Source organism: Lissotriton helveticus (assembly GCF_964261635.1).
Source record: "Lissotriton helveticus chromosome 1_1 unlocalized genomic scaffold, aLisHel1.1 SUPER_1_unloc_53, whole genome shotgun sequence".
NCBI classification, from domain to species: Eukaryota; Metazoa; Chordata; class Amphibia; order Caudata; family Salamandridae; genus Lissotriton; species Lissotriton helveticus.
The window spans coordinates 1155743-1227831 of record NW_027611696.1 but is presented as its reverse complement, the minus strand read 5'-3'; the positions used below and the strand labels follow the sequence as shown (position 1 = coordinate 1227831).

The window sequence follows — 72089 nt, the reverse complement described above, 5'->3', positions numbered from 1 at the left end:
ATTCAAACATATCTTGTCTGGATCTCCGCTCAAACATATACTGCTCCTCATACTCAATCTTACGCATATCAAATGACCCATACATTGGCCAGCGTAACTCAGGATCCTTTTTCGTGTATTTCCTCCATAATGTGCTGTACGTTATAGAAGAAAGACCATGTTTTATACACATTTCTCTATTAGGCGTCCCCTCTGGGGGAGCCGGCTGCGATTTCTCAAGTCTTAACCGGTTATTTCCACAACAGCAGCACAACCTACGAAGTGCGCTAAAAGCAGGCCTGCCAAAATAGTGCAAAATATGCAGTATTATAATCAAAGTAGCACTTAAAATGTTGTGCCGTTCAAATCAAAATCACAATTTTAGAGAAAAATCTCCTCATTACCTGTCGCAACGCATATATTTCACTTACACATACACATTATGACTAGTCATTTCATATCAAATTGCCACAGCAAGCGTATTCTAAAACTGCCCTGCCAATCCCAGGCTTCCAAAACTCACAGCAAGTACCGTACAACGGTTCTTACCAATCACAGAGCGTCCAGATTCCAACTGCCAAGTTCTAAATTCGACCAAATGGCCACTGCAAGGCAAACCAACAGAAGAGATCTCAGTCGAGGACCGGCACCACCCAGACGGTCAGTTCGGAAAGAAAGGAAAAAAACGCCTTGGATGCCCAAACTCGGGTATCTATTGGCATTCGATGGCGTGCGCAGCGAGATTCCAATCCTTCGTCATGACCACTCCTTCGGGCATCTGAGTCGCCAATGAGCCCCACGTGTCGGGCGCCAATTGAAGTGTGCAAGCCTCAGCAAGGCCTACCAGTGAAAGGGTTTCGCCCTTCTCTGCACAAAGTCCTCAGACCATAGGAAGAAGTTGGCACAGAAACTGGAAAATACAAAAGCATAGTTTATTAAACCTTTAAAGGTGGTACCACAGTCCACACAACACCCTTCAGTATTGTACAGAGTATCACACCGAACTTAGGCACATGGCCCCTTTTATACACAAAGAAGGGGTTCAAAAGAAGGCGGTACAGACTTGAAGCATGATTCATGACCATATAAGGACATTTCAGAACACAATCGATACATGGGTGGAGTTAACGGTTCTTGAGATCCCCAAAGGCACATTCCTATCTGATACTAATTAAGAACAGATGTGTCTTCTACTGGGCATGTGCTAACATACAAAGAGCACTAATAATAGCCTGTTGCTGGGCAGATTTCAAGCGTAACTGGCAAGGAGGTAGGACAAGACTCGTGGCGAGCAATGTATGGCATACAAAATGGCTGTGATGAATACAAAATGGAGTCCGGTCAGTTGTTACGATAATGGCTAAATGTAGCATGTCTTCGGCTAATGCTTAACCTAATCGCCGTTGATTTACAACATGAGAACCTAGGTATCCCTGTCTCTATTTTGGGATGGCCTGCTCCTAAAATACAAAGCATTAATTATATTGTTTATAATCAGTTATTGAAAGTTTCACAGCAGGAAGCAGCTGAAAGAATTAGGCAGATTGATAAAGAACACGTGGTTGACAGCAGTATTAATACTTTATTTAGACGCCAATATTCCCTGAATAAAATGTCATCTGTATATGATTTAATACTAAAGGAGTTGGGTATGTCACAACCCGGCAGAGTTCAGGTAAGAGCTATAATCGGGTTAGACACTACAAATACAGTGTGCTGGACGCGTTCCTTGGCAATATGTGAGTATTTTAGACACTTTTCATCCATTCAGTCTAACTCTAACAAAGATAACGATGGCAAAAAGAGTCGGGATACACTTTATTGAAGATTGAGCATCCATACCATGGCTGTTGCAATCCCTGTGTCCTTGAGTGTCAGAAGTGCCAGTCCTTGCGATGGTGAAAATATGAATGCTCAATTCCTGCCCCAGAAATGGAACCTTCTTGTTGAATACAGGTGTCCCAATGTAGACATGAGGTGTTTATAGATGTGAATAGCTGCAAAAATCCACTTGGACAATCGCTGTTGTGTGATTCTTTATCATCACTTCACAGTTTGTGTAATAACTCCCTGTCGGCTTTGCATAATTTCTATCACAAACTCTTACATGGACCATTCAAACACAACATGCGTTGTTAGAGCTGAGGTACTTTTGATTGCTAGTTGCACGTGTTCTCTGTATTTTTTCCGTGTGTAGATTTCCACATATGACCCGATTTACTCCAGTGTCTTATTGCGCCTACTTCTGTTTGTGCTCTGTTAGTGCTGAGGTGGTTTTGGTAGCTGGTTGTGCCCATGCTCTGGTTTGCTTTGTGAGTACTTTTGTACATATGGTATTTCTGGCCATCAGACATTATTGTGGATTCTTTCAAAGTTTCCTGGATGTTCCAGCTCTGCAGATATCTTTCTTTAATGATTTTCTAGTTTCGGTTACTTTTGAAGTCTGTCCCCCTGATTCAGAGTTTGCGGATAGGCCTCCATATGCCAGTGGACCAGAGGTAATAACCACCCACCATGATTACAGATCTCGTTAACCCGGCAATAGCTCTGCCTTCAGATGAGCCACAGCAGCTGCTCTGAAAGTACTGCCACTGATATCTACTCCCAGATGTCACAAAGCTCCCTGGGTTGGCTGGAGTTTCAGAGAAGCAGCCATTAAACTCTGGAACAGTCTCCCCATAGCCATTAGAACACTTCCCTCTCTGTCTGCCTTTAGGAAGGCCCTGAAAACCTGGTTGTTCAATAAACATAGGTCCTTGCTCACTGTGGACTACCAGCGCCAAGACACCTTTTGGTATTCATGCGCATAACAAATTAATTAACATTAACATTGAAGGTTACTAAGTGGCTGCCTTGTTTCACACGGCCAAAATGTTTGTGTTTTGGTAAAACAAAATCAATAGTGTCCTTCACACCCTGGAAGTTCTTTACCATGGAGTGGGGGGGGTGGGAGGGCGAGGGTCGTTTTTCTTTTATATTTTTTGTTGAGTCTACTTGGCCCACCAAGCTTTTCCTTGTGGTTCCAAATAGAGGCAGGTGGATGTTTATAATCGTTGATTTGACAAATTGCTGAGGTTTTTTAAGTTGACTTTCCTAGATAATAATGAACAGTGCTTGAAGCTTCAAAAAAGTTGTGAATGCATCACCATGTTATGATTTGTTCCTCAATGGGTCCCTGAATAGAACTGACCACATAGTGTTTCTTTGATCGGATCGATCATCGCCTTCATGTGTGTCTTCACATCAGGCTCATTTTGTTATTAATTTATTGTTCTTGCACTGAAACAAGTAGAGATATTGAAGGTCGGTTGGTGTTTGAGGCCAATGGGAACCGTACCTGATGTTTCTGAGGTGTGGCGCCACGGCCGGGGTGACTGATGCTGGGCCCTGGTACTCATGGTTCGATCCCCGGCTCCAGCAGCAGGTCAGCCCAGAACCATGCAACTCTGGGCAATAGCTTGCTTAATCTTCCCGACGGCCCCCAGCACCGGGATGCCTTCGGGTAGCTGTGCGCTTTATAAATATTGGATTTATATAACTACGTAAGTCTGTCAGTAGCCAACCAAATGATAAAAAGTATCAGCTGCCTGTATTTACTTGGGAACGGTGGAACTGATTCTGCTACTGAAGAATCCTGCCATCTTATTGGCCTGTGAAGGAAGAAGCCTGTTACAATTTATTTATTTTGAAAGTTTTCTATAGTGCAAACATGACCAACTCGGGTATCAGAGCGCTTTACAGTTTATATAACAAGAGGGGAACAAGCAATCGGAAACAGAACCAACAAAGCAAAAAATACACAATAATGAAGAGCCGAGGGATTCTCGCCACCATAGAAGCTGGGCCACAGATCAGCAACTGTGACCTCAGTGTCCACTTGTATAGCCAGTCCGAAGCAGAGATTTCTTCGACAAGAGCCCTTTGACTTCCTTTATGAAGAGGACAAAGGAAGGATTCACCCCGACTTCAGGGGGGAGGGAGTTCCAAATCCTCAGTGCTATACCTGAGAAGGCTCAAATGTAGGTTTTTTGTTCTTGAATTTTGTTTGTTTGAGCAATAGTGTGCTGGAGCTTCTGGAGGCTCTTGCACCGCATGTGAGCTCCAGTTTCTGAGTGAATTACAGAGGGGTGTTGAAGTGAAGGCTTTGTCTGCCATACATGCAATTTTTAATTGTATCCGAGCTTCATATGGCAGCCTGTTCAAGGACAAAAGGTCAGGGGTCGGCTGAGTTTTATGAACTACTCTTTATGGGCAGTTCTGTTGCTCTAATTTGGTTTTGAAGCTTTATGCTTTTTTGATTTCACACTCTAATCTTATTCTGTTCTGTGGTGGGCAGACTCTCACAACCAACCTGCACCGCAAGACATGGGCAGTGCAAAAGTTTTAGCTATCTCATGATGAGGCTTGGCATTTAATCTTCGTTCTACCTAAATATGCTGGTTGTAACATCTATACTTAGCCTGGACAGTTTCCACAGCACAGTGGCATATCTCTTGGTGAGAGGAGTTCCTGAGTCCAACCATCAGAACAACTCACCACGCCATTGTGTAGTGACCCAGATGGAAACTTATTCAAACTAAACACTGGTAGTAAGTATGTGATCATAAAACTGCACTGTAAAACAAGGATCATTTCATTTGACCCTTGGGGAGAGAACACCCAGTTTCATAATACACTAACTAAAATATGGTGTAGTGAGAAAGTTATGAATCTTTAAACAAGGAGTTCTGCTCCTTGGTGTTGCTACTCCTGCTTCATCAATTTTCTTGTAGATAGTCAAATAACATCCTTACTATGTCTTTGTGCCCTTAATTTCCATTATTTTATAGAGGTGGGCGAGCCAGTGAAAGGTGCCTGGCTTTAGCTCAGCCCGGAGTTTACTCGGATCCTCGGGTCAAAGCAAGCCAAGCCATTTGTCTGCCTCAGGAGGCCTTCTTTAGGGGTGACTGACATATATTAAAAATCGTGTTTGACTTTGCCACTCGTGGTGAAAGCAGAGTTGGGATCAAGCAGTTTACACTCTTCTGCAGTCTGCATTGGCCGTCCTCTTGTTAGTAGTTTACTTGGGCTACTCAGGGTGGCACGAATAGAGCTTCAGGCCCTGGTGACCCCTTTAACACCCATGCCCTGGGTACCATTGATACCATGTACCAGGGACTTATAAGGGGGTTAAAGTCATTGCCAATTGGGGATGCCAATTCATATATAGCAATTTCAGCCTGTTAAAGTGCACTTTCAGAGTCCTACCCAACAGCATCTGGAGCAAAAACTTTGGGGGTGACCATCCAATAAGGGTACTTTCCTCCAGATGATGATGTTGCAGCGATCCTCCAGAAAATATTTCTATATCCGCATAACGGGTTTCCCTGAAGTGTTCAATCGCACATTCATTCATCAGTGGGGCCCATCTCACTGCACATTCATTTTAACCACTCTAACTCCACTTCAGGGATCAGTGAAACTCAGAGGAGTAACGCTGTAACATTGGCGGAGTGTCTAAAGTAACAAAGTCTATATTATTTACACCTGCAGTTTAAATGTAATTTACCATGGTTTATCAACAATATCATTTATTCAGACACACCACCATAGTGGCAATGGATCTGCTTACTGTAAAATAGGCATAGGAAAATACAAGACCAGCTTTCAATTTCCCATTAATCTATTTTATTAAAGCAAACTTTTGGCATGTCTGACATTCTCGCATTTATTTAATTCTTTATTCTGAATACATTTTATTTAAAACTTTATTTCAAAATTGAACATTTTATTTAAAAGCTCGGAAGATAGACATTTATTTCAAAGTCAGTGGGAAGTTTTAATAAAGAACAGATAGTCCAAAGTGCATTCTCTTCTAACATCCCTATACTAACACCCTCATCTTATCCTTTCAGTCCTGCAAATAAACAAGGAAAATGTTAAAGTTCTTACATCCAGGAATCGATCTTCAGTCGGACAGCACTTCGAGATGAAATCGAAAGGAGCGATAATTTGGGACAAAATCCGGGGTTTTTATACACTAATTCTCTAACCTAATCTATCTAAAAAGTATCTAATACCATTAACTCAAGTTTCTGATTGGTCAATTTCGGGGTGGGTGAGCATCTCCTCACCATTACAGCATCCATCTCATGATGACCAGGCGTTTTACTAAAGGTCCTATTGTTCAAAACAGTCTTTGGCCTAGCATTCTATTAACTGGACACTTATGGGAAAACTCTCACGTTCAATAACGCATAATGTTCATAATGTTTGGCGCACATCCTGGTTTTCAGGGCACTAAAGCCTTGAACACCCCATCCGAACACAGTCAGCTCACTCTCGCTTGCAGGCTTTGGAACACATGCGCAGTCCAGCGTTCATTCGCAGTTTACCAGAGCGGCCATTTTTTATTAGGCCTCAGAGGTCTCTTTTGGAACTATCATAGAAACAAACACAAATTCATGTTAAATATAGAACTAAAACCCTTCTGTTCACCTCCCACCGTACTAAGGTCTCCCCATTAGTTGTTACTTAGCAGGTAAGCCACATAAATGCGTTTTATACTTACATATCCAACAACTTTTTAGCACAAAAACACATACAATAAGCACATTTATACTACATTCGTTTAATTTTAAGCTGCACATTGATTCACAGTACACTAACAATACAGATTATTTAGTTATATTGCTTCATGCAGGCAAAATTAGTGTTCCCACGTGTAAATGTATGTGCACTTTATACTATTCGTTGGTTAATTCACAAGAACACACTATTAATAAAGATTAATGTTATGGGACATTAATTTTACGAGGGGTCCACAAATTTTGCTTTGCCACCTCGCTCCATCAATTCCCTCATCTGAGTTTTGTCACTCCTGTGTCACCTGCCAAGCCAGTGGCAAATCAGGTGGCACCACAAAGGCCCCCCTTATACCACTACCTGTGGTGGGGGTACCCTTTGAAACAGTGGGGATAGACAGTGTTGGACCAATGGACCCCCAAACAGCATCTGGGCACAGATTTATACTGGTGGTAGTGGATCATGCCACCAGGTATCCAGAGGCTATTCCCTTGAGGACCACAACAACACCTGTTGTGGCAAGGGCCCTACTTGGAGTTTTCTCCAGAGTGGGGTTTCCAAAGGAGGTTGTTTCTGACAGAGGTGCAAACTTCATGTCAGGATATTTGACTGCAATGTGGAAGGAGTGTGGTGTCAACTATAAGTTCACCACCCGCTATCACCCACAGTGCAATGGGCTTGTGGAGAGATTCAACAAGACCCTCAAAGGGATGATAAAAGGGTTACCAGAAAAGCTTAGGCGAAGATGGGACATCCTTTTACAATGCCTTCTGTTCGCCTACAGAGAGGTCCCACAAAAGGGGGCTGGCTACAGCCCTTTTGAGCTTTTGTTTGGGCATCCTGTTAGGGGACCCCTATGTCTTGTGAGGGAAGGATGCGAGTTAGCTCTCAAAAAGCCTAAACTTGACATAGTGGATTATGTACTTGGCCTCTGCTCCAGGATGGCTGAGTATATGAAGAAGGCTTCTAAAAACCTGGAGGCAAGCCAAGAACTCCAAAAAGCTTGGCATGACCAAAAGGCTGTACTGACTGAATATCAGCCAGGACAGAAAGTGTGGGTGCTGGAGCCAGTGACCCCAGCAGCACTCCAAGACAAATGGTCTGGACCCCACACAATTGTTGAGAAAAAGGGAGAAGTCACCTACTTGGTGGACCTTGGGACTCCCAGAAGCCCTCACAGGTTGCTTCATGTCAGCAGACTAAAGGCATATGTTGACATGGTAGACATGGGCTTGCTCATGGCTACAGATGAGGGGCAGGAGGAAGAGAGTGACCCTCTCCCAGACCTGCTGACTCAGAACCCTGATGATGGTTCAGTAGATGGTGTGGTGTTTGCTGACAGCCTCACTGATCATCAACAACAGGACTGCCGAAAAGTTCTCCAGTCCTTTAGACATATGTTCTCTCTGACCCCAAGTCAGACAAGCTGGTGCACCCATGAGGTGGACACTGGTGACAGTCTGCCTGTGAAGAGTAAAATCTACAGGCAACCTGACCACGTCAGTGACTGTATAAAGACAGAAGTATAAAAGATGTTGGATTTGGGAGTCATTGAGCCCTCAGAAAGCCCTTGGGCCAGCCCAGTAGTCCTTGTGCCAAAGCTTCACACAAAAGATGGTAAGAGAGAGATGAGGTTTTGCGTGGACTACAGGGGTCTCAATGCTGTTACTAGGACAGATGCCCACCCAATACCTAGGGCAGATGAGCTCATTGATAGACTGGCTTCTAACAAGTTCTTGAGCACATTTGACCTGACTGCAGGTTACTGGCAGATCAGACTAGCTGAAGATGCAAAAGCCAAAACTGCATTTTCAACCCCAGGAGGACATTATCAATTTGTGGTAATGCCCTTTGGTTTGAAGAATGCACCTGCCACTTTCCAAAGGTTGGTGAATCAAGTCCTCACAGGTCTGGATGATTATTGTGCAGCATATCTAGATGATATTGCTGTCTTTAGCTCCACCTGGGAAGATCACCTGGTCCACCCGAGGAATGTTTTAGAGGCCCTGCAAAAGGCAAGACTCACTATCAAGGCTACTAAGTGCCAGATAGGGCAGAGCAAGGTTGTATACCTGGGCCACCTTGTAGGTGGGGGTCAGGTTCAACCACTGGAGAGCAAGATCCAGACCATCAAAGATTAGACTCCTCCAATCACCCAGACACAGGTCAGAGCTTTCTTGGGCCTGTCTGGGTACTACAGAAAGTTTGTTAAGCATTATGAGTCCATTGTGACACCACTTAATGACTTGACCTCCAAGAAGATGCCAAAGAAAGTTCAGTGGACAGTTAGCTGTCAAAAGGTATTTGATGACCTGAAGCAGGCCATGTGCACTGCACCTATTCTGAAAAGTCCAGATTACTCCAAAGAGTTCATAGTCCAAACAGATGCTTCTGAGTTGGGTGTGGGAACTGTACTTTCACAACTGAATATAGATGGTCAAGAGCAGCCCCTTGCTTTCATAAGCAGAAGGCTGACCCCTAGAGAGAAACGTTGGTCAGCTATAGAGAGGGAGGCCTTTGCTGTGGTTTGGGCCCTGAAGAAGCTGAGGCCATACTTGTTTGGCACTCACTTCAAGATTCAGACCGACCATAAGCCCCTCCTATGGCTAAATCAGATGAAGGGTGAAAATCCCAAACTGCTTAGGTGGTCCATTTCCCTACAGGGGATAGACTTTACAGTGGAACATAGACCTGGGACTGACCATGCCAATGCAGATGGACTCTCCAGATATTTCCACTTAGAACATGAAGACTTAACTGGTCAAGGTTAGTCTAATGTCCCTACGTTTGGGGACGGGGTTGTGTAGGAGGGTCTGCTTCCTATGGTCACCCCCACTTTTTGCTTTGCTTTACTGGTTTTCGACTTAGATGTGGCTGTGGGCCTGCTAATCAGACCCACAGCCCAGATGCACTCTCTCTAAATTTGCACCATGTACTATAGGTACATACACAATTGGGAATTGGTTCACCTTATCAGCCCCTGTAGAAGTGTACCCTAGGTACTCAGGGCATAGGTGCCTCCAAGGCCTACCAGGGGCTGCAGCATGTATTATGCCACCCCTGTCTGGCCACTCAAATAGACATAACTGGCTGATCACTCAGCTGGGGCAAGGTTGTGTAATCACCCCTTGCTTAGGTATAGTATCCCTATACCTACCTTATATATAGACACCTGGTAACCTATAAGTCACTCCTATGGCAGGCCTTAACAATCCTGGAGGCAGAGTGCTTGGTTATGTGTGAGATGGTGCTCTAGCATGAGCTGAGCCTGTCTGCAGCTTTCAGAACCATGTCCTTACAGCTGTTCTATGATATCGCCATACCATATACTCTTAAGTGCATTATAATCCACGCGGTTAATGCTAACTTTGGTTTGGCTTTATTGAAACATGTCGTGTAAGGTGTCATACGCTTTGGAATACTACCCCCTCACCAATTCTGGTGACGGGGGTAGCATTCCACCCTTCTAGAGGGAGAAGAAATGTTAAAGTTACTGTACCCGGTTAAAGTTAACCAGAGCCTCAGCGTTACAAGATGGACGCTGCTGCCACAGACACAAGTCTAACTTCCTGCTGCCGGGAGTCCTTCCCGCGAGGGAGGCTTGGACAATAGGTTTCCTGCCTGGAGATGTGCGAGCACCACCCCAGACAGGACTTTGTGTATTAGGACAGGGAGGGCTGAATAGAATGAGACACTGCCTGGAGCACACAAGGTGCTCCACGCATACCCCAGTTCAAACCGGTTGCTGGGGCACTCCAGCCCCAGCTCTGGCGCAAAACTGGACAAAGGAAAGGGTGTGTAACCACCCCCCTTCCTGGTCCCACCCACAGGAGGGACCTAGTAGGTAATCCAGCTCCTTTTAGTAGTATAAAGGTAGGAGCTAAGCCAGGAGACTTTAGATTGTATCCTGAACTGAAACTTGAAAGAAACTCTGGACCTTCGACATTCTGCTGAAGCTGAAGACTGAAGAATCTCCCTTGTGGCCAAGGAGTAACCACCCTGGGCAACCAGGCACCATCCAGCAAATCAACGGCTTGCTTTGTCGACGTTCCCGCCGGAACCCGAGCACAGAGCCTGACAAGACCCAGACTTCCAGACCTCTCTGACCCTCTCTTCATGTCTGCAGCAAAGCTGAGATCCTTGGAGGCAACGAGACACGTGGGACCGGACATCTTGAAAAGCCTGCAACTTGCTACCTGCGCAGCTTCTGAGGCACCCTCGAAGTTGTGCACTGGGGTTTGAGAAGCACCCATCCCGAGCATCACCTGCACTGAAGATCAGCCCTCCACAGACCACGAGTTCTGCGTGGGGCCCTTCTGCTTGTGTTCTGATCGACGCATTGTCCGGTTGCTGGCCCGCTGGCTAGTAGCCTCTGTGACGACAATCCTTTTGATTTTCATTGCTGGTCTGGTTGCTCCAGACTGGCCCCTGCTTCCCTGCAAAGGTGAAGCCCCTCAGACCTTGCTGGTCTGCAACAGAAGACATCTGTGAATCCTGCGTGGGTTGACTTTGCCAAGGTTTGTTGACTCCAATCAGGAAGTCGACTCCTCCATCAGCGAGATCCTTCATGGGACTGTCCGTATCCAGCTCCTGGTCATCTTCGACGCCTCCTGGTCCCCGTGGCTGCAGAGACAAGCTTCACAACAGCACCTGATTGCTCCTCGACGTCGTCTGGTTCCCTCCTTGTTCCACCCGGTCACTGGCTAGGGACCCAGACTTTGCACCCTCTGCTTTCAGGTCCTCTTCATCCTCTCCACCCTTCGATCCACCCGGACATCTTCCTCCTGGTCGCCTGCAGCATCTTTCTCCAGGTCTCCATAGGATTCAAAGACGAAACCAGACACATCTTCACACCTATGCACCCGCCGTCCATGGGTGAGGTAACGAAATGAAATGAAATTAAAAATTATATTTATATAGCGCCAACTACCCGGAGGCCTCGCAGCGCTTACACTAATTGCTAAAACGAGCTACCGGGAGAATTAACATGTTTTTGCGTACAAGTGTGTTTTCAGCGCTTTCCTGAAAGCCATACTATTTGGGTTCCCCCTCAGGGCGAAGGGAAGGGAGTTCCAGAGCCTTGCAGCCGTATGGGTGAAAGAGCGACCACCCCACCGTGCTTTGTTGATTTTTTTTTGTGGTCGCTAGATGCAATGATTTGGAGCGAAGGGCTCTGGAGGGGACATAGGGCGCAACTAAGGGGAACAAGATGGCAGGGCCTGTTCGATGGAAAGATTTGTGCACAATGCACATGGCCTTAAACTGTGCTCTTGCCGCAACTGGAAGCCAGTGAAGATCTTTTAAGGCATACTTGACTGACTGCCAACGAGGGATGTTGTACAGTAATCGAGCGGCACAGTTTTCTGTGACCTGAAGCCTATGGGTCACTGCTGCCAGGGCTCCTAGATATAAAGCATTTCCATAGTCCAGGCGAGAGAGGATCAGGGCCTGAACCATGACCCTCCTCGCCTGGAGAGGAAGCAAAGGGAGCACTTTGCGGAGCATCTTCATAAGCCCTACACACGTAGCAGCTGTTTTGGTGGCTTGGACCGAGAAGTCGAGCGCTTTATCGAGCCAGATGCCAAGGCTCTTTATCTGAGGTTTAGGGGGGGGGAGCACTGACGCAGGTGGGCCAAATGGAGGCCAAAGGGGTCAGCGGGGAGTTGCCCAGAAGCATAATCTCCGTCTTCTCTCCGTTAAGTTTGAGACAGGAGAGTTGCATCCACTTAGCAACAGCCTCCAGACAGGGACCTAAGGTGTTGGACGATCCTTCCGTGTGGTCAAGAGAGACCACCAGTTGGGTATCGTCCACGTAGGTGACAATACACACACCAAAGGGTTGGACTATCCCTGCTAGAGGTTGCATGTAAACGTTAAAGAGCATGGGGCTCAGGGAGGAGCCCTGAGGCACCCCACAGCTAAGAGGATGTTTGGGGGAGACTGCCTCATCCTCAAACACCTGGAAGAAACGCTCATCCAGGAAGGAGGACAGCCACTCCAGTGTCGCGCCCGACACACCCAAACCCATTAGACGATGTAATAAAGTGGTATGGTTAACTGTGTCGAACGCGGTGCTGAGATCGAGTAAGATGATGGCTGCCTTTCCTCCCCGGTCCAGCACGGCTCGGGTTTCCTCCTTCACCGCTATAAGGGCAGTTTCGGTTCCGTGCTGGGGGCGGAACCCTGTCTGAGAGGCACATAGCAGACCACTTAATTCCAAGTAGTCTACTAAGATGGTGTTAACGTGCCTCTCAAGCAGTTTGCTCATCCAGGGGAGTAAGGAGATTGGGCGGAAGTTGGCCAAGTTATTCTGGTCCAGAGAGGGCATTTTTAATAGGGCCTTGACCATCGCACACTTCCAAGGGGCAGGGACAGAGTTAGTAGTGATGGAAGCATTGAGCACATCCAGGATGACCGGACGGATAACATCCAGGGCCTTGATAAGAATCCGCGGAGGTGCTGGGTCATTAGGGGATCCCGAAGTAACTTTGGAGATCATTTTATCTAGTGTAATAGAGTCTAAGAAAGGAAATTTGTCCAACGTGCAAAGTGCAGTAGGGACAGGCTCAGTGATGTTGGTAGATGCCCCAACGTCATTACCACAAGTGAATGAGGAATAAATAGTCTTGATCTTCTGAAAGAAGTAGGTGGCCAGGTTATTGCAACGGGATTGAGCGCCCACTGATGACAAACGCTCAGGGGCAGGAGAAATTAAAGATTTTGCTATTTTAAAAATTTCTTTGGGCGAGTTAGCGGCTATATTTTATATATATCCTGTGTGGCGTTGTTTCATTTGGTATTCAAGGGGTTACATATGGTAAAACAGCTGGCTTTACACGCCCTCAAGAGTATTTTAGCCTAATACTGCTCTGTCCATGCTACCAATAGGATAGCAGGTCTATTTTTTTTTTTGAGTATGTTTATTGCAGTTTTGTCATCGCACAACATTACACATATGTAAACGTAAATGATACACTATGCTGTAGTGCAAATTATTCGTCACAGATCATTGCGGTCATCCTTATACATATAAGAGCCTAGTAGCAAGGATCAAGATAAAGGCAACATAAGTGAAACAGCGTGGCAGGTTCATTAAAGACAGACATATACGTGAAAGAGTAATAATCAATAGTGACAGTGCTCTGTGTCGGAGAAAGCAAGATCTGTTTCCTGATTGCACATCAGAGACTTGTCTAATTGGAGCGCAGGTTATGCTAAAGCAGCAATACTAGAGGAAGTGGACTCATCAACAGTGCAACACATATCCAAAGCTACATTTCAAATCAATCAAATATAGAGAACAATCTAAAAGGTACAGTGAACGGAAGAGTGGGTGGTGTCTAACAACAAATGTGTGTGTATGTGTGATGTGCTCGAGGTGGGCAGGGAGCAGGTCCACACTGCCCCACGGCAGATGGAAGTGTCAAGGTGCAAGAGCCGTCGCGCATGTGCCAAGGGGGGGGGTAAGGGGGGAAAGGGGGGGGGAGACCTCTCCGAGAGGGGGGCGTTAGGGAGGGGGGGAGGGGGAAAGGGGGGAGGAGAGACTTAGCACTGAGTATGGAAAGAGAGGTACAAGTGTTCACACAATGCCATTCTGCAGGCACACCTGGTGGTAAGTCGCCAAGGTGTTGTCCCAGTCCAGAGCTATGGGGTACATACGGAGCCCCGCCGTCTCCTCTCTATGTAGCGCCACACTCTCCGCCCTCGCCCAGTTGTCCAATGAGTTACGCCAGTGTATTGCTTGGGGGGGTACACTATGTTTCCAGCGCCTAGTAATGAGACGCTTTGCTGTGATCAGCCCTAGATCCCAGAATCTCGCCTGGACTTTCGTCTGTTTCGTCCTTTTAAACAAGCCCAATAGGCAAGCTTCCCATGTAAAAGGTAAGCTGCCCCCCGTTGCTTTTGCCAAGGCATCTGACACTGCAGTCCAGTAGTTGTGCAGCGAAGGGCATGCCCAGAGGACATGTAGGAACTGCGCATCCACAAGCCCACATCTGGGACACGCTGATGTAGTAAGCCCAAAGTATCGATTAATCTTATCTGGGGACAGGTACGCCCGGTGCACAATATAATAGTGTATGATCTTGAAGCGTGCATTGCTCGGTATATTCAGTGTCCCAGCTAGTATCTGTACCCACTCTCTGTCAGTCCAATCCCGGCCTCTGTCAGCTGTCCATTTATCTCGCAGGCGCTGAGGGGAGAACTGTGTGTGCGTGTGCAGTGCTTGAGCGAGCCAGTGTATTATGTGAGAGCCATTTCCCATCACATGTAAAAATGTAATGAGCAGGTGTGTCGGTGGCTCCTCTGCTAGTGGTCCCCAGGCCTGCATCAGTGTATGTAGGAGTTTTGCATGAGTCAGGAACTGGGCGGCTGGTAGTCCCATGTTGTCCGCTAGTGTCGCGAAAGAGAGCAGCGCACCATCCGCAAACAGGTCGCCTAGACCTTCCAAACCGACTGCCTCCCCGCTGTCCAATACTGTTGACGTGAGCGCACCACCCTCCCAAGGCGTACCTAGTAGCGGTAGATTGGGCGCATATGGTTTAATTGCTGCTGTAAGCTTTAAGCTCCTCATGTCGTACTTTCTCGCCACCGCGAGATGTGATTGGGCCGGAGAGTGGATCTTAGTCAAGGGATGAAATAGTGCATGTATCTGTGGGACCGTCATGACTGCTTCTTCCGAGGCCGTATCCCCCAAAATCTTCCCACTCAGCCTGTAGGTAACCCATTGTAACTGCGCTGCCAGGTAGTAAAGCTCGTGGTTAGGTACCGACAGCCCACCACTCTCCGTCGCAGCATATAGGGTTTGAACGCAACTCTGGGACTTCCCGTGTTCCAGATCAGTCGCCTGGTTAGAGTTTCCAGTTCGCGGAAGATGCGGGCCGGGACATACACCGGCAAATTCACGTAAAAATACAGTAGCCTAGGCAGAGCGACCGCCTTCGCCAGTGCGATGCGGCTGGGTACATTCAGCGGAAGAGACTTCCAAAACGATACTTGAGCTGTAAGTGACGATATTGTTCTAGTGAGATTGCCTTCTAACAGGTCGACGGGTTCACGATAAATTTGGATTCCCAGGTACCGAAAAACCATTGGATACCAAAGGAGCCGTTCACCCATCACCGTAATCTCGCACTCTGGGGTGTTTGCAGCGAAAGAGTATACACCTGATTTCGCCCGATTAACACGAAGTCCCGACACATCACCAAAGGTGCTGAATATGTCAGTGAGTGCGCATGGAAAGCGGGTTAGATCTTTAACATAAATCACTAGATCATCAGCATATAGTGATACTGAGTGTATCCCATCAGCTAAGGGGATGCCCCAGTTCTCTCCAGAAGCACGCAGTTGCGCCGCCAACGGTTCCATCATGAGTGCAAAAATTAAGGGGGAGAGGGGACACCCTCGTCTGGTGCCCCTGCGAACACGGACCGGGTCAGAGAAAAGCCTTCCCGTTCGCACACGCACCACGGGATCAGAGTAAAGGAGTTCCACCATACGGAGGTAGGCTGCACCTAGACCAAATTTTTCCAACACTAGCACGAGGTAGGGCCATTCTACCGAATCAAACGCTTTCTCGAGATCAAGAATCACGCACCCTGAGCGGGGCCACCGGGATACGGCTAGGCTTTGCACAAGAAACAGTCGCCTGATATTGTAAGGTGTGCTGCGGGTGGGGACAAATCCGTTTTGGTCTGCGTGCACTAGTGTAGGGACCAGAGGCGCCAATCTCTGGGCCAGTGCAGATGCTAGAATCTTATAGTCTGTGTTAAGAAGGGCAAGTGGCCTGTAGGACCCCATGTTCAGTGCGTCTCTGCCTGGCTTCAAAAGCAATATCACATTCGCTTCATTCAGAGATAGAGGGAGGGCAGCATCCTGTATCGCTGCCGCGTACACCCGTAAGAGTTCAGGGATGAGGATGGTAGAGTATGCCTTATAAAACTCCGCCGGCAGTCCATCGGGGCCTGGGGATTTACCGTTGGAGAGAGAGAATATAACAGTTTGAAGTTCCTCCGCTGTGAGTGGTGCACCCAGCTCCTCACACTGTGCATTGGTGATCGTCGGAATTGGGAGGTCTGACAAGTACCCAGCGATATCATCGCTAGTGGCTCGCAAACGGGAACGGTACAAACTTTCATAGTGACCCGTAAAGGCCTCATGTATAGCCCTCTGTGTGTGAACCACAGCACCATGTGTGGTCCGGATCGATAATACCGGTAGTGTCTGGGAGTCTTTCCTTATCAACCAAGTCAATAGCATGCCAGGTTTATCCCCAGCGTGGTGCGTACGTGCCGAATGTGCAGCGTAGTTTAAGTTCTTTAATCTATCTAGAAGTTTCGCATGCTTCCCACGGGTTTCCACTAATCACATATCATCTCCCTCCACTGCTTCGCGCTCATCTGCCAGTAGCTCAGATTCTACCCGTGTCAAATCTCTGTCTATCTGGCGCCTCAGTCCCGCCTGCGCGCCCAGACAGTGTCCTCTTGTGACCACTTTAAATGCATCCCACTCAACTTGTGGGGTGGATGCAGTGTCAGTGTTATCCTCAAAATATCGTAATATGCAAGACGAAAGCAATTCCCGGAAAGGGGCATCTAATAAGACATCCGGCTGGAGTCGCCACGTGGGGATCGGTGGGTGTGGGCGTTCCCAGGCAAAGTCAAGAGTGTGAGGTTTGTGATCGGAGTGGGTGCGGCCCAAATAGCAGGAGTCGGTGACAAGGGGTAGTAGGTCACTGGTCAACATGAATCTGTCAAGTCTGACATGTAACGCATGGGCACCCGAGTAATACGAATAAGTCCTCGTGTTGGGATTGCGACTGCGCCAGGCGTCAAAGAGATCCCATTGCGTCGCCCAATCAGCGAACGCTCTCGATGTACCATGCATCGTCGCGTTCGCCAGAGGGGGGAATGACCTGTCTAGTGTAACATCAAGGACACAATTATAGTCCCCGCCAAGCAAAAGTGGCACGCTATCGCTGTCGATAATTGTGTAAGGAAACGCCCTTGGTCAATGTTGGGAGCGTAAACAGAGGCTATGACTATGTGTTGCCCATCTAGTCTCCCCTGAAGCAACACATATCTGCCCTCACCATCTATGCTGCTGTGTGCGAGTGCAAAGGGGACTCCCGGACGAATCCATATCAGAGCCCCGCACGCGTATGCTGAGAAACCTGTGGCATATAATTGCCCCCTCCACCGGCGGCGTAGAGTATGTGCCTCTGTGTCTGTCAAGTGTGTCTCTTGTAACAGTGCTACCTGCACCTGGTGTCGCTTGAGATATGAGTATACCTGGTAACGGCGCGAGGGGGTATGCATACCACGGACGTTCCAGGTGCACAATTTAATTGCAGACATTTCGACATCTCTTCCCTACCTCCCAGGCCCACCCCCCACCCGTAGCACCACGACCAGTAGCACAACAGATCAGATTGACATAAATTGAATAGCGCTTGAACCATACAATCCCACCACCTCGCCAGCACACATCAGAAGGAAGAGAAAGAAGCACCAGACCCATAACTATGGAAAACAGAACTACAACGCCAAAAGGTCGACTGCGGAACATGCCGTCATTCAAATGCTCTAGTGAGCACTAACTGTTCTTAAGTTCAAGGGGTTCACTGAGTGTTTGTATTGATTGTACAAAGGGTTCATGCAGTTAGGGTGTGGGTGTACTCCCCCCAACACAGGCAGTTATTGTCCTATAGCCCATCATCAGCAAGAGTTCCCGTTGGCTGGGGCAGAGTGTTCAAGGAGGCTGAGAGATAGACGACCGGCAACCATGCTGGGTGGGTCATGGGCAAGCACTTACCATTGGGAGGGCACGTCCGCCCCCCCGCCGAAACTCTGGACTCATCAGTAGTAGGACTGCTCATAGCAGGGCACCAATGGTAGGTTCGGCGCCCAGATCCACAGTTCTCAAGCTCATTCCTCGCACCAGTACCTGCAAAGCACCACCAGCAGCTCCCCTGCCAACCAGTAGTGCAGGTGCGTAGAGGCCGCAGGTGGATATTTTCGTTGCTCTTACCGGTGGTCAGTGATACTGTGGTAAAGTCAGTGGAGCAAATCAGCCATCTGTGGCATAATATCTGGAAGATTCGTTGACACTTGGGAATCTGGCAATCCGTATATGTATTCGTCATCACTCACCTGACCCTCAGGGCTAGCTCCCGGGGCAGGGATTTCCATCAACGAACCACTGATCTCTGCCACTCTGCGGATAGCCTCCTGTTGCTCTTAATGACGGTGTTCAGGGGTAGGGCCCACATTCGTTTCCTGACGCACTGAGCTCGTCGTTGAGGGTCTCCTGCGTCTGCGTCGTCGGGCTCCCCCGCCGCGGCGCATCCTCGGGGTCATTCCACCAGGCTCCGGGTCAATACCCGAGTCAAGCCAAGTCTCGACGGCCTCCGGGGTATTGAAAAAGTGTGTCTTGTCTTGAGACACGACTCGTAAGCGTGCAGGGAATAGCAATGAATATTTGAGAGCTAGGCGGCGGAGTCGTTGTTTCACTCCCAGAAAGGAGTGTCGTTGACGCTGCACCTGTATTGTGTAGTCTGGAAAGAAGATGATGGTTGCATTGTCGATCCAGACATCTGGTAATTTTCTAATCTCACGCAGAATAGTGTCACGATCGCGATAGTTCAACACGTGGATGAGCATGGGCCTTGGGTTTGAGCCCTCAGGGGGAGGTCGGGTTGGCACAAGGTGGGCGCGCTCCACAACAAAGTGCTGCGAGAGGGTACCTTCCGGAAGAATATCTCTAAGCCAACGCTCCATATGCTCCGGTGCTTCTCTCGGTTCCCATCTCTCCGGCAGGCCCACTATGCGAATGTTGTTCCATCTCGCGCGACCTTCCGCATCCTCCGCACGATCATCCAGAAATTCCACCCTGTTAAGGAGGTCTTGAACGTGTTTGTCCATCTGGGTGATTTTGGGAGACAGCTCTGTCACTGCAGTCTCCAGTGTCGTCGTTCGCTCAGAGAGTTTTTTGTGGTCAGCTCGGAGGTGCATCATATCTATGGCCACGCTATCAATTTTAGTCCCTAAAGAGGTGCGGGTCAGCTGCATTGATTCCTCCGGTCTCTCCATAGCCGCCAACATGGTGTCCAGCTTAGAGGTGGTTTGGTCCATTTCAGTCTGTTTCGCCATTTTCCCCTTCACCTGTGCGCCGCCTGTCACAGCTCTCGTTTTAAGTCCCACAGACATGGGAGGCTTCAGAGTGTTTGGTTAAGGGTGTGTTCCAGGGGATCTCCCTATGCCGCCTTCAAAGAGAGGCCCACTAGTGGGGCACCGCAGGCCAACCTCAAGGAACCCAGGGCCACGGCGTTCCGCCGAACGCCGCTGGTACGCTTAGTGTGGGGACGGTCAGCGCAGATGGGAGTAACGATCACAATTCGACGCGGCAGGTCTCAGGTGTAAGAAGTCAATGATGCAGCCGGTCTGCAAGCAAATGTCTTATGCAGAGATGTAGCGCAGCAAGGGGTGTAGTCCAAGCAGAGTGGTCGTATCCATCAGTTGCACCTCTCTGCGCCGTTACAGGAAGCACCTGTGGTGCATTAACGAGATCTGCCAGCAAGTCACACCTGTTAACCTCCCCTGTCGTGGTCCATAGATTAGTCCCTCCATGTATCTCGCAGCCTCTCTCGCATATGGATGTGTGTGCACTTCAACTGTGCGGGGGATCACAGTGTGTATGGGCCAGGAGCACAGCAGCACCACAGCTGCATTGGGGTCCGTCTCCGTCACTCCGACTCCCCAGCATAGCGGGTGTGACCCGGAGGCCGCGTCCACTTCCCCCCGACCGGGCGATCCTCCAATGTTTACCTGGGTCCAAGGCCGAGTACGTAGGATGCAGTGTCTCACAAGTGCATCAGCAGCGGGGATGGGTAGGTGACAGGGCAAGGCTCATAGAGGATCACAGCTTCTCCCCCTCAATCAAGTCGTAATTTATGCCACCGGAGCACACGGAGGCCCAGGACCAATTCCTCTCATTCAGTAGATAGAGGGGGGAGTCAGGCATGGCATCTCCCTCGTCGCACCGCTCCCAGCTTGAGGCACAGGCGGCTCGGGTCCGTGCCACGGCAGGGGGGACAGCACAGACACCCACCGCTGGGTGTCGGATTCAGCAGGGCCCTGGTCGTGTCACCCCAGGGAGCAGCAACCCCCTCCGCGCCTCACCGCCACAGGGCCCAGCAGGTAGGCAGCGTCCCCGGCTGCAGTTATCCGCCAACACCCACCGGAAGCAGCCCTAGTCGAGGGTGGCGCGGTCACAGCTCAGCGGGGCCGTCCAAGGTAAGCGGTCGAACGCTGCTCCCGACAGACAAGGGCAGCGCGCCTCAGTACCCTCCGCAGCGCACGGCAGGCAAGGTCTAATGGCCACTACGCCACAGCAAGCTGTAGCCGAGGATCTCCAGCCGTTTTCTTTCCCACGCGGCAGTCAGCAGGGGGGGGCCAATGCCACCCTGCTCCCCATAGCTTCACCAACGCTCCCTAATGCCAGTAGAGGGGGCGGTCAGTGCCCGACGACGTTCCTGGGTCACCGTTTGTCTCCGCAGGGCCCAGTAGGTCAGCAAAGTCCCCGGCCTCAGGTGTCTCCGCGCGCCGGCAGGAAGCGGTCGTCGGCGGGCCGCCCAGGGCCACACACCGCCGGGGCAGTTCGCATGGGGCAAATGTCCTCAAATTACAACAGCCGAGAGTCGGGTGTTTCGGACTCTCCCGCTGACGATTCCAAGCCAAATCGGATAAATGTCGCGGAGAAATAGCCTGCGGTAGGGGAGCTTCTTACGGAGCTCTACCCTGGCACGTCCGCCATCGTTGTGTGCTCAGCCACGCCCCCACTAGGATAGCAGGTCTATAAGGTTGACTTACAACCAATCACCTTAAGGGTTGTTCGGACTGATACAAGGTGCCCACTAGAATAGTGGACAGCATATATCAGGCCAACTTCTCACAATAGGTACCCCAGAGGCCTACCAGGGGCTGAAGCATGTATTATGTCACCCCTGGGAAGGCTTCTAAAATGGCACCACAGGTCTGCTACTGCAGCCTGGGGAAGGTGGTGCATGTACCCTTTACTAAGATATAGGTTACCTATATCTACCTTTAAACACTGACACATATAAACCTATAAGTCACTCCTATGGCAGGCCTTATCAATTCTGAAGGCAGAGTTCTTGGTTTTGTGTGAGAGGGTGCCCATGCATGAGCAGGACCCCTCTGCAGCTTTAGGAATCTATACTCTGAAGCTGTTCTGTGATGCAGCCAGACCATATACTCTTAAGTGCATTATAACCTTGCGGTAAATGCTAACTTTGGAATGGCTCCATGGAAACATGTCGTGTTTGGTGTCAAACACTTAGGAATCCTACCCCCCGCCAGTCCTGGCGACAGGGGTAGAATTTCACCCTTCTAGAGGGAGAGACATGTACACACTAACCTAACCGGTAATAGTGTAAAAGAGCCCCAGCATCGCAAAATGGATGCTGCAGCCACAGACACGGGTCTGACCTCCTGCTGCTGGATGAAACTTGGGCAGGGGAGGCCTAGACAATAGGTGTCCTGTCGCAGGGAGGTGTAACCACCTCCCAGGCAGGCTTTAGTGTATTGGGGCTGGGTGGGTTCATTCATAGAATGCTTTTCAGACAGTGCTGGGGGCACACTTGGTTTCCCTGTGCATATCCCAGTTCAAACCGGTTGCAGGGGCACTCAGCCCCTGCTCTGGCGCGAAACTGGACAAAGGGAAAGGGGTGTAGCCACCCCCCTCCCTGCATCCTCCCATAGGTGGGGCCCCAGAGTATGTCCAACCCCCTAACTTAGTATAAGTATGGGACTCCAGTCCTTAGGACTTTCAGATTACACCTGGACGAAACTCTGCAACATATATCCTGGAACTGCAACATGCTCTAGACCTTGTATCTATGTCAGTCGTGGTTCTTATACCACTTTCTTAATATATGGTTTGGTACGCCACTAGGGCTCAACGTATATTGTGCTAATTTACTGTGTGCTAAATAAGTTTACTGAATGTCCTTTTGCCTCTAGCCTCATAAAGAGACTAGAGAGAAGTGTTTAGAATAAATATATATATGTTATATATATACCTGCTGTGGTTCTCCTTTCATTTGGTCATTCATGAGATTATAGACTGGTAAAACAAGCTGCTTTACATTCCTTCAAGACTTAGCCTGAAGACTGCTCTCCACAGCTACCACTAGGATAGCTTTCTATATAGGTTGTCTTTAAATCTACCATCAATAAGGGTCATTTGGACTGGTGCAAGGTGCCCACTAGAATAGTGGACAGCATATGGCAGGCCAACTTCTCGCAACAAGTGTCATGGTTTGGTCCAGAAAGGGTGTTACAGATGCATCAGTGCTGAGAGCGGGGGCATGTTCAGAGGTCAGGGGCAGAGATGAGGTGATGGTGTTAGTATCGAGTCAGTGTATTTCAATGGTCGCTGCTCTAGGGGTGTGATGAGGGCTCAGGCTATTATGACGAAAAATGTTGGTTGAAACAAGCTGCAAGGGTAATGGTAAATGAATGCTGCTGGGTAATCTGATGAAGGTGGATAGGGAGGAAGGGAACGGGGTGGAGCAATACAAGTAGTGGGGTTAGGAGAGGGTAGAGAACGAGGTACCCGTGGGATGACTAAAGGGCTAGGATGAGCCTGGGTCAGGGAGGAAACCTACTTCATCACAGAGAGTTTGAGCAATCAGCAAATCCTGAAGAGAGTGCCCAGCTGAGAATATAAAGAAGGGAAGTTGAAATACATTAGGTCAAACTAGATTTTGCAAATAGGAAGATAGAATCCTGATTAGAGGGATAGGGGGATGAGTTGAACAGTGGCCTAGGATGAACTTGGAAATTCGATAGACCGAGCCAGTCTGAAAATCTAAGCAGAATTAGTAAACAACATCATTCTAAGATTGCCGCCACCTTGGAACTACTTAGAAGCTATAGTCCTTCTTTCATGTCCATTGTAGGAGAGTAGGGTCTGCTATCCTATGGTCACCCCAATTTTTGCTTCACTAGTTTTTGACTTAATGTGGCTGTGGGCTTGCCAATCAGACCCACAGCCTGCTGTTCTCTCTCTAAATTAATGCCAATGCACTTTAGGTTTATTACCAATTGGAACATGGATCACCTTGTGAGCCCCTGTACAGTGTACCCTAGGAACCCAGGACATAGGTGCATCCAAGGCCTACCAGGGGCTGCAGCACGTATTGTGCCACCCCTGGTCTGGCCTTACTATTTGACACAACTGGCTGATCACTCAGCTGGGGCAAGGTGGTGTCATCACCCTTTGCTTTAGGTATAGTATTTCTATATCTAACATATATATGGACACACAGTAACCTATAAATCACTCCTATGGCAGGCCTTAACAATCCTGGAGGCAGAGTGCTTGGTTATGTGTGAGATGATGCTCTAGCATGAGCTGAGCCTAGCTGCAGCTTTCGGAACCATGTCCTTTAGCTGTTTCATGATAGCGTCATACCATATACTCTTAAGTGCATTATGAACCTCGCTGTTAAATGCTAACTCTGGTTTGACATTATCCAAACATGTCGACTAAGGTGGCATATGATTTGGAATACTACCCCCTCGCCAATTCCACCCTTCTAGAGGGACACAACATGTACAGAACCTGAACCCCGGTTAAAGTTAAACAGAGCCTCAGCATCACAAAATGGATGCTGCCACCACAGACACAAGTCTGACCTCCTGCTGCTGGGAGTCCTTCCAGCGAGGGAGGCTTGGACAAAGGGTTTCCTGCCTTGGGAGGTGCTAGCACCACCCCAGACAGGATTTTGTGTAGTGGGTTAGAGAGGGCTGAATAGAATTAGACATGCCTGGGGCACACAAGGTGTCCCCATGCATACCCCAGTTCTAACCAGTGCTGGGGCACTCCAGCCCCAGCTCTGGCGCGAAACTGAACAAAGGAAAGGGGGTGTAACCGCCCCCCTTCCTGGTCCCACCCATAGGAGGGACCTAGTAGGTAATCCAGCCCCTTGATTTGGAATAAAGGTAGGAGCTGAGTACCAAGACTTTAGATTATCCTGAAACTCGACTTAAAGAAGAAGAAACTCTGGACTTCGACGTTCTGCTGCTCAGAAGACTGAAGTATCTCCCTTGTGGCCAAGGAGTGACCACCCTGTGAACACAGGCACCATCCAGCGATCAACGACGTGCTTTGCTGCCGCCGCCCGACGGAGCCCGAGCCCAGAGACTGACAAGAACCAGACTCCCAGACATTCAACAGTTCGATCCACAGTCCCTGCAAACCAGAGACCCGTGGAGGCGACGAGAGACGTGCGACGGACCTCTTGAAAAGTCCACGACAAGCTGACTGCGCAGCACCCGAGGCCTCCTCAATGCTGTGCTTTGGGGTTTGAGAAGCCACTGCCCCGAGCAGCCTTTGCACCAAAGACAAGCCCTGCATCCTCCACGAGTTCTGCGTGGGGCCCTTTTGCTTTTGCCTGCTCGACGCGTCATCCCGGTTACTGGCCCGTTGGCTGGTAGCCATTTTGGCAACCTAACTTTGGAAATCCACTGCTGGTCTGGTTGCTCCAGACAGGCCCCTGCTTCTGTAAAAAGAAGTAGCCCCTCAGACCTTGCTGGTCTGAGTAAGAAGCCAAACATCGTTCCTGCTTGGTTTGAAATTGCCAAGGCTTGTTTACTTCAATCCTGAAGCCGACTCTGCCGACAACAAGATCCTTCGTAGGACAGCTCATGCCTGGCTCCTGGTTGTCGTCGACGTCCTCGTGTCCACGTTGCTGAAGAGACAAGCTTCTATCTTCACCTGTTTGCAACTCAACATCGCCTGGTTCCTTCCTGGTTCCACGCCGGTCACTGGCAAGTGACTTGAACACTGTCCCCTCTGCTTTCAGGGATTCACCAACTCCGATCCACCCTTGGATCCATCGGAACTCTTCTCGTCTGGTAGCCTGCAGCATCTTCATCTCCAGGCTCCATTGAACTGCTCCAAGAAACCCGACACACTTTGGCACCACTGCACCCGCTACCTGTGGGTGAGGTAACGCTGGCACTCCGGTGCTCCCGTGTTGGCTGACACTCCTAGTGTCCTAGTTTTAAGGGACTAAGTTCTAGGTCATCCAGAAGACTCCCAATCTTTAACTTTGTAACTTTTACGCACCCATTGCTTTCAATGAGTGTACGCCGCGTGTTGCTTTAGACACTGCAACCAGATCCCGTGGGCCTCCTAGTTCCTAACTAACATTATCACAGCGTAGCCCCAGCGATTCCCAAGGCCCTAGTCCTTACCACTGTTCGATTCGTGGTTCTTATACTACTTACTTAATATATGGTTTAGCGGGCCACCTGGCCTATCCATAACTGTGCAACTTTTGTATATTTTATCAAGTAACTTGTTTAACGTGTTTTGCTCCTGTGCTCATAAAGAGTTCAGGCGACTATTGTAGTAATAAATACATATATATTTTCAATATATATCCTGTGCGGTGTCCTTTCACTTGGTGTTCAAGGGGTTAAATATGGTAATACAGCCGGCTTCACATGACAAAAGAGTTTAGCCTAAGACTTCTTTATCCAGGCTACCATTAGGATATATGGTCCATAAGGTTGACTTGCAACCAATCACCATAAGAGTTGTTTGGACTGATACATGGTGGTCACTAGAACTAGTGAACATCATATATCAGGCCAACTTCTCACATTGGTGAGCAGCAGTTGGGATTTGAGCTTGCTGTTGTTTTACCATTGTAATCTTTGCAATACCTTTTGAAAGATCATACAGGGACCTATAGGTACATATAAAAACAAGGATAGTATATTTAAGTTCTACTGAACTTAGTGTTGTAGAGGATAGGGCTTAGCACACCCTGACTACAACTACTAGAGAGGGTTCAGTAGGAAGAGGGTTCAGTAGGAAGAGTAGGTAGATTGCAACATATCCACCTCACTAGAGCAAATGGCTGGCGCAGAAGGATCCAGTGGACTTCCAACTGTGGAGAGTGACCTACCCAAGGCACCATCCAGATTTGCTTCAGGAGTTGAGGAACTTGTGTTCTACCAGGAAGCTGAAACAAGGGTCTACCCCAACCACTCAGCACCTCCTAGAGCTTTTAGAAGAGTCTGAATCTCTGAAAACCTCTGAACCAGCCCCTACAGGGGATGATGAAGAGGTCATGACGCCAACAGATGATGCCAGGGATCCCCCAGTTATTGTTGATGATGATTCAGATAAGGGGGAGGAGGATTCTGAAGAAGAAGGGCATAGCCAGGTCCAGGTCAGGAGGCTTAGCCAGGCTAACCTAAGTCAACTTGGAGCTGAGAATGGGACAGCCCCATTCAGGCCCCCAAGTGGACTTAACCAGGGGTATAGGAGGAACAGGAATCACTCAGGTGAATCCAATCACTCCAATACATCTAATGGCCCACAGGTGCTTACTCAGAGGAGGATGACTTCCCGTCAGAGGAAAGTGCATGAGGCCAAGATGAGAGAGGCTCAACTTAGAATTGAGAGGCAAGAAATAGAAGTTGCCTTAACTAAGGAGAAGCTTGCTCGTGCTAGAGAGCATAGAGAGAGTGGATTAGATTCCACTGGTGGCAGCAATATCCCTAAGGATAAAGACAGGTCCTATGACAATAGAAACCTGAGTAAGATTGTGCCCCCTTACAAGATAGGGGATGACATCCAAAAGTGGATAACTGCTTTGGAGAGGGCCTGCAAAGTACAGCAGGTACCCCAGAGTAAGTGGGCAGCAATCTTGTGGCTCTCCTTTGAAGAGAAAGGTAGAGACAAGCTCCTCACAGTTAGTGATGGGGATGCTAACAACTACTCTGTCCTGAAGAGTGCTCTGATTGATGGGCTTGGCTTAACCACTGAACAGTACAGGTTAATGTTCAGAGATACCCAGAAGACACAGACTCAGGACTGGACTGATTTTGTTGATTGTGCCACTAAGGCTCTGGAGGGCTGGTTACTGGGAAGTAAAGTCACTGACTATACAGGATTGTACAATCTTTTAATGAGAGAACAGATTCATAATAATTGTCAGAACCAGCAGTTGCATCAACACCTGATTGACTCAGATCTGACCTCTCCCCAAGAATTGGGTAAGAAGGCAGACAAATGGGTTAGAACCAGGGTTAAGCAGAAAAACCAGGTCCAAGGTGGTGATCAAAAGAAAGCAGACCAGAAGGGTGGGGAGCAGAAACCAAAAGACCAGAAGTCTTCTACAGGGCCCAAACAAACCATGGAGGGGGGGTCCCAAACTTCCAAGAAGAAGAAGAAAGATGGCCAAAGAAAACCATGGTGTTCTACTTGTAAGAACACTAGTCACTGGACCAGGGAGAGCATTACTAGATCGCCGAGGACATTGCTGCCAGCCTACCTTTAGACTTTTGTTTCCGTGACCAGCGCCGCCATACTACCGGAGCTGTACTCCTGCTTCCCGCCACCCGACCAGCTACTGCCACCTTGCTGGTGAGGCCGCAGTGAGGTGTGCAGGTGGGGACAACAAACCCCATCAGCCCTTGCGGCACCGGCGGGACCCGTGACAGCATTAATCCGCGCCAGGAGGCGCATATAATCCCTGGAAGCCCGGCAGAGCGTGGGAGAGCATTACTAGATCGCCGAGGACATTGCTGCCAGCCTACCTTTAGACTTTTGTTTCCGTGACCAGCGCCGCCATACTACCGGAGCTGTACTCCTGCTTCCCGCCACCCGACCAGCTACTGCCACCTTGCTGGTGAGGCCGCAGTGAGGTGTGCAGGTGGGGACAACAAACCCCATCAGCCCTTGCGGCACCGGCGGGACCCGTGACAGCATTAATCCGCGCCAGGAGGCGCATATAATCCCTGGAAGCCCGGCAGAGCGTGGGAGAGCATTACTAGATCGCCGAGGACATTGCTGCCAGCCTACCTTTAGACTTTTGTTTCCGTGACCAGCGCCACCATACTACTGGAGCTGTACTCCTGCCTCCCGCCGCCCGACCAGCTACTGCCACCTTGCTGGTGAGGCCGCAGTGAGGAGTGCAGGTGGGGACAACAAACCCCATCAGCCCTTGCGGCACCGGCAGGACTCGTGACAGCATCAATCCGCGCCAGGAGGCGCATATAATCCCTGGAAGCCCCGCCTCGCGGGACGCCGGGCGAAGCCCGGGCCAAGGGAGGGCCCGTTTTAGCCCGTTCGAGACCGGACAAGGACGGGACGGGCCACCCCCCTTATCTCTGACTGACCTATAAGGGTGGTGAGTCTTTGTATTATATTCGGATTTGGACTGTCATTTTCGAATTTGAGCGGTTTGAAACTTGCGGACAGTGCCAAGTCCAATCTGTGATCATGGCCTCATCGCCTCAGCCAGGAGGTCAGTGCGGGAAAACAAATGGAGGGACATTGATGGGCACCTTGGACAATTTCCTGATCAGAGTCTCAAGCGCACTTGCCAAGGACATTGAGTTAACGGAAAAGAGACTATCACTAGACCCCCTGTTAGATAAGCGCTCTTCACTGGGCAGCATAGCACAGGCAAGGTCGCCGGCTCACCTCGAGGATAGAAGCAGAGATTTAGGGACTGGTAGGGGGGAGGCACGAGGGAGCATAGATCTAAACTGGAAGGAAGCAACAGTACCTTCTGAAGTTAGCCCAGAAGCCAGACTCAGCCTAGTTGACCTCACGAAAAGGTTACCCTCTCCAAAAATTAAAACTAGGTCAGCTACGGGTGTTAAAACAGCAGAACCCAGGAAATTGCATGCCCAAACTACAAAAGGAAAGCAGGCAGGGGCCCAACCCACAGGGGGAGGGGGAAAAGGTAGCAGAAAAAACAAGGAAGTTGCCCCAAAAGAAAGTGTAACAACTCAACCTTCCCGAGAACTAATTACATCACTAACACAAAATGCAGAAGTAAGTCTAACAGCAGACAAAGGGGAAAAAGCTTTAGCAGATTGTGAGAACCCTTTTTGGAGAAGGCTGGAATATATTGTTAAAAAAATTACCCTGCCACTACACGACAGATTAGATCGGATTGAGAGTAGATTGGTGTGCCTCGAACTTTTATTATCCTCTCCACAGATTAGGGGCACCCAGAGCAGAGGGGAAAAGGGCAAACAGCAGGTGACAGAGGGGCCCAACTCTGCAGGGACCTCGAAGACCCTGACGCCCACCCCCAATGCCCCACCTAAAGATAGCTTGTGTTCTAGAACAAACCCTGCAGTGGTCCCCACCCGTACTTTACCCTCATCTTTCAGCAAATCATCTAAGACCCCCCAACTGCCAGGGGCAAATTTGAACACATTGGGCGATATAGCCAAAGCACAACCACTAGCAAATCCCCAGCCCAGGGAAAATCCCTCGACGCATAGGAAGGTGCAAAATCAAAAAACTGTTAATTTGCCACCACACTCAGCCCCCTATGTGGTGGTACTCTCAGGAGTACCCGAGTTAGAATTAGGAACAAGGGAAACCTATTGGGATCTGAAGAATAAATGCACGCATTGGCTGAACATCAATCGCCCACTACCCAGAGACATTCAAGGAGAAATAATACATGTTAGAAGAGTGAACTGGGTGGGAAGTGGCCAGAAATCTTTGGGGGGTGATTGTGTGACTGTCAACTTTAGGGACATAAGATGCACTGACTTTATATGTAACAGGGTCAATCAGAACCCTGGATCTAGAATCTACCCACTCCCCCTAAATTTCTTTTACGCACCGCAACAAAATCGTACAGGGGGTAACCATACTAGAAGGGAGGACGTAACCTGGCACCACACGCAGAATGTAGCATTATATAATAGATTTGAGGGTCTGTCTGGGTTGGAAGACTGTGACTGACAACCAAGAGGGTCAGGGGAAGACATAGGTCCCAATGTAACTAAAAAGGTCTTGCCAGTGTGTTTAAGCACAGGACCCCCCAGTATGTTAGAAAACAAGTGGAACAAGTTTGATCTTTTGTCATGGAATGTGGCGGGGTTGGCAGCCAAATTCCCAATGAAGGAATGGACAGATTACATAACTAAATTTAACGTAATTTGCCTTCAGGAAACATGGGAAACTGACCCGACCAGATTTAACCTCACGGGGTATAAATTGTTTGGAACCCCAGCAGTTGGGTCGAGGTCGGGTCGTGCTAAAGGGGTATTGCTTTTGTGGGCAAGTTTAGCGTTGGAGGGGACCTGGAGGGACCTAAACTGGAAATCAGATTGCATGCTGGCAGTCCAGTTCAAGACCCGGGAACTTAATTTAGTAATTGTTAACTTTTATAATGCAGGGGGATGTAAGGGGGATGAGTTAGAGGCTCGACTAGGGCGGGAGATAGAGCAAATGACAGACACTCCAGCACCATCAGTTTTAATTACAGGAGATTACAATTGTCACCTCTGCCCGCACTTAATACCTCTTACAGAAAAATGGGAATCCTGTAGCATTAAGGAGGGCGCTCACCTGGAACACACAGCGCAGGGCACTAAATTGAATTCCTTAATAGGGAAAATGAATCTGGCGTACCTAATGGACCTATTACCCCTAAACAAAGAAGGTGGTATCAACCCAACCTTCAAAGGTAGAGGATGTAGTACTTTCATTGATTTTATAGCAGTCTCTTGTCACCTAAAACGTAGCATTTTAAGTTTTGCTATTGATTGCAGTGGTTTCAGTGACCACAATCCCCTGGTAATGTCATTGGCCCTGTCAAAATCAAATAAAAGAAGAAGGGGGACAAATCCAGACATGATGGAAAGAGTCACAGACCAAGGCAGAAGATTGAAATGGGCTAGTCTCAATCCCGAAAGTTTTTATAAATCACTAGTTACGGAAAGGAGGAAGCAACTGGAGGTATGCCTTGATTGGGAGATTAAGGGGACCCTGGTGGTAGAGTCATTCGAGGAGTTGGGTCGTCTGGTGGCCAGTTTAACGCAAGCCCCAGGGAAAAGGATGGAGACCAATAATAAGCCCAGATGGTTTGACAGAGGATGCTCCTCTGCCCAGAGTAAACTGAGAGAAGCCCTAAAAACCAAGCCGAGGGATACAGCAAAGGTGACCCTATGTAGAGCACACTATAAAATGGAAGTCATACGGCGTAAACGAGCTCTCCAAACAGAAACATGGGAAGACCTGCGCGAGGCAGCAGAGTCTAGAGATTCCTCGAGGTTCTGGGCAATAATCAATAGACCTTGCTTCCAAGACAACAAGAACCCCAACATAGCATCAAATGTACTACCTTATCAGTGGGTTAAACACTTTAGTGTGCTGTACAACAGGGGAACTCAGGCAGCAGAAGACCAAGTTGACTGTAGAGAGATACTAGTAGGGGGAGTCGAGTTCTCCCTAAAAGAGATAGAAGCAGGTATAAAGGGTCTAACCCGAAATAAAGCCCCGGGCCCTGATGGGATACCGCCTGATCTCTTTTTGAGCAGTATTGACCTATGGGCCCCGTTGGTAACAAGGGTGATAAACGAGGCAATAGCTGTGGGCCTTCCCCGCTCTTGGTCAACCGCGGTAATTGTTCCAATCTTTAAAAAGGGCAATAGGGACAGTCCAGGTTGCTATAGGCCCATCTCATTGATTGACGTTACAGCTAAAGTCATGGGTAGAGCAATCCTAAATCGTATGATGGGCTGGGAAGAGGAGAACTCTATACTCACTGAGGTGCAATATGGCTTCAGGGCTGGGAGGTCTACAACGGACCAATGTTTGAATTTGTACCTCCTGGTTGCAAAATATACTGTAGCCAGCCAGGAGAACGTATACCTAGCCTTTATGGACTTGGCCGCAGCGTTCGATTACGTGAACAGACCAAAACTGTGGGCAATACTTGCTGATCTGGGGATCGACCCTGGCCTTATCCATATTCTCAGAAGGTTGCATTACAACACCACAGCAAAAGTGAGGTATAACCTGGAGGGTGACCAGACGGAGGTCTTTAAATGTACGAGTGGGGTTAGGCAAGGGTGCATACTCGCTCCCTTCCTGTTCTCCATCTATATTAACGGGCTTGAAAGTTTTCTGCTAAACCTAAAAGTAGATACGCCCAGAATTGGAACTAGACCCATACCACTACTGCTCTATGCAGACGATGCGGTGCTCTTGGCGCGCACGCCAAGGGGACTGCAGCGTCTGATTAACGGGTTTGTCGAGTTTATGGCTGGGCTGGACCTATCTGCCAACCTGAAAAAATCTTACATCATGGAGTTGGGCCCTAAACGAAAGGTCAAACAATTTAATTACACTATAGGTACAACTGGCCTGGCCAAGGTGCAGACCTTCTCATACTTAGGAATACTATTTGACAGAAATCTTAATTTTAAACCCCTGATTGAGGAACATGGAAACAGGCTAGATGCAAGCGTAGGGGTGGTCATGCAGTTCGGCCGCAGACTGGGCCGTTGGGCCCCGGACCAAATGCTGACACTCTATAACGCGATTACAATGGATAAAACCTTGTATGGTGCTGACCTTTGGGGCATGTCTGACTTAAGCAGTTTACAGACACTGGAAAATAAGCACTTCAGGAGGCTCCTCAAAGTCCCCCAATGTGTTCCGTCATCAATTGTCCATGAAGAATTAGGCTGTCTGTATCTGATGGACAGGGCAAGGAATAAACCCCTCCTGGCTTGGATAAAAATTTGGCTGAACCAGGAGGCAAATTTGACAAAGTTGATAATTGCAGACTGTATAGGCAGAGACAGGGGAATGACCATCCCCTGGTTGAAGTACGTGAAAGAGTCCGCTGAGAGCATAGGATATGGGTATCTATTCACACAACCAAGGTGCATCACTTCATGCGATCTTGCGAGGACAAAGGAGAAGTTGCGCAACCACAACGAAATGACCCGTGAAGCCATGGAAAAAGATAAATATTTGGTTGTGATTTACAGGGAGATGCAACCGTATCAGGCCATGGAACCTTATCTTTCCCTAATCTATAACTCACAAGATAGGTTCTTGCTCACGCGGTTTAGGTTTAATTTGCTCCATCACCTCCTAGCTAAACCAGACGGCTTTACGCATACAGTTGAGGCAAAGGGGCCCTGCGGCTGCGATCATAGATCTCCGCAGGACACCCTTCACTTTGTGCTTTTATGCCCCTTTTATCGGATACCTAGGCGCCATTTTTTAATACATTTATTTAAGAAGGCTAAGTTAAGATCGGCAAGACATGCCCTTGTTTTTTTAAAAGAAGCCAGAGAGCCCCTGATTTTATTTTGTGTCACAAATTTTTTAAGATGTGCTTTTAAACTAAGATCTCTCGTTGACAGATGAAACTGTGCGTACTCAGGGGTGGGGAGTAGCCTCATGATGTTGTAAATAGTACTCACCATTTTATCTTATCTGTTAATGAAATGTTATTATGAATTTTTTAATCTGTACTTTTATGGTGTTGTTGTAATGCCGAATAAAGGATTTCAATCAGAACCAGGGTTAAGCAGAAAAACCAGGTCCAAGGTGGTGATCAAAAGAAAGCAGACCAGAAGGGTGGGGAGCAGAAACCAAAAGACCAAAAGTCTTCTACAGGGCCCCAACAAACCATGGAGGGGGGGTCCCAAACTTCCAAGAAGCAGAAGAAAGATGGCCAAAGAAAACCATGGTGTTCTACTTGTAAGAACACTAGTCACTGGACCAGTGACTGTAGGAAAACTGGAGCCCCTACCACTGCAGCCCCTGAGGCACCTGCACCCCCTAGTACAGTAAGCAGTGGTAGTTCCCAAGCCAAGGGTGTAGTAGGGTTAACCCTGAGTACTGAGGTGGATTCTAGCCTAGTCAGAACCCCCACACATGCTGTCTTGATCTGTGATGTGGACATAGCCATGACCACTACTGTGAGCCCCACTAATCTGGGCAAGTACAGACAGACACCTTTAATAAATGACAAAGTGGCTCAAGCCTACAGGGACACCTGTGCCAGTTTCACTATGGTGACACCAGCCTTTGTGGACCCTGGACAGATTGTACTGGGTGATAATTACCTGGTGACCAACGCTAGCAATGTCACTACTACACATAGTGTGGCTGTTGTTAATTTCTCCAGGGGAGGGGTAACTGGCCTCAAAAGAGTTGTGGTTAGTGCAGATCTCCCTGTTGAATGTCTGTTGGGCAATGACCTTGAGTCCTCACAATGGTCAGAAGTGGAGTACAGGACTCATGCTGAGATGTTAGGGATTTCATCACATGTCCTTGCTGTGACCAGGTCACAGGCCAAGCAGTGCCTCGCTGAACAACAGGTCTTGGATCCTGGAACAATGGACCAAGTGCCTACCAAGAGAAAGAGCAGTAGGGTTAAGGCAGTGCCTTCCCTCCTACCTACAAGTGATGATCAGCCTTCCCAGGAAGCTGATTGTGAGACCATTGAAGGAACTGTCCCAGAAGAGCTTGAACCTGACCAGGTTGTGTTTCTTGGGACAGGGGGACCTTCAAGGGCAGACTTGAGGCAGGCACAGTTAGACTGTTCCTCTCTTGAACCCCTCAGACAGCAAGCTGCTGCTGAGGCTGCTGGGAATGCTACAGGTACCCACAAGGTGTACTGGGATGAAGAACTCCTTTATTCTGAGGGTAGAGACCCCAAGCCTGGTGCTTTCAGGAGGTTGGTTATACCTCAGTCATTCAGGGGTTTCCTTCTTACCTTAGCCCATGATATTCCCTTAGCAGGACAACTGGGCCAGAACAAGACTTGGGACAGGCTTGTCCCTCACTTTCACTGGCCCCACATGTCTGAAGATACTAAGGAGTTTTGTCGCTCCTGTGTAACCTGCCAAGCCAGTGCCAAAGCAGGTGGCACAACAAAGGCCCCCCCTGATACCACTACCTGTGGTGGGGGTACCCTTTGAAAGAGTGGGAATTGATATTGTTGGACCAATGAATCCTCCCACAGCATCTGGGCACAGATTTATACTGGTGGTAGTGGATCATGCCACCAGGTATCCAGAGGCTATTCCCCTAAGCACCACAACAGCACCTGTTGTGGCAAGAGCCCTCCTGGGAGTATTCTCAAGAGTGGGCTTTCCAAAGGAGGTTGTATCTGACAGAGGTGCCATCTTCATGTCAGGATACTTGACTGCAATGTGGAAGGAGTGTGGTGTAAACTACAAATTCACTACTCCCTATCATCCACAGAGTAATGGACGTGTTGAAAGATTCAACAAAACCATGAAGGGTATGATCAAAGGGTTACCTGAACAGCTTAGGCGAAGATGGGACATCCTTCTACCCTGCCTTCTGGTTGCTTACAGAGAGGTTCCACAGAAGGGGGTTGGCTACAGCCCTTTTGAGCTTCTGTTTGGGCATCCTGTAAGGGGACCCCTATGTCTAGTGTAGGAAGGATGGGAGTTACCTCTCAAACAACCTAAACAGGACATAGTGGACTATGTACTTGGTCTCCGCTCCAGGATGGCTGAGTACATGAAGAAGACCACTAAAAACCTTGAGGCTAGCCAGCAACTTCAGAAAGCCTGGCATGACCAAAAGGCTTTCTTTGTTGAGTACCAGCCAGGACAGAAGGTGTGGGGGTTGGAGCCAGTGGCCCCAGCAGCCCTCCAAGATAAATGGTCTGGACCCCACACAGTTGTTGAGAAAAAGGGAGAGGTTACCTACTTGGTGAACCTAGGCACTCACAGGAGCCCCCACAGGGTGCTCCATGTCAACAGACTCAAGGCATATGTTGACAGGGCAGACATGGGCTTGCTCATGGCTACAGATGGGGACCAGGAGGAAGAGAGTGACCCTCTCCCAGACCTGTTATCCCAGAACCCTGATGATGGCTCAGTTGATGGTGTGGCCTTAGCTGGCAGCCTCACTGACCATCAGCAACAAAACTGCAGACAAGTTTTACAGTCTTTTAGACATATGCTTTCATTGACACCTAGTCAGATTAACTGGTGTACCCATGTGATGGACACTGGTGACAGTCTGCCTGCAAAGAACAAGATTTACAGGCAACCTGACCACGTCAGGGACTGTATAAAGACTGAGGTGCAGAAAATGCTGGAATTAGGTGTAATTGAGCCATCTGAGAGCCCATGGGCCAGCCCAGTAGTCCTTGTGCCAAAACCTCATACCCAAGATGGAAAGAGAGAAATGAGGTTCTGTGTGGACTACAGAGGTCTCAATGCAGTCATTAAGACGGAAGCTCATCCAATTCCAAGGGCAGATAAGGTCATTGACAGATTGGCTTCTGCCAAGTTTTTGAGCACCTTTGATTTGACAGCTGGCTATTGGCAAAGCAGACTAGCTGAGGAATCCAAAGCCAAAACAGCATTCTCTACCCCTGGAGGTCATTACCAATTTGTGGTGATGCCCTTTGGTTTGAAGAATGCACCTGCCACTTTCCAAAGGTTGGTGAACCAAGTCCTTACTGGGTTGGATGACTTTTGTGCAGCATATCTAGATGATATAGCTGTCTTTAGCTCCACCTGGGAGGATCACCTGATCCACCTGAAGAAAGTTTTGGAGGCCCTGCAAAAGGCAGGCCTGACTATCAAGGCAACCAAGTGCCAGATAAGGCAGGGTAAGGTTGTGTACCTGGGCGGCCTTGTAGATGGGGGTCAGGTTCAACCACTGGAGAGTAAGATCCAGACCATTCAGGACTGGGCTCCTCCAACTACCCAGACTCAGGTCAGAGCTTTCTTAGTCCTGACTGGGTACTACAGAAAGTTTGTCAAGAACTATGGGTCCATTGTGGCACCTCTTAATGATCTTACTTCTAAGAAAATGCCCAAGAAGGTTCAGTGGACAGTTAGCTGTCAAAAGGCATTCGATGACCTGAAGAAGGCCATGTGCTCTGCACCTATCTTAAAGAGTCCTGACTACTCCACAATGTTCATTGTCCAAACAGATGCTTCTGACTTGGGGGTGGGAGCTGTGCTTTCACAACTTAATGTAGATGGTCAAGACCAGCCCATTGCTTTCATTAGCAGAAGGCTGACCCCTAGAGAGAAACGTTGGTCAGCCATTGAGAGGGAGGCCTTTGCTGTGGTGTGGGCCCTGAAGAAGTTGAGACCATACTTATTTGGAACTCACTTCAATATTCAGACCGACCATAAGCCCCTCTTGTGGCTAAATCGGATGAAGGGAGAAAATCCTAAACTGCTCAGGTGGTCCATTTCCCTACAGGGGATGGACTTTACAGTGGAGCACCGCCCAGGGACTGACCATGGTAATGCAGATGGTCTCTCCAGGTGCTTCCACTTAGAACAAGAAGACACAACTGGTCAAGGTTAGTCTATTGTCCCTGCGTTTGGGGGGGTTGTGTAGGAGAGTAGGGTCTGCTATCCTATGGTCACCCAAATTTTTGCTTTTTGCTTCACTGGTTTTTGACTTAATGTGGCTGTGGGCCTGCCAATCAGACCCACAGCCTGCTGTTCTCTCTCTAAATTAATGCCAATGCACTTTAGGTTCATTACCAATTGGAACATGGATCACCTTGTGAGCCCCTGTACAGTGTACCCTAGGAACCCAGGACATAGGTGCATCCAAGGCCTACCAGGGGCTGCAGCACGTATTGTGCCACCCCTGGCCTGGCCATACTATTTGACACAACTGGCTGATCACTCAGCTGGGGCAAGGTGGTGTCATCACCCTTTGCTTTAGGTATAGTATTTCTATATCTAACATATATATGGACACACAGTAACCTATAAATCACTCCTATGGCAGGCCTTAACAATCCTGGAGGCAGAGTGCTTGGTTATGTGTGAGATGATGCTCTAGCATGAGCTGAGCCTGTCTGCAGCTTTCGGAACCATGTCCTTTAGCTGTTTCATGATAGCGTCATACCATATACTCTTAAGTGCATTATGAACCTCGCGGTTAAATGCTAACTCTGGTTTGACATTATCCAAACATGTTGAGTAAGGTGTCATACGATTTGGAATACTACCCCCTCACCAATTCTGGCGACGGGGGTAGCATTCCACCCTTCTAGAGGGACACGACATGTACAGAACCTGAACCCCGGTTAAAGTTAAACAGAGCCTCAGCATCACAAAATGGATGCTGCCACCACAGACACAAGTCTGACCTCCTGCTACTGGGAGTCCTTCCAGCGAGGGAGGCTTGGACAAAGGGTTTCCTGCCTTGGGAGGTGCTAGCACCACCCCAGACAGGATTTTGTGTAGTGGGTTAGGGAGGGCTGAATAGAATCAGACATGCCTGGGGCACACAAGGTGTCCCTGTGCATACCCCAGTTTAAAACGGTGCTGGGGCACTCCAGCCCCAGCTCTGGCGCGAAACTGAACAAAGGAAAGGGGGTGTAACCAGACCTAGTAGGTAATCCAGCCCCTTGATTTGGAATAAAGTTAGGACCTGAGTCCCAAGACTTTAGATTATCCTGAAACTCGACTTAAAGAAGAAGAAACTCTAGACTTCGACGTTCTGCTGCTCAGAAGACTGAAGAATCTCCCTTGTGGCCAAGGAGTGACCACCCTGTGAACACAGGCTCCATCCAGCGATCAACGACTTGATTTGCTGGCGCCTCCCGCCGGAGCCCGAGGCCAGAGCCTGACAAGAACCAGACTCCCAGACATCTAAAAGCCCGATCCACAGTCCCTGCAAACCAGAGTCCCGTGGAGGCGATGAGAGATGTGGGACCGTACCTCTTGAAAAGTCCACGACAAGCTGACTGCACAGCACCCGAGGCCTCCTCAATGCTGTGCTTTGGGGTTTGAGAAGCCCCTGCCCCGAGCAGCCTTTGCACAAAAGACAAGCCCTGCATCCTCCACGAGTTCTGTGTGGGGCCCTTTTGCTTTTGCCTGCTCGACGTGTCATCTCGGTTACTGGCCCGTTGGCTGGTAGCCATTTTGGCGACCTAACTTTGGAAATCCACCACTGGTCTGGTTGCTCCAGATTGGCCCCTGCTTCTGTAAAAAGAAGTAGCCCCTCAGACCTTGCTGGTCTGAGTAAGAAGCCAAACATCGTTCCTGCTTGGTTTGAAATTGCCAAGGCTTGTTTGCTCCAATCCTGAAGCCGACTCCTCCGACAACAAGATCCTTCGTGGGACAGCTTGTGCCTGGCTCCTGGTTGTCATCGACGTCCTCGTGTCCATGTGGCTGAAGAGACAAGCTTCTATCTTCACCTGTTTGCAACTCAACATCGCCTGGTTCCTTCCTGGTTCCACGCCGGTCACTGGCTAGTGACTTGAATACTGTCCCCTCTGCTTTCAGGTCTTCACCAACTCCGATCCACCCTTGGATACACCAGAACTCTTCTTGTCTGGTTGCCTGCAGCATCTTCATCTCCAGACCTCATTGAACTGCTCCAAGAAACACGAGATACTTTGGCACCACTGCACCCGCTTCCTGTGGGTGAGGTAACGCTGGCACTCCGGTGCTCCCATGTAGGCTGACACTCCTAGTGTCCTAGTTTTAAGGGACTAATTTCTAGGCCATCCGGAAGACTCCCAATCTTTAACGTTGTAACTTTTACGCACCCATTGCTTTCAATGAGTTTACGTGTGTTGCTTTAGACACTGCAACCAGATCTTGTGGGCCTCCTAGTTCCTAACTAACGTTATCACAGCGTAGCCCCAACGATTCGCAAGGCCCTAGGCCTTACCACTGTTCAATTCATGGTTCTTATACTACTTACTTAATATATGGTTTAGCGGGCCACCTGGCCTATCCATAACTGTGCAACTTTTGTATATTTTATCAAGTAACTTGTTTAACGTGTTTTGCTCCTGTGCTCATAAAGAGTTCAGGGGACTATTGTAGTAATAAATACATATATATTTTCAATATATATCCTGTGTGGTGTCCTTTCACTTGGTGTTCAAGGGGTTACATATGGTAATACAGCCGGTTTCACATGCCAAAAGAGTTTAGCCTAAGACTGCCTTTTCCACGCTACCATTAGGATAGCTGGTCTATAAGGTTGACTTACAACCAATCACCATAAGGGTTGTTTGGACTGATACAAGGTGGTCACTAGAACTAGTGAACATCATATATCAGGCCAACTTCTCACATCCATAAGAAGCACATGCTATGTCCTATGTCAATATGTAGATTTCTAGAGGTGCCGCCATTTTAGATTGATTCAAAAAGGGGGTGGTGATGGACAGAGTATCTGAATTTAGCAGAACACTCCTACCCAGTCTACAGATCAGGGCTTGATCCATCACCGTTTTTTAGCTCACTGCATCACCCCAGTTCAGAACCTGGCTATATGCAAATTAGTCTGACCCCATGCCTCATGGGAACAGGGCAGACCAAACTACCAAGCCAATTGTTTACTGGAAAGGAAACAAGCTTCCGGGGACCGGTTTCTGGCATTACAGCCATCTTCGGCCCGGCTTGCTTGAATCCTGATGGTGCAGTGAGCAAGGGACTCATGTCAGAGCATACCCTTCCACACTTGTGGTGGCTAAAACGATTCAAAATGGGGGTGGTGATGGACAGAGTATCTGAATTAAGCAGAACACTCCTACCCAGTCTACAGATCAGGGCTTGATCCATCACTGTTTTTTAGCTCACTGCATCACCCCAGTTCAGAACCTGGCTATATGCAAATTAGTCTGATCCCATGCCTCATGGGAACAGGGCAGACCAAACTACCAAGCCAATTCTTCACTCGAAAGGAGACAAGCTTCCGGGGACCGGTTTCTGGCCTGGTTGGTCTGCCATGTTCCCATGATGCACTGGGCCAGGGACAGACTAATTTGCATGTAGCCAGGTTCTGAGCTGGGATGGTGCAGTGAGCTAAAAAACGGTGATGGATCAAGCCCTGATCTGTTGACTGGGTAGGAGTGTTCTGCTTAATTCAGATACTCTGTCCATCACCACCCCCTTTTTGAGCCATTTTAGATTGGGCAGGAACGTTATATGGGGAGAGGGTCGATACATGATGCAGGGCCTACAGGTGCCAGATAGAGCCCCTTTACGCCACATGGGCCCCAAACACACTCAGCGCACAAAAGGCCCCCGTAATCAGGCTTTGAGACTAGAGCGAAGGGAATCCTCCTGAAAAAAGAGTTAGTAGTGAATGAAACCAGTCACCTCCATGAACAATAAGATTTGATGTATGGCACAACATCCTGATTTCCACCTTGCTGTCTTGAGTCTTCCTGATCCATCGCATACTCCAAGAGCTGTTCTTGTTTTAACAAAATCTTGACCATATGCATCTACCCAAAGCTATAACTAGTATATGAGTGCTAGGCGAGCGCCCTTTTTTTGCTAAGTTACTCTATGAACACCTTTGCTGAAATAAATAAGATTGTGGCATGTTCAAAGGAATTTTTATGTAAATATCTCTGTATGATTAAATATGTCTTCATTATTTTCAACAATAGTAATAAATAAGATGCTTTTACAATCAATTAAAAATTGTATATGCACATTCCAGTATTTTCCATTTAAGTAATTTAAATCTCTTTACATCCGACAGAAAACAATCCTTGATTGCACAAAATGCTTAAGAATAATGAAGATAATGCTGTAATTCTGCAAAAGCAAAGTCTGAAACATTGAGTTCCAGTATTCAGGAAAACATAAGTGCCGGCAGGCTGCCGTACCTGAACATAAACTGACAGATTTTGGGAGTACCGTCAAGGACAATTCGGTGGTTCTACGAGTCTCAGCGGTGCACCTCCGTGCCTCAAGATGAAGAAATGACCTCTAGAAAATTAAGGCAACACTGATCAACCACTTCTTTTGTAAACATGTCTAATACCAGCTCTGATCATGAGGTGTTTACAGCAGTGCTCTGCTTCCTAGAGTGATATCAGACCACCATTCAGTGCTAGAGGTGTATTGTAAACTCTTTCAGGCCATTCCATAGCAACCAGCGAAAAGCACAGTTAATTGAAAGTTAAAAGAAATGGGGGTTCTGCTATATAAAACACAGAGTACTGTCCCAGTGTGCACCGACCAGAAGGACGATGGATCTTTACTCGCAAGCTTGCAGAACCATTATCCTTTCTAAAGACACAATCACCCACAAAGAAGCCTTGCACATGTTATGAGTGTGGCGAGTATTTGGTGACCTTTGCACTTTAAAGTTTGTTCGGAAAGCAAACGTGCTAAATACCACACACATACATGGAGTGTGAGAATAACAAAAGTGCTTTATCGGTCATGTTGGCCCTTCAGAAAGCACAGTCAAGAGATGTAGAAAAATACATACCCAACTCAGAGACACTAACCAAGAAAGAAAAAACATACACTTGCACTGAATGTGGAAGTAGTTTTATTTCCTCTTCAGGATTAATGTAACATCAAAAAACACACACAGGGGAAAAACCATATCATTGCAGTGAATGTGCAAGTAGTTTTAGGAATTCATCAACATTAAGGAATCATCAGCGAACACACACAGGGGAAAAACCATTTAAGTGCAGTGAATGTGTGAAGAGCTTTAGACGATTAACAGAATTAAAATACCATCAGAGAAATCACACAGGGGAAAAACCATACAAGTGCAGTGAATGTGTGAAGAGCTTTCGTCAATCATCACACCTAAAACAGCATCAGAAAACACACACTGGGGAAAAACCATACCATTGCAGTGAATGTGGAAGTAGCTTTAGTGAATCTTCAACATTAAGGATTCATCAGCGAACACACACAGGGGAAAAACCATTTAAGTGCAGTGAATGTATGAAGAGCTTTAGTCGATTAGCAGGCTTAAAATACCATCAGAGAAATCACACAGGGGAAAAACCATACAAGTGCAGTGAATGTGTGAAGAGCTTTTGTCAATCATCACACCTAAAACAACATCAGAAAACGCACACTAGGCAAAAACCATACCATTGCAGTGAATGTATGAAAAGGTTTAGTCAATTATCTCACCTAAAACAGCATCAGTTAACACACACCGGGGAAACCCCATTACAGTGCAATGAATGTGGGAAGGGCTTTATATATTTATCACACCTAAAACTCCATCAGAGAACACACACCGGAGAAAAAACATATCATTGCAGTGAATGTCTGAAGAGCTTTAGTCAATTATCAATCCTAAAAATTCATCAGAGAACACACACAGGGGAAAAACCATATCATTGCAGTGAATGTGGAAGTAGTTTTAGTGACTCATCAAAATTAAAGGTTCATCAACAAACACACACTGGAGAAAAACCGTACCATTGCAGTGAATGTGGAAGTAGTTTTAGGAGTTCGGCAACATTAAGGAATCATCAGCGTACACACACAGGGGAAAAACCCTTTAAGTGCAGTGAATGTGTGAAGAGCTTTAGTCGATTAGCAGGCTTAAAATACCATCAGAGAAATCACACAGGGGAAAAACCATACAAGTGCAGTGAATGTGTGAAGAGCTTTTGTTACTCATCACACCTAAAACAACATCAGAAAACACACACTGGGGAAAAACCATACCATTGCAGTGAATGTATGAAAAGGTTTAGTCAATTATCCCACCTAAAACAGCATCAGTTAACACACACTGGGGAAAGCCCATTAAAGTGCAATGAATGTGGGAAGAGCTTTATATATTTATCACACCTAAAACTCCATCAGAGAACACACACTGGAGAAAAAACATATCATTGCAGTGAATGTCTGAAGAGCTTTAGTCAATTATCAGTCCTAAAAATTCATCAGAGAACACACACTGAAGAAAAACCATATCATTGCAGAGAATGTGGAAGTAGTTTTAGTGACTCATCAAAATTAAAGGTTCATCAACAAACACACACTGGAGAAAAACCATACCATTGCAGTGAATGTGGAAGTAGTTTTAGGAGTTCGACAACATTAAGGAATCATCAGCGAACACACACAGGGGAAAAACCATTTTAGTGCAGTGAATGTGTGAAGAGCTTTAGTCAATTAGCAGGCTTAAAATACCATCAGAGAAATCACACAGGGGAAAAACCATACACGTGCAGTGAATGTGTGAAGAGCTTTTGTAAATCATCACACCTAAAACAGCACCAGAAAACACACACAGGGGAAAAACCCTACCATTGCAGTGAATGTATGAAAAGGTTTAGTCAATCATCCCACCTAAAAAAGCATCAGAGAACACACACTGGGGAAACCCCATTAAAGTGCAATGAATGTGGGCAGAGCTTTACATATTTATCAGACCTAAAACTCCATCAGAGAACACACTGGAGAAAAACCATATCATTGCAGTGAATGTCTGACGAGCCTTAGTCAATTATCAGTCCTAAAAATTCATCAGATAACACACACAGGGGAGAAACCATATCATTGCAGTGAAGGTGGAAGTAGTTTTAGTGACTCATCAAAATTAAAGGTTCATCAACCAACACACACAGGGGAAAAACATATCATTGCAGTGAATGTGGAAGTAGTTTTAGGAATTCAGTAACATTAATTAATCATCAGCGAACACACACATGGGAAAAACCATTCAAGTGCAGCGATTGTGGGAAGAGCTTTATATATTTACCAAGCCTAAAATGGCATCAGAGAACACACACAGGGGAAAAACCATTCCAGTGCAGTGAATGTGTGAAGAGCTTCAGTCAGTCTTCAAACCTACAAATACTTCAGCGAGCACACCCCCATCACTGAACCCACATAGAAATAAACGTAGAGCTGAGTGAATTTTGTAATAATTTAATTACATCATCAATAATACTGACCCATCCGTGGGCATACACTGAAGGAAAAAAGTGCAGTTATTGTGAGATGAAGGAATTATAGAAACTGATAAAATTACAAGAATACGGGACATTCAAATACCAGCTGATAAAAAGCAGGGGATAGAAGACTGAACTAGTAGGAAAGAAGAAAAATACATATATTTGAAAAATTATAAAAGAGTCTATTCTCTGCTATTGTTTATTTAGCTACAGCTAGGAAAAACATGAAATATCAGGAAACCCGTTAGGAGACTAGCACAAAGTTGACTAAAAGTAAAGAAACATTGTTGGTTTTTATTCTGTGAGAGAGTTATAACAAAAGAAATCCAAGCACACCAGACCATGCTGCCTGTAAAATCAACACCATGAACAATGCTTGGACTAACAAGGGTATTTTCAGCTAATTTTGGAGATTAGTGATAAAACATATAAACCCAACACACTCAAAACAATTTAACAAGCACAAAATGAAGATTCTTCAGAGCTGGCTGTGGTTTTGAACATTTTATGCATCATTAATGGTTCTGTGACAGTGACCAGAGAACTGTGTAGAAAAGCAGAAGTGAAAGCAGGAAAATGTGAGCTGCAGCTCTCCGGGTTAACCCTTGCAATGCTGACATTTACCACTGAAGCTCTGATATGGAACAAATGATGATCATTTCCATCATCAATCAATCAAATCCGAGGAGACAGAGAAGTTGAAACATTTAAGGCCTGATTTAGATCTCGGCAGACGGGTTACTCCATCACAATTGTGACAGATATTCCATTCGCCAAAATATGAATTCCATTATATCCAATTGGATTAATATTTAGGCGGATGGGATATTCATCACCGTTGTGATCGAGTAACCCGTCCGCCAAGATCTAAATCAGGCCCTTGGTTATTAACAGGTTTCTGAAAGCTAGATCTGCAGCTGTGTAATACCCAGGCCGGGCACACTTCAGAAGAGTGCAGCATCAATAATGAAGGTCACGGAGCTGCAGCTGTGTGATACCCAGGCTTCGTACCTCACTTCAGAAGAGTGCAGGATCAATAATAAAGGTCACGGAGCTGCAGCTGTGTGATACCCATGCCGCGTACCTCACTTCAGAAGAGTGCAGGATCAATAATGAAGGTCACGGAGCTGCAGCTGTGTGATAGCCAGGCTGCGTACCTCAATTCAGAAGAATTCACGATCAATAATGAAGGCCACGGAGCTGCAGCTGTGTGATTGCTAGGCCGAGCACAAGGTGTCTGTTCAGCAGATACAAATTATAATGAAACTCTCCGACCCACATGCTGTGTGATAGCCAGGGTGAGCACACGGCTTCTCTTCCGGAGAGTGAAGAATCATTTATAAATGTCAATGAGCCACATGTTGTGTGATAGTCTGGTTGAGCACAAGAGTTTTCTGCAGAACAGTACGGGCTCATTAACAAAAGTCACAGAGCCTCACACTGTTTGATAGCCAGGCAAAATCACCATTTTACATTATTGGACGACAATTTCTAGATGGCTAATGGAGCCAAATTTTGAAAGGATTGTTCCACAAAAGAAATGAAAAAAAAAGATTGATTGCACAAAATAATATATAGCTAGAACCAATCACGATGCTATAAAATGTACACAATAATTACTAGCTTTTACATGTTAAAAAGAAATGCATGTTTTTTTTATATGTAATAGAATAAAAAAATGATTTGGATTTTGGCATTTGACTGCTGATTGTAAAGAAATGAGATTGCTCCCCTAAACTCAAGATAATTTGTGCTGTCAGCGGGGAGTCTGATAGAGGTGGCAGTGGAAAGGGGTCCTGTCTCGACAGTGTGACTGCAGTTAGCAGGGAGTCTGGCAGAGGTGGCGTTAGAAGGGGGTCCTGTCTTGATAGTGTGACTGCTGTCAGCAGGGAGTCTGGCACAGGTGGCATTAAAAGGGGGTCCTGTCCCGATAGTGTGACTGCTGTCAGCAGGGAGTCTGAATGAGGTGGCAATAGAAGGGGGTCCTGTCTCGACAATGTGACTGCTTTCAGCAGGTAGTCTGGCACAGGTGGAATTAGAAGGGGGTCCTGTCTTAACAGTGTGACTGCTGTCAGCAGGGAGTCTGGCAGAGGTGGCATTAGAAGGGGGTCCTGTCTCGACAGTGAGACTACTTTCAGCAGGGAGTCTGGCAGAGGTGGCCATAGAAGGAGGTCCTGGCTTGACAGTGTGACTGCTACCACCAGGCAGTCTGGCATAGGTGGCATTAGAAGGGGTTCCTGTCTCGACAGTGTGACTGCTGTCAGCAGGAGAGTCTGGCAGAGGTGGCATTAGAAGGGGGTCCTGTCTTGACAGTGTGACTGTTGTCAGCAGAGAGTCTGGCAGAGATGGCGTTAGAAGGGGGTCCTGTCTCGACAGTGTGACTGCTGTCAGCAGGGAGTCTGGCACAGGTGGCATTAGAAGGGATCCTGTCTTGACAGTGTGACTGCTGTCAGCAGGGAGTCTGCCAGAGGTGGCATTAGAAGGGGGTTCTGTCTCAACAGTGTGACTGCTGTCAGCAGGGAGTCTGGCACATGTGGCATTAGAAGGGGTCCTGCCTCGACAGTGTGACTGCTGTCAGCAGGGAGTCTGGCAGAGGTAGCACTAGAGGGGGGGTCCTATCTTGACAGTTTGACTGCTGTCAGCTGGTAGTCTGGCAGAGTATAGTATTTCTATATCTAACATATATATGGACACACAGTAACCTATAAATCACTCCCATGGCAGGCCTTAACAATCCTGGAGGCAGAGTGCTTGGTTATGTGCGAGATGGTGCTCTAGCATGAGCTGAGCCTGTCTGCAGCTTTCGGAACCATGTCCTTTAGCTGTTTCATGATAGCGTCATACCATATACTCTTAAGTGCATTATGAACCTCGCTGTTAAATGCTAACTCTGGTTTGACATTATCCAAACATGTCGAGTAAGGTGGCATACGATTTGGAATACTACCCCCTCGCCAATTCTGGCGACGGGGGTAGCATTCCACCCTTCTAGAGGGACACAACATGTACAGAACCTGAACCCCGGTTAAAGTTAAACAGAGCCTCAGCATCACAAAATGGATGCTGCCACAACAGACACAAGTCTGACCTCCTGCTGCTGGGAGTCCTTCCAGCGAGGGAGGCTTGGACAAACGGTTTCCTGCCTTGGGAGGTGCTAGCACCACCCCAGACAGGTTTTTGTGTAGTGGGTTAGGGAGGGCTGAATAGAATTAGACATGCCTGGGGCGCACAAGGTGTCCCCATGCATACCCCAGTTCTAACCGGTGCTGGGGCACTCCAGCCCCAGCTCTGGCGCGAAACTGAACAAAGGAAAGGGGGTGTAACCACCCCCCTTCCTCGTCCCACCCATAGGAGGGACATAGTAGGTAATCCAGCCCCTTGATTTGGAATAAAGGTAGTGTCGAAAAGTCAGGCCATAACGCCCCGGATGCCCAGGCTGCTGGCGCAGGGCGACTCTTCGTTTCCTTCTTGAATAGTTATACCAAAATAAAGAGACGGGCACTGGAAGTAGGAAAACAAGAACAGGGTTTATTACTCATGAGGAGAGCCTGTCCTTTGGGACACTCGCATAGTGTCTTCGGGAGGTGCTCTAACAAGTTCTCTGAGGTTTCGCCTTTTATACACAGGTTCGTGACACACAGGCATCCTATATTACAATCAATACATTGTATAGTATGAAGGTATTTCAACACGTGGCTACAGTACGGGCCCTTATCCTCCATGCAAGAGGAGGGGCTGTCACGCAGCTGAGTGTTCTGCTGATTTCCATTGGAATGTGTGTGTCTGATCGAGTCTCAGGGGGTGGGGTGGCCGTGATCAACAGTAGCTTCTTCCAAGAGAGACGAGTGCATAAAGTAGTGGGCAATAAACTGTATCCTCAGGCTAAGGGATGACCAGTGGTCTGTGCAAACATTCAGGCTTAGAGGAAGAGGTCATCAAAGGAGAGATATTCATGAAAGGGAGGGTCAGTGTGGACAGTCGAATGCTGTGGAAGGGTTGATCACAAGAGGGGTATTCAAGGGCGGGAAGGAGGTGTTGGTCAGGCGTGGGGTGCGATTCTTTAGGGACAGAGTCATGCGGGAGGGGAGGGCTCATGACTTGGGCATGAGAGAGCGGGGGCAGTCAGGGTACACGGGGGGTGCTCGCAGGGTCAGGGAAGGGCGCTGATGAGCGATCGTGAACAGGGAGACCATGGTACCTAAAATGGCTGTCGCGTACGTGTGTGCATGGGTCTATGCTAGGGAGACAACATAGTCAGAGTTTTAGCGATATTTGTTCTGTTTACATCAAGGGGCACTGAGAACACAAATGAACGCCGCTTATGTACATACATACTGCTAATTTTAACAGTCCCCACTTTTTACATAAGCACGTTCTATTTCTACATAGTTGATGTGATAGGCAGAATACAATGCGTGTCAATCTATGTCTGTTGGGCTCTTTTATACAAGCCTAGAAATCGGCATAATATTTAGTCGGTGTAGAATCAAGGAAAAATGTTCCGATACATACAAATCAAGTTCACATTTTTCTCTCTAGTGGCATCACGTACAGAAAGAACGTTCTGATACCTTCCGGCTTGTCAGTATTATAGGGAATTTTCGGAAAACCTAACCACATGAGTGACCGATGAAACATTTCTTAAAAGGCAATACAAAATGGTTGAGGGAGGTATTCAATTCGATACAAGTAATTTGGTCAAGGGGCGAAAATAGAAAGTTCTGGAAAGGGGGAGGGTCTTTGTCGCAATGTCTTTTAACAGAGTCCGTCTTCTTTTGTTGGCGCTGCTGAGCACCGGCGGTGGAGCTATAAGTCCAGCTCGGAATCGTCCTTACACGTTGCAGGGTGCGATCAGTCCTTTGCTGTTAGATTTCAGTCCTGTTTCCTAACTTATTTTCTTAGGGGTGCCCTATGCTGGGCACCTGCGTGTCTTTCTTGTCTTTCGTGGCAAAATCCCAGTCCATAGTCAAAGTTTATATGAAAGAGGTTGTTGAATAATCGAGGGAAGAGAGGGCGGAGTGGGGCCAGATCTTTGAACACACCAAGGGACCAAGGGAGCAAAGGATGATGAGCAGGCAAGCCCAATAATCGGACTAAAAAAAGGGGGCGGGGACTTCAGGCACAAGAGGGTCAGCGAGTCGAGGGCTTCAAGGCAGCCCTTCATTCCTCCATCTGCTGAGTTTGAAAGTTATGCCTCGTCCCACGTCACGTTGCTCTGCGGCTCCACCTTTGGTCGTCACACGTGCTCCATGATCTGTGGCCAGGCTGTGCGTCACGTCCAGCTCCTCTCCTCCGGTGATTGTATCTTTGAATGGGGGAAAAACAAGTTTTAGAAAACTGGTCGAGAGAACAGATATACATCTCAATTCCTTCCCCATTCCTGAGTAGGTGGGGGATAGGTTCATCGGTCACAGTCAGAGGTCGTCACTTATGGAGTCTGGAGAAGTGCATTGCTCATGGAATTCATCAATGTACAGTGCTCATTCGTGGCGTTCGTGGAGAGAAATTGGACCTTTACACACAGTGCAACATTATAGACAATTCAAAGTCGAGTCCTTATGTAGAGACTCGTTCTTCCCTGTAACCCAAGTATCGACAATCTTACATTTCCCTTCGGGGTTGGCTAACTCTTGTATGTGGGGCGTTATCGTCATGAAGAAAGGGGGTGGACGTAAGACATGCCCTTCTTGGGGAGTGAACGTTAATCGGAGTCATTAATTTCGCTTTCGAGGGTAGATGACATGAAGCTGGGGTTAATCGGGGGAATGGGGACGTTTGGACAGGGAGCTGGGGTCGATCGGGAGAAGGGGGGTACTCTGGACGCCCGCACTTAGGTGCGAGGGGGTGGGGCAATCGAGGCATTGGGGATTGCATTTTCTAACGAGCTGAGAGACAGAAGACCATTGACGCTATAGTTCCCTTATAAAAGGCCAGATTAGGGGACATCCGTCGTCTTACCCGTCCTTTCCTTCATTTCCAACTCGGGTTCTATTGTTTTCAGAAGGGAGAGGTAATAATATGGCAAGTCTCAATCGTTTTGGGTTTGGTCAATTTTGCTGAACACCTTTGCGTTCGAGGGAACCCAATTATGTTTTGTGCCGGAGGGGCACAATGTCCTGGCATAGGGGGGGGCTTTAGAGAGAGAGAGAGTGAGAGAGAGAGAGAGAGAGAGAGAGAGAGAGGGAGAGAGAGAGAGAGAGCGAGCGAGAGAGAGAGTGAGCGAGCGCACCCTAAATGGTCCATTCAGTACACGTATGACATAGAGAGAGAGAGAGAGAGAGAGAGAGAGAGACGTGTACAATAATGGGCCGTTCAGTGCGCGCACAACACAGAACAACAAGGGTTAAGTAACACAAAAGCACAGGCAGAGGGATGACGTATATTCATGCATCATGTACACACAAATTCAGACGGGGGAGACAGCACATGTATCACACACAAAGATCCAAGACAAGACATAAAACAGTTATTGGCCACAATTATTTTTTTCTGCATGCTGCGCATACTTATTTTCCTGAGCTCTTTTTACCTGTTTCTTATCCTTTATCCGTTGGCTGCCTTTTACTGATGATTTTGATTGTAGACACTTACGCCTTTGGCAACTGGCCATAAACTAACCTGGTCGGGCTAATGCTCACGGAGGTTTATTCGAGTCATTTTAGCAAGTGCGTTTCCAGGCTGAGACAACCGTTGGTGTCAATTGGAGGGCAATGGGGCAGCTTTCAGCTATATGTCTATGAGGATGCGAAAGGAGAAAAAAAAGGGGGCAGTAGGATTTCAAACATTGGTAATATCCCTAGTCCTCTCGGCGGAGGATACTTGTGTAACCCTTACCTCGAAATACCCTAGACCTTTCCCTACTTAGTTTAAAACGTAAGAATGCTTAATCATGCGTGTACATTCTTCTTCTTTTTTTTTTTTTTTTATTCGGGGTTTGCCGCGGTCAGGTACTATAATCAGACTCTTTTTCCTGTCTCGTCGTCCGCTGGATCATCTTCTTCGTACATTAGTCGGCATTCCGAGGTGACCTGCAGAGAGGAGGGAAAAGAAGGGAGGGGAGAGCAGGAGGCTACATTGATAGACACACTAGCGCGCATAAACCCAGAAAGGCTTTTACTTACTGCGTACTCGGTCTATTTCCACAGGATGCAGTTACTGCCAACTGGGGCGTTTAAGCCCAGGTAAACCCTTAGCGTGACTTTTCTTATGCAGGTAGCATATAAAGTATAGGCGAAATACCAGGATCTTTAGCTGTTGCCTATGGCTGTATAAAAAGGAAGAAATACACAACTAAAATTTGACCCTTCCTATTTGCAATATTTCTACGTACTATACTTTTCAACCTTTTATCTAATCGAGCTTAGTCATTCCGTCTTTGTTCTAGTTATATCGAAAAAATAGGGATCATTCATTCAAAACTTTATCAAGTTACACGGACAACTATAGTTGCTTTCTCAAAACTCTTTAATAAGAATGTCGGTGCATAAATACAGGACTACTCTCCTGTGGACCAGCCACGGAGCAGGCTGAAACTGTAGATGTGAGGATACTTTATTAGAAAAAAACTTCAATGGAGTCGGTGGTCGTTTATTTCTTACATAAAGTGCGAAAAGCGCAATGAAATCATATTGAATCTTTTAGCGCGAGCGAATATCATAAACATCAAAATTTCGAACTTTCAATAATCATGATGCGCCAAACTCAACAACAATTCATTGTCCGAATGTTCAATCGGTACCCATCTTACGCAAATTCATGGTCCTTCGTTGTCCGAACACCTAATCGGTACCCATCTCATGTCAATTCATTGTTCGAGCTGACAGTATACATCCTATATCCATCCATTGTTTCGAACTCACAATCAGTACACATCCTATATCAATCTAAAAGTTTAAAAACTTCATACATATTCTATGACACCAAGGCTGAGCAATCGGGGTACAATAAGGGGTGTGAGAGTTTCATTTGCATCGGCGCCATTTTCAGTGCAGTGAGGCAGAACCAGGCATAGTCTAAATGTCTATTAACTCGTGGTTGGCTCAGAGCTTTTCTTGGCAGTCCAAAAGTTCCGTTAAAGGGCAAAAGAAAGGATCGGTGGTTTGAACCATCAGTCAAAAAGGGGAGGGAGGCAACAACGTTCCTACCGGGTCATACTGTGCTTTCACCGGAACTGATCCGAACTGTGGTCGGCAAGATTCTAGTCATTCAAACTGAGGCTGGCGCCAGTATGGAAGCACCGACGTCCTGCGGCTTCATTTCCATCGTTCCGTGGGCAATCATGGCAGTTATTCCCCATCGGGGGTATTTGCGGGAGTCGAGGACTCCCGCGGCTCCTCTAGAATCTTCAAGGTTGTGGAGAACTACGACGGTGGAGTCAACAAGGGACCAGGCCATACCTGCATGCTGGGCCCACTCCTGCCGGGTCGACCGCCATCTTGGGAGTTCGGCAGCCGCCAGCAATCGCGGGGTCAAACGAGCGGATGGGCTCCAACCTGCTGGATGAGGCGTCGCGGCATCGCCATAGTGGACGAACCCTTTTCCGGGCGCCTGGAGCGTTGAGGGTGCAATTGGGAAGCCTCCACCTGAGGAGGCGGGAGAGGCCTGTTCGCACCGTCTCTCCCTCCCAGTGCACCCCACGGCGCCTCGCTTGAAATTTGTTATGGCCGGCGGCGATGAGGACGAGGGGGGGGTCGGAGGTTGTGCAAGACATCCCCCCCCAGTGTTGTCAAAGCCATTTTTCAAGAAAGAAGTGGTGCCTGGCGTGTGGTCGCTGCTATTACGGAGGAGAAAAGAAAGAAGTGGTGCCTGGCGTGTTGTCGCTGCTATTACGAAGGAGAAAAGGAAAAATGTCCCGTCTGTCTTTGGGCCGGGCTTCCGGTGGATGTCGGCCGGACGCCCCTTGCTCTGGCCCCATGAACGGGTTCCTTGGTTTATCGGCTGTAGCCGGATCTCGTCGGCCCAAGCCCGTTGGTGGCCGGACCGGGGGAGCATGTGGCGGGACTACCTGCAACTCTCAAGGGCCGCTGTGGCCGGACTGGGGGAGAGAGGGGAGGGTCGAGGAGACATTCCCCCCCCTACAATTCTCCAGTGTGATCAAGGCGATCCCCTGGCTCGGTCCCGCTGGCCCCTGTCTCTTCTCCGGCTCCACCCTATGTTACGATTTCCTGGCCGACTGTTGGCAGCAGGATCCGCCTTATATGGGTTGCCTTTGGCTGGGCGTGGCCGCAACCCTGCCCCGTTTTGGAAGTTTCCAGAGTGGGGGCGGATGTTCTGCTGACTTGCATTTTCTACAGTTTACCGTTCTTATTTCTAATGTTTTATTGTTTCTAGAGCATTTAATAGGTTTTATTATTACGTATTGTTATCGTTTCTTGTTCATTATTTTTAAATAAAAAGTTCATGTTCATCAGTGGCCTACTGATTTCGTTTTCCTATTCCTTTCTTTCCAGGTTGTTTCATGCTAAAGCTTCTGTTAACAGGTTACAGTGATCACTTAGTTATTAGTGTATGTGTCCCTTTTCACTAGGGGTGTTCTTCTGGTCGGGCCAGATGACGTTCCTCTAGTAAATGGTCCGAGTAAACTGGCGTATCAACCAGTGGGGAGTAGATAGGTATGACAGATTACAACGGGGACAAAGGTCCGCATTACCTACCCTTCACTACTTGCAAAGACTAGAGTATGGCGACTTCCGTGCTCGTTTGCAAAAATAGAGAATACCTCCAAAAAGAACTTATTCCCAAACAGTCAATGTTCGGGCAAACAATCAATCAATGAGGAACGAAATAGGTACGACGTGTTAAAGGTTTGCGTTGCCTACCCTTCACTCTCTGCAAAAGGGAGAGAGAATGTTGCTGTTCTTCCCCATTTGCAGGTAGAGAAGATTCCTAAGAGAACCAACTTCGAACAATTCAATGCTCGATTCAATCAATCAATCAATGGGGAGAAAGAGAATAGGCACGACGTGTTAAAGTTTTGCGTTGCCTACCCTTCACTATCTGCAAAGACTAGACAGAGTATGGTGATTCTGTGTTTGTTTGCAAATAGAGAATCTCCCAGAAGCAATCAATAGGTAATACTAGTATTATCAAACAATCAATCAATCAATTTTCGCAATTTGTCGTGTGTCACGACCTTACCCGGACCGGACCATGTGGATAGTTCTTCGCCTTCCTTTTTCCAGCGCCCACTCGTTCTCTTTCTCCATGTTTTTTTTTTTTTTTTTACTTCCGGCATTCCTGTGGGCTTCCAGTCAGGACAACAGGTCACTTGAGAGAGTGGTCCGTTCGGAATCGGTGAAGTTCATTCAATCGGCAGCCGGACGAGGGCCCTCTCAAGGCAGGTATACTCCAATCATTTAGATGTTCACCCCATCGTCTGGACCTCTCTTACCGGACCTGATGTCGCTGATGGGCCCCGCGTTTTGGGCGCCAATTGTCGAAAGGTCAGCCCATAACGCCCCGGATGCCCAGGCTGCTGGCGCAGGGCGACTCTTCGTTTCCTTCTTGAATAGTTATACCAAAATAAAGAGACGGGCACTGGAAGTAGGAAAACAAGAACAGGGTTTATTACTCATGAGGAGAGCCTGTCCTTTGGGACACTCGCATAGTGTCTTCGGGAGGTGCTCTAACAAGTTCTCTGAGGTTTCGCCTTTTATACACAGGTTCATGACACACAGGCATCCTATATTACAATCAATACATTGTATAGTATGAAGGTATTTCAACACGTGGCTACAGTACGGGCCCTTATCCTCCATGCAAGAGGAGGGGCTGTCACGCAGCTGAGTGTTCTGCTGATTTCCATTGGAATGTGTGTGTCTGATCGAGTCTCAGGGGGTGGGGTGGCCGTGATCAACAGTAGCTTCTTCCAAGAGAGACGAGTGCATAAAGTAGTGGGCAATAAACTGTATCCTCAGGCTAAGGGATGACCAGTGGTCCGTGCAAACATTCAGGCTTAGAGGAAGAGGTCATCAAAGGAGAGATATTCATGAAAGGGAGGGTCAGTGTGGACAGTCGAATGCTGTGGAAGGGTTGATCACAAGAGGGGTATTCAAGGGCGGGAAGGAGGTGTTGGTCAGGCGCGGGGTGCGATTCTTTAGGGACAGAGTCATGCGGGAGGGGAGGGCTCATGACTTGGGCATGAGAGAGCGGGGGCAGTCAGGGTACACGGGGGGTGCTCGCAGGGTCAGGGAAGGGCGCTGATGAGCGATCGTGAACAGGGAGACCATGGTACCTAAAATGGCTGTCGCGTACGTGTGTGCATGGGTCTATGATAGGGAGACAACATAGTCAGAGTTTTAGCGATATTTGTTCTGTTTACATCAAGGGGCACTGAGAACACAAATGAACGCCGCTTATGTACATACATACTGCTAATTTTAACAGTAGGAGCTGAGTCCCAAGACTTTGGATTATCCTGAAACTCGACTTAAAGAAGAAGAAACTCTGGACTTCGACGTTCTGCTGCTCAGAAGACTGAAGTATCTCCCTTGTGGCCAAGGAGTGACCACCCTGTGAACACAGGCACCATCCAGCGATCAACGACTTGCTTTGCTACCGCCTCCCAACAGAGCCCGAGCCTAGAGACTGACAAGAACCAGACTCCCAGACATTCAACAGCTCGATCCACAGTCCCTGCAAACCAGAGACCCGTGGACGCGACGAGAGACGTGGGACGGACCTCTTGAAAAGTCCACGACAAGCTGACTGCGCAGCACCCGAAGCCTCCTCAATACTGTGCTTTGGAGTTTGAGCAGCCCCTGCCCCGAGCAGCCTTTGCACCAAAGACAAGCCCTGCATCCTCCACGAGTTCTGCGTGGGGCCCTTTTGCTTTTGCCTGCTCGACGCGTCATCCCGGTTACTGGCCAGTTGGCTGGTAGCCATTTTGGCGACCTAACTTTGGAAATCTACTGCTGGTCTGGTTGCTCCAAACAGGCCCCTGCTTCTGTAAAAAGAAGTAGCCCCTCAGACCTTGCTAGTCTGAGTAAGAAGCCAAACATCGTTCCTGCTTGGTTTGAAATTGCCAAGGCTTGTTTGCTTCAATCCTGAAGCCGACTCTGCCGACAACAAGATCCTTCGTTGGGCAGCTCGTGCCTGGCTCCTGGTCATCGTCGACGTCCTCGTGTCCACGTGGCTGAAGAGACAAGCTTCTATCTTCACCTGTTTGCAACTCAACATCGCCTGGTTCCTTCCTGGTTCCACGGCGGTCACTGGCAAGTGACTTGAACACTGTCCCCTCTGCTTTCAGGTATTCACCAACTCCGATCCACCCTTGGATCCACCAGAACTCTTCTCGTCTGGTCGCCTGCAGCATCTTCATCTCCAGGCACCATTGAACTGCTCCAAGAAACCCGACACACTTTGGCACCACTGCACCCGCTTCCTGTGGGTGAGGTAACGCTGGCACTCCGGTGCTCCCGTGTTGGCTGACACTCCTAGTGTCCTAGTTTTAAGGGACTAAGTTCTAGGCCATCCGGAAGACTCCCAATCTTTAACTTTGTAACTTTTACGCACCCATTGCTTTCAATGAGTGTAAGCGTGTTGCTTTAGACACTGCAACCAGATCCCGTGGGCCTCCTAGTTCCTAACTAACGTTATCACAGCGTAGCCCCAGCGATTCCCAAGGCCCTAGGCCTTACCACTGTTCGATTTGTGGTTCTTATACCACTTACTTAATATATGGTTTAGCGGGCCACCTGGCCTATCCATAACTGTGCAACTTTTGTATATTTTATCAAGTAACTTGTTTAACGTGTTTTGCTCCTGTGCTCATAAAGAGTTCAGGCGACTATTGTAGTAATAAATACATATATATTTTCAATATATATCCTGTGTGGTGTCCTTTCACTTGGTGTTCAAGGGGTTACATATGGTAATACAGCCGGCTTCACACGACAAAAGAGTTTAGCCTAAGACTTCTTTATCCAGGCTACCATTAGGATATATGGTCCATAAGGTTGACTTGCAACCAATCACCATAAGAGTTGTTTGGACTGATACATGGTGGTCACTAGAACTAGTGAACATCATATATCAGGCCAACTTCTCACATTGGTGAGCAGCAGTTGGGATTTGAGCTTGCTGTTGTTTTACCATTGTAATCTTTGCAATACCTTTTGAAAGATCATACAGGGACCTATAGGTACATATAAAAACAAGGATAGTATATTTAAGTTCTGCTGAACTTAGTGTTGTAGAGGTTAGGGCTTAGCACACCCTGACTACAACTACTAGAGAGGGTTCAGTAGGAAGAACACTTAGAGTAGGTAGATTGCAACATATCCACCTCACTGGAGCAAATGGCTGGCGCAGAAGGATCCAGTGGACTTCCAACTGTGGAGAGTGACCTACCCAAGGCACCATCCAGATTTGCTATCCTCAGTTTTCAGGAGTTGAGGAACTTGTGTTCTACCAGGAAGCTGAAACAAGGATCTACCCCAACCACTCAGCACCTCCTAGAGCTTTTAGAAGAGTCTGAAGCTCTGAAAACCTCTGAACCAGCCCCTACAGGGGATGATGAAGAGGTCATGACACCAACAGATGATGCCTGGGATCCCCCAGTTATTGTTGATGATGATGATGATGATGATGATTCAGATCAGGGGAAGGATGATTCTGAAGAAGAAGGGCATAGCCAGGTCCAGGTCAGGAGGCTTAGCCAGGCTAACCTAAGTCAACTTGGAGCTGAGAATGGGACAGCCCCATTCAGGCCCCCAAGTGGACCTAACCAGGGGTATAGGAGGAACAGGAATCACTCAGGTGAATCCAATCACTCCAATACATCTAATGGCCCACAGGTGCCTACTCAGAGGAGGATGACTTCCCGTCAGAGGAAAGTGCATGAGGCCAAGATGAGAGAGGCTCAACTTAGATTTGAGAGGCAAGAAATAGAAGTTGCCTTAACTAAGGAGAAGCTTGCTCATGCTAGACAGCATAGAGAGAGTGGATTAGATTCCACTGGTGGCAGCAATATCCCTAAGGATAAAGACAGGTCCTATGACAATAGAAACCTGAGTAAGATTGTGCCCCCTTACAAGATAGGGGATGACATCCAAAAGTGGATAACTGCTTTGGAGAGGTCCTGCAAAGTACAGCAGGTACCCCAGAGTAAGTGGGCAGCAATCTTGTGGCTCTCCTTTGAAGAGAAAGGTAGAGACAAGCTCCTCACAGTTAGTGATGGGGATGCTAACAACTACTCTGTCCTGAAGAGTGCTCTGATTGATGGGTTTGGCTTAACCACTGAACAGTACAGGTTAATGTTCAGAGATACCCAGAAGACACAGACTCAGGACTGGACTGATTTTGTTGATTGTGCCACTAAGGCTCTGGAGGGCTGGTTACTGGGAAGTAAAGTCACTGACTATACAGGATTGTACAATCTTTTAATGAGAGAACCAGCAGTTGCATCAACACCTGATTGACTCAGATCTGACCTCTCCCCAAGAATTGGGTAAGAAGGCAGACAAATGGGTTAGAACCAGGGTTAAGCAGAAAAACCAGGTCCAAGGTGGTGATCAAAAGAAAGCAGACCAGAAGGGTGGGGAGCAGAAACCAAAAGACCAGAAGTCTTCTACAGGGCCCAAACAAACCATGGAGGGGGGGTCCCAAACTTCCAAGAAGAAGAAGAAAGATGGCCAAAGAAAACCATGGTGTTCTACTTGTAAGAACACTAGTGACTCGCTCCTCTCACTCGAGCAGAGTGGTCGCTCCCAGTGTCCCCTGCAGGCATCTGGTATCGTTGGGCTGCTTAGCGACTTGCATTTCCTTTGCTTGAATTAGTTCTGCCAATTTCATATTGCCTGCGTTTAGCCTGCTGCTCGCCGCTTTAGCTGCATTTGCACATTTGTCATTGAAAGTGTACTTTGTACTCGGTTTGCGCGTCTGTGCTCCCCCCTCCACCTCCATTTTGTTTGTTTGTTGTTATCGTCCTCGTGGACCCGCCCCGCCTCCCAGCTGAGACGCCCTCCCACTGAATACAACAGCGCTCTCCTACCTAAAGGCGCCGTGACTCGCTCCTCTCACTCGAGCAGAGTGGTCGCTCCCAGTGTCCCCTGCAGGCATCTGGTATCGTTGGGCTGCTTAGCGACTTGCATTTCCTTTGCTTGAATTAGTTCTGCCAATTTCATATTGCCTGCGTTTAGCCTGCTGCTCGCCGCTTTAGCTGCATTTGCACATTTGTCATTGAAAGTGTACTTTGTACTCGGTTTGCGCGTCTGTGCTCCCCCCTCCGCCTCCATTTTGTTTGTTTGTTGTTATCGTCCTCGTGGACCCGCCCCGCCTCCCAGCTACGACGCCCTCCCACTGAATACAACAGCGCTCTCCTACCTAAAGGCGCCGTGACTCGCTCCTCTCACTCGAGCAGAGTGGTCGCTCCCAGTGTCCCCTGCAGGCATCTGGTATCGTTGGGCTGCTTAGCGACTTGCATTTCCTTTGCTTGAATTAGTTCTGCCAATTTCATATTGCCTGCGTTTAGCCTGCTGCTCGCCGCTTTAGCTGCATTTGCACATTTGTCATTGAAAGTGTAGTTTGTACTCGGTTTGCGCGTCTGTGCTCCCCCCTCCGCCTCCATTTTGTTTGTTTGTTGTTATCGTCCTCGTGGACCCGCCCCGCCTCCCAGCTGAGACGCCCTCCCACTGAATACAACAGCGCTCTCCTACCTAAAGGCGCCGTGACTCGCTCCTCTCACTCGAGCAGAGTGGTCGCTCCCAGTGTCCCCTGCAGGCATCTGGTATCGTTGGGCTGCTTAGCGACTTGCATTTCCTTTGCTTGAATTAGTTCTGCCAATTTCATATTGCCTGCGTTTAGCCTGCTGCTCGCCGCTTTAGCTGCATTTGCACATTTGTCATTGAAAGTGTACTTTGTACTCGGTTTGCGCGTCTGTGCTCCCCCCTCCGCCTCCATTTTGTTTGTTTGTTGTTATCGTCCTCGTGGACCCGCCCCGCCTCCCAGCTGAGACGCCCTCCCACTGAATACAACAGCGCTCTCCTACCTAAAGGCGCCGTGACTCGCTCCTCTCACTCGAGCAGAGTGGTCGCTCCCAGTGTCCCCTGCAGGCATCTGGTATCGTTGGGCTGCTTAGCGACTTGCATTTCCTTTGCTTGAATTAGTTCTGCCAATTTCATATTGCCTGCGTTTAGCCTGCTGCTCGCCGCTTTAGCTGCATTTGCACATTTGTCATTGAAAGTGTACTTTGTACTCGGTTTGCGCGTCTGTGCTCCCCCCTCCGCCTCCATTTTGTTTGTTTGTTGTTATCGTCCTCGTGGACCCGTCCCGCCTCCCAGCTGAGACGCCCTCCCACTGAATACAACAGCGCTCTCCTACCTAAAGGCGCCGTGACTCGCTCCTCTCACTCGAGCAGAGTGGTCGCTCCCAGTGTCCCCTGCAGGCATCTGGTATCGTTGGGCTGCTTAGCGAGTTGCATTTCCTTTGCTTGAATTAGTTCTGCCAATTTCATATTGCCTGCGTTTAGCCTGCTGCTCGCCGCTTTAGCTGCATTTGCACATTTGTCATTGAAAGTGTACTTTGTACTCGGTTTGCGCGTCTGTGCTCCCCCCTCCGCCTCCATTTTGTTTGTTTGTTGTTATCGTCCTCGTGGACCTGCCCCGCCTCCCAGCTGAGACGCCCTCCCACTGAATACAACAGCGCTCTCCTACCTAAAGGCGCCGTGACTCGCTCCTCTCGCTCGAGCAGAGTGGTCGCTCCCAGTGTCCCCTGCAGGCATCTGGTATCGTTGGGCTGCTTAGCGACTTGCATTTCCTTTGCTTGAATTAGTTCTGCCAATTTCATATTGCCTGCGTTTAGCCTGCTGCTCGCCGCTTTAGCTGCATTTGCACATTTGTCATTGAAACTGTACTTTGTACTCGGTTTGCGCGTCTGTGCTCCCCCCTCCGCCTCCATTTTGTTTGTTTGTTGTTATCGTCCTCGTGGACCCGCCCCGCCTCCCAGCTGAGACGCCCTCCCACTGAATACAACAGCGCTCTCCTACCTAAAGGCGCTGTGACTCGCTCCTCTCACTCGAGTAGAGTGGTCGCTCCCAGTGTCCCCTGCAGGCATGTGGTATCGTTGGGCTGCTTAGCGACTTGCATTTCCTTTGCTTGAATTAGTTCTGCCAATTTCATATTGCCTGCGTTTAGCCTGCTGCTCGCCGCTTTAGCTGCATTTGCACATTTGTCATTGAAAGTGTACTTTGTACTCGGTTTGCGCGTCTGTGCTCCCCCCTCCGCCTCCATTTTGTTTGTTTGTTGTTATCGTCCTCGTGGACCCGCCCCGCCTCCCAGCTGAGACGCCCTCCCACTGAATACAACAGCGCTCTCCTACCTAAAGGCGCCGTGACTCGCTCCTCTCACTCGAGCAGAGTGGTCGCTCCCAGTGTCCCCTGCAGGCATCTGGTATCGTTGGGCTGCTTAGCGACTTGCATTTCCTTTGCTTGAATTAGTTCTGCCAATTTCATATTGCCTGCGTTTAGCCTGCTGCTCGCCGCTTTAGCTGCATTTGCACATTTGTCATTGAAAGTGTACTTTGTACTCGGTTTGCGCGTCTGTGCTCCCCCCTCCGCCTCCATTTTGTTTGTTTGTTGTTATCGTCCTCGTGGACCCGCCCCGCCTCCCAGCTGAGACGCCCTCCCACTGAATACAACAGCGCTCTCCTACCTAAAGGCGCCGTGACTCGCTCCTCTCACTCGAGCAGAGTGGTCGCTCCCAGTGTCCCCTGCAGGCATCTGGTATCGTTGGGCTGCTTAGCGACTTGCATTTCCTTTGCTTGAATTAGTTCTGCCAATTTCATATTGCCTGCGTTTAGCCTGCTGCTCGCCGCTTTAGCTGCATTTGCACATTTGTCATTGAAAGTGTATTTTGTACTCGGTTTGCGTGTCTGTGCTCCCCCCTCCGCCTCCATTTTGTTTGTTTGTTGTTATCGTCCTCGTGGACCCGCCCCGCCTCCCAGCTGAGACGCCCTTGCCCCTCCCCCTCCACCATCCATATATGCCCACTGCATCAACGCGCAGCGTCCACGCGCAGCGACCGCGCCCCAGCCGCGCCGAAGGTGCGCCAAAGGTAAGCCCGTCTACGCCCGTCCGCGCCTGGACCGCGCCCAGCGCCAGACCCCCTGCCCCTCGCGCTGCCCAGGCCCCCCGCATTACCTACGATGCCACCACCCTCCAAGCCCTCAACCCCGGTCGCGCCCCCAACTGCGTCCAAGCCGCTCCTGGACACACCCATGGACCTTTCTCTTGCTACTCCTGCAAATTCATCGGCACCAACAACATCCCCGCTACGACCACACCACAGACTTCCGACCCCAATCACCTACAATGCATCCTTCTCAACACCCGATCGGTCCACAAACACGCCGTTGACTTATGGAATCTACTGGACACCATCTCTCCTGACGTCGCCTTCCTAACAGAAACATGGATGAACGCTTCCTCCGCCCCAGACATCACCATTGCCATCCCTGAAGATTATAAGATCACACGCAAGGACCGTACCGGACACACAGGAGGAGGAATCGCTATCGTCCATAAAAAATCAATCCACATCTCAACTAGCTCTGACGTCAACCTCGCCAACTCTGAACACCTTCACTTCCAGATCCACATCGACCCCAAGACCACACTCAGAGGCACACTCCTCTACAGACCACCAGGACCCCGCGCAAAATTCAGTGAAGATATCACGGACTTCATCACCCCACACGCGCTCCCCTCCAAAGATTACATCCTTCTGGGAGACCTCAACTTTCACCTTGAAAAAAACAACGACCGCAACACCACCACCCTCTTGGACAACCTCGCCAACCTCGGACTTAAACAACTGGTCACTTCCCCCACCCACATCGCAGGTCACACTCTCGACCCTATCTTCACCTCTAGCAATCATATCTCCTTCAGCCATACTACGGATCTCCTCTGGACTGACCACAGCTGCGTTCACTTCACCTACAACAAGCCGAGACCCATCACCAACCCCCAACCAACCCTGCAAAGAAACTGGAACAAAATCACCATCGATCAGATCTCCTCATCGCTCCTTCTAAACACCCCAGCCCACTCTTCTAACCCAGACCAAGCCGCCGCCAACCTCACCCTTTGGTTATCCAACACCGCCGACACCTTAGCACCACTGAAAAAACGTCAACGCAAACCTGGCAGCAAGAAGGCCTCCTGGTTCAACGATGATCTTAAGAAGTCCAAGAAACTCTGCCGCTCCCTTGAAAAGGCCTGGAAAAAAGACCCAACCACTAGCACCAAGTACGCCTTCAAAAACGCAACCCGCTCACACCACCAACTAATCCGAAAGGCCAAGAAAACAGCATTCAAGAATCGACTAGACAACAACGTCCACAACAGCAAGGAACTCTTCAACATCGTCAAGGAATTTACTAATCCCTCAGCCAACTCCAACGACATCACCCCCTCTCAAGCCCTCTGCGACTCCCTAGCCTCATTTTTCCACAACAAAATTGCAAACATCCACAACAGCTTCGACAACCAACCCGGAGACCAACCCACCCAACCATATGTTGAACATTCTCCCCCCTTGAACACCCTTAACGACTGGAACCCAATCTCCACTAAGGACACCATCCGCCTGATGAACTCCATCCATTCTGGATCCCCCACTGACCCATGTCCTCACCACATCTTCAACAAAGCAGACTCCGTCATAGCACCGCACCTCCGAGACGTCATCAACTGCTCCTTCAACTCCGCCACCTTCCCGGAAAGCTGGAAACACGCTGAACTCACCGCCCTTCTGAAAAAACCCACAGCGGACCCCACCGAACTAAAAAATTACCGCCCCATCTCGCTCCTTCCTTTTCCGGCCAAAGTCATCGAGAAAGCTGTCAACAATCAGCTCGCCGCTTTCCTCGAAGCCAACAAATCCCTCGACTCCTCACAATCTGGCTTCCGAGCAAAACACAGCACTGAAACCGCCCTCATCGCAGCAACAGACGACATTCGAACTCTACTGGACAACGGAGACACAGTCGCCCTCATCCTCCTCGACCTCTCCGCAGCTTTCGACACAGTCTGCCACAGCACCCTTTTACAACGCCTCAGAAACATCGGGATACAAGGAAAAGCACTTGAATGGATCACCTCGTTCCTCACCGGAAGAACCCAGAAAGTCCGCCTTCCACCATTCAAGTCCGAAGCCACTGAAGTCATCTGTGGCGTACCACAAGGATCCTCACTCAGTCCCACCCTCTTCAACGTATACATGAGCCCCCTTGCGGCCATCGCTCGCCAACACAACCTCAACATCATCTCCTACGCGGATGACACCCAACTGATCCTTTCTCTCACCAACGACCCCAGCACCGCCAAAACCAACCTACACGAAGGAATGAAAGAAGTTGCCGAATGGATAAAACACAGCCGTCTGAAACTCAACTCAGATAAAACAGAAGTCCTCATCTTAGGTACATCCCCCTCTGCATGGGACGACTCTTGGTGGCCGGAAGCCCTTGGAAAAGCACCCATCCCGACAGACCACGCACGGAACCTAGGCGTTATCCTGGATTCTTCACTCTCAATGAACAGACAAGTAAGCGCCGTATCCTCATCCTGCTTCAACATTCTTCGCATGCTCAAAAAAACATTTTGCTGGATCCCCACCGAAACCAGAAAAACAGTCACCCATGCTCTGGTCACGAGCCGACTGGACTACGGAAACACCCTCTACGCAGGTACCACCGCTAAACTCCAGAAGAAACTCCAACGAATCCAAAACGCCTCAGCCAGGATCATATTAGACATCCCGCGTAACGAACACATCTCCGGTCACCTGAAAGACCTCCACTGGCTACCCGTCAACAAGAGGATCACTTTCCGACTGCTAACCCACGCACACAAATCACTCTACGACATCGGACCAGAATGCCTCAACTCACGACTGTCCTTCTACACCCCCCCCCGCCAACTACGTTCTTCCAACCAAGCCCTCGCCACTGTACCTCGCATCAACAAGACCACCATGGGAGGCAGATTCTTCTCATACCTGGCAGCTAAGACATGGAACTCACTCCCCACTCACCTTCGCCTTACCCAGAACCACCTAGCATTCAGAAAGCAACTTAAAACATGGATATTTGACAAGTAATCCTCCTCCCCTCCCTAAGCGCCTTGAAACCCTATGGGTATGTAGTGCGCTATATAAATTCTTTTGACTTGACTTGACTTGACTAGTCACTGGACCAGGGAGAGCATTACTAGATCGCCGAGGACATTGCTGCCAGCCTACCTTTAGACTTTTGTTTCCGTGACCAGCGCCGCCATACTACCGGAGCTGTACTCCTGCCTCCCGCCGCCCGACCAGCTACTGCCACCTTGCTGGTGAGGCCGCAGTGAGGAGTGCAGGTGGGGACAACAAACCCCATCAGCCCTTGCGGCACCGGCGTGACCCGTGACAGCATCAATCCGCGCCAGGAGGCGCATATAATCCCTGGAAGCCCGGCAGAGCGTGGGAGAGCATTACTAGATCGCCGAGGACATTGCTGCCAGCCTACCTTTAGACTTTTGTTTCCGTGACCAGCGCCGCCATACTACCGGAGCTGTACTCCTGCCTCCCGCCGCCCGACCAGCTACTTCCACCTTGCTGGTGAGGCCGCAGTGAGGAGTGCAGGTGGGGACAACAAACCCCATCAGCCCTTGCGGCACCGGCGGGACCCTTGACAGCATCAATCCGCGCCAGGAGGCGCATATAATCCCTGGAAGCCCGGCAGAGCGTGGGAGAGCATTACTAGATCGCCGAGGACATTGCTGCCAGCCTACCTTTAGACTTTTGTTTCCGTGACCAGCGCCGCCATACTACCGGAGCTGTACTCCTGCGTCCCGCCGCCCGACCAGCTACTGCCACCTTGCTGGTGAGGCCGCAGTGAGGAGTGCAGGTGGGGACAACAAACCCCATCAGCCCTTACGGCACCGGCGGGACCCGTGACAGCATCAATCCGCGCCAGGAGGCGCATATAATCCCTGGAAGCCCGGCAGAGCGTGGGAGAGCATTACTAGATCGCCGAGGACATTGCTGCCAGCCTACCTTTAGACTTTTGTTTCCGTGACCAGCGCCGCCATACTACCGGAGCTGTACTCCTGCCTCCCGCCGCCCGACCAGCTACTGCCACCTTGCTGGTGAGGCCGCAGTGAGGAGTGCAGGTGGGGACAACAAACCCCATCAGCCCTTGCGGCACCGGCGGGACCCGTGACAGCATCAATCCGCGCCAGGAGGCGCATATAATCCCTGGAAGCCCGGCAGAGCGTGGGAGAGCATTACTAGATCGCCGAGGACATTGCTGCCAGCCTACCTTTAGACTTTTGTTTCCGTGACCAGCGCCGCCATACTACCGGAGCTGTACTCCTGCCTCCCGCCGCCCGACCAGCTACTGCCACCTTGCTGGTGAGGCCGCAGTGAGGAGTGCAGGTGGGGACAACAAACCCCATCAGCCCTTGCGGCACCGGCAGGACTCTTGACAGCATCAATCCGCGCCAGGAGGCGCATATAATCCCTGGAAGCCCCACCTCGCGGGACGCCGGGCGAAGCCCGGGCCAAGGGAGGGCCCGTTTTAGCCCGTTCGAGACCGGTCAAGGACGGGACGGGCCACCCCCCTTATCTCTGACTGACCTATAAGGGTGGTGAGTCTTTGTATTATATTCGGATTTGGACTGTAATTTTTGAATTTGAGCGGTTTGAAACTTGCGGACAGTGCCAAGTCCAATCTGTGATCATGGCCTCATCGCCTCAGCCAGGAGGTCAGTGCGGGAAAACAAATGGAGGGACATTGATGGGCACCTTGGACAATTTCCTGATCAGAGTCTCAAGCGCACTTGCCAAGGACATTGAGTTAACGGAAAAGAGACTATCACTAGACCCCCCTGTTAGATAAGCGCTCTTCACTGGGCAGCATAGCACAGGCAAGGTCGCCGGCTCACCTCGAGGATAGAAGCAGAGATTTAGGGACTGGTAGGGGGGAGGCACGAGGGAGCATAGATCTAAACTGGAAGGAAGCAACAGTACCTTCTGAAGTTAGCCCAGAAGCCAGACTCAGCCTAGTTGACCTCACGAAAAGGTTACCCTCTCCATAAAATTAAAACTAGGTCAGCTACGGGTGTTAAAACAGCAGAACCCAGGAAATTGCATGCCCAAACTACAAAAGGAAAGCAGGCAGGGGCCCAACCCACAGGGGGAGGGGGAAAAGGTAGCAGAAAAAACAAGGAAGTTGCCCCAAAAGAAAGTTTAACAACTCAACCTTCCCGAGAACTAATTACATCACTAACACAAAATGCAGAAGTAAGTCTAACAGCAGACAAAGGGAAAAACGCTTTAGCAGATTGTGAGAACCCTTTTTGGAGAAGGCTGGAATATATTGTTAAAAAAATTACCCTGCCACTACACGACAGATTAGATCGGATTGAGAGTAGATTGCTGTGCCTCGAACTTTTATTATCCTCTCCACAGATTAGGGGCACCCAGAGCAGAGGGGAAAAGGGCAAACAGCAGGTGACAGAGGGGCCCAACTCTGCAGTGACCTCGAAGACCCTGACGCGGATATATGATGGTACCACGCGTACTTTTACAACGCGTACCGTTACAACGCTACTTTTACCACGCAAGTCGTTACAACGACTTGCGTGGAGGGGCGCTGGATAGTAAATTTTTTAATTTACTATTCCAACTCCAGTCCCCGTGGACTCTAGGGAAAGGAGTTGGATAGTAAATTAAACTATTTACTATCCTGGAGCGCCCCCCAGCGCAAGTCGTGGTAACGACTTGAGTGGTAAAAGTAGCGTGGTAACGGTACCGCGTTGTAAAAAATGCGTGGTTACCGTTGTATACCCCCTGATGCCCACCCCCAATGACCCACCTAAAGATAGCTTGTGTTCTAGAACAAACCCTGCAGTGGTCCCCACCCGTACTTTACCCTCATCTTTCAGCAAATCATCTAAGACCCCCCAACTGCCAGGGGCAAATTTGAACACATTGGGCGATATAGCCAAAGCACAACCACTAGCAAATCCCCAGCCCAGGGAAATTCCCTCGACGCATAGGAAGGTGCAAAATCAAAAAACTGTTAATTTGCCACCACACTCAGCCCCCTATGTGGTGGTACTCTCAGGAGTACCCGAGTTAGAATTAGGAACAAGGGAAACCTATTGGGATCTGAAGAATAAATGCATGCATTGGCTGAACATCAATCGCCCACTACCCAGAGACATTCAAGGAGAAATAATACATGTTAGAAGAGTGAACTGGGTGGTAAGTGGCACGAAATCTTTGGGGGGTGATTGTCAACTTTAGGGACATAAGATGCGCTGACTTTATATGTAACAGGGTCAATCAGAACCCTGGATCTAGAATCTACCCACTCTCCCTAAATTTCTTTTACGCACCGCAACAAAATCGTACAGGGGGTAACCATACTAGAAGGGAGGACGTAACCTGGCACCACACGCAGAATGTAGCATTATATAATAGATTTGAGGGTCTGTCTGGGTTGGAAGACTGTGACTGACAACCAAGAGGGTCAGGGGAAGACATAGGTCCCAATGTAACTAAAAAGGTCTTGCCAGTGTGTTTAAGCACAGGACCCCCCAGTATGTTAGAAAACAAGTGGAACAAGTTTGATCTTTTGTCATGGAAAGTGGCGGGGTTGGCAGCCAAATTCCCAATGAAGGAATGGACAGATTACATAACTAAATTTAACGTAATTTGCCTTCAGAAAACATGGGAAACTGACCCGACCAGATTTAACCTCACGGGGTATAAATTGTTTGGAACCCCAGCAGTTGGGTCGAGGTCGGGTCGTGCTAAAGTGGGATTGCTTTTGTGGGCAAGTTTAGCGTTGGAGGGGACCTGGAGGGACCTAAACTGGAAATCAGATTGCATGCTGGCAGTCCAGTTCAAGACCCGGGAACTTAATTTAGTAATTGTTAACTTTTATAATGCAGGGGGATGTAAGGGGGATGAGTTAGAGGCTCGACTAGGGCGGGAGATAGAGCAAATGACAGACACTCCAGCACCATCAGTTTTAATTGCAGGAGATTACAATTGTCACCTCTGCCCGCACTTAATACCTCTTACAGAAAAATGGTACTCCTGTAGCATTAAGGAGGGCGCTCACCTGGAACACACAGCGCAGGGCACTAAATTGAATTCCTTAATAGGGAAAATGAATCTGGCGTACCTAATGGACCTATTACCCCTAAACAAAGAAGGTGGTATCAACCCAACCTTCAAAGGTAGAGGATGTAGTACTTTCATTGATTTTATAGCAGTCTCTTGTCACCTAAAACGTAGCATTTTAAGTTTTGCTATTGATTGCAGTGGTTTCAGTGACCACAATCCCCTGGTAATGTCATTGGCCTTGTCAAAATCAAATAAAAGAAGAAGGGGGACAAATCCAGACATGATGGAAAGAGTCACAGACCAAGGCAGAAGATTGAAATGGGCTAGGCTCAATCCCGAAAGTTTTTATAAATCACTAGTTACGGAAGGGAGGAAGCAACTGGAGGTATGCCTTGATTGGGAGATTAAGGGGACCCTGGTGGTAGAGTCATTCGAGGAGTTGGGTCGTCTGGTGGCCAGTTTAACGCAAGCCCCAGGGAAAAGGATGAAGACCAATAATAAGCCCAGATGGTTTGACAGAGGATGCTCCTCTGCCCAGAGTAAACTGAGAGAAGCCCTAAAAACCAAGCCGAGGGATACAGCAAAGGTGACCCTATGTAGAGCACACTATAAAATGGAAGTCAGACGGCGTAAACGAGCTCTCCAAACAGAAACATGGGAAGACCTGCGCGAGGCAGCAGAGTCTAGAGATTCCTCGAGGTTCTGGGCAATAATCAATAGACCTTGCTTCCAAGACAACAAGAACCCCAACATAGCATCAAATGTACTACCTGATCAGTGGGTTAAACACTTTAGTGTGCTGTACAACAGGGGAACTCAGGCAGCAGAAGACCAAGTTGACTGTAGAGAGATACTAGTAGGGGGAGTCGAGTTCTCCCTAAAAGAGATCGAAGCAGGTATAAAGGGTCTAACCCGAAATAAAGCCCCGGGCCCTGATGGGATACCGCCTGATCTCTTTTTGAGCAGTATTGACCTATGGGCCCCGTTGGTAACAAGGGTGATAAACGAGGCAATAGCTGTGGGCCTTCCCCGCTCTTGGTCAACCACGGTAATTGTTCCAATCTTTAAAAAGGGCAATAGGGACAGTCCAGGTTGCTATAGGCCCATCTCATTGATTGACGTTACAGATAAAGTCATGGGTAGAGCAATCCTAAATCGTATGATGGGCTGGGAAGAGGAGAACTCTATACTCACTGAGGTGCAATATGGCTTCAGGGCTGGGAGGTCTACAACGGACCAATGTTTGAATTTGTACCTCCTGGTTGCAAAATATACTGTAGCCAGCCAGGAGAACGTATACCTAGCCTTTATGGACTTGGCCGCAGCGTTCGATTGCGTGAACAGACCAAAACTGTGGGCAATACTTGCTGATCTGGGGATCGACCCTGGCCTTATCCATATTCTCAGAAGGTTGCATTACAACACCACAGCAAAAGGGAGGTATAACCTGGAGGGTGACCAGACGGAGGCCTTTAAATGTACGAGTGGGGTTAGGCAAGGGTGCATACTCGCTCCCTTCCTGTTCTCCATCTATATTAACGGGCTTGAAAGTTTTCTGCTAAACCTAAAAGTAGATACGCCCAGAATTGGAACTAGACCCATACCACTACTGCTCTATGCAGACGATGCGGTGCTCTTGGCGCGCACGCCAAGGGGACTGCAGCGTCTGATTAACGGGTTTGTCGAGTTTATGGCTGGGCTGGACCTATCTGCCAACCTGAAAAAATCTTACATCATGGACTTGGGCCCTAAACGAAAGGTCAAACAATTTAAGTACACTATAGGTACAACTGGCCTGGCCAAGGTGCAGACCTTATCATACTTAGGAATACTATTTGACAGAAATCTTAATTTTAAACCCCTGATTGAGGAACATG

The 72089-nt window shown here is 48.6% G+C and overlaps 1 pseudogene; it reads left to right on the top strand.

Annotated features, from left to right (window-relative positions):
• Positions 1–42590: 42590 nt before the first annotated feature.
• Positions 42591–45837, top strand: LOC144806208 (uncharacterized; annotated as a pseudogene).
• Positions 45838–72089: the final 26252 nt, after the last annotated feature.